Below are 72,089 nucleotides of genomic sequence, written 5' to 3'. Positions count from 1 at the left end.
TTTATACCGGAAGCGTGCTAAAGCGATCGAGTGATAAAGTTAAACGTCCATTGTTTAACAAAGTGGTATGCAATTGATTTTGCTAAAATAATACACTTTAAACCAATGATAATTTTATACTATACAGTATTTAATATCATTGCTTTAAACGCAGATGCAGCTTGCACGCTATGATCAATAAATAAAGTAACTTTTACTTTAAAAACATCTGATTTACTATTATTAACACACTACATAATGAGAACAAATCTATATAGTAAGTGTTTATTTCAGAACGCAGCAGAGCAAAAAAAGAGATTATTGCAAAAACTAACCTATTTCCGTTAGTTCTTCTCATTTTGTTTTCGTAATTGGTTTTAATATTTCTACATCAATTGTAAAATAACATAAAACATATGATTATGCATAGCGGAAACGATGGGGCTACCGGAAATTAAAAATGTCTACACTATGTAGTGAATAGCGTATCCTTGACGCATATAGCAACATCCCGTGAACATTGGAGTATAGGCACGCTTACCTGTTGATAATAAAATATAGGTATTTTGGAAATGCGCATCTGTCATTAATATCTATGAAAATCAGTGATAATTCTATACCCGATGATAGGTTACGTCCCTACAAAATCACCGCAAAAAGTGATCCGAATAATAGGCTTCACCAGCGCACACCATGCACAATTTTGTCTTTAATTCCATTATATATTTATGTATATATAATTTTTACACTTCCTGAACACACAACTCGACACTGTAGACGTTATTGAGGTATTATTTGTTTAAATAGCGTTCGTTGTTGACCATAACTAACATTGAGATGTGGAATTTCCTCTTTTGAGCGCCTCATTATTCATGACTTAGTAACACATCTAACAGTATTTATCATCATTGATTAAAATATTAAAATTTATAACACACGACTCGTCATCAACAATTGAATAATAAAAACAAAAGAAGAAAATTTGTTGACAAAAAGAGAAAAATGTTCTGATTTTTATAATGTGAAGATAATAAATACCATATTATCATGCGTATTCTCGTAGTATAATTTGTTTTATAGTAGGATATCTAATCTAGTATAGTATATATCTATAAACAATTGTCTAAATATTTTCCAATTTACATGAAAATCGAGGCAAAAGTATTGTAATTCGGTTTCTCGATTGAATTTGCTTGCCTAGCCCAATGCGGATTGGCAGACTTCACACACGCTGAGAATTAAGAAAATTCTCTGGTATGCAGGTTTACTCACGATGTTTTTCCTTCACCGTTTGGACACGTGATATTTAATTTCTTAAAATGCACACAACTGAAAAGTTGAAGGTACATTGCCCGGACCGGATTCGAACCCACACGGGAATCGGAGGCAGAGATCATATCCACTCACGACTCTTGGGAAAGATTAGTTAATCTGAACTCACACTTAAATTTTATTTATATGTATTGACTACTACCCGTATAGTTTAACTATTACTGTATATACAATTGTATATACAATTGTCTAAATATTTCCCAATTTACATGACAATCGAGGCAAAAGCGATGTAACTCGGTTTCTCGGATGAATTTGCATTTGCGACTACCCGCAGTCCAAGATGCCCGCGGCGCGTCAGCTGCAGCCTACAACGTTCAATGCAAACAGCGCCTCTATTGTCTACAGTTCTACACAGATCATGACAGCGGTAAGTGAATATTAATTTTCACATTGAGGGTTGGCCTTTTTAACCCACGATGCAAAAAGAGGGTTGTTATAAGTTTGACGTGTCTGTCTGTCTGTATGTCTGTCTGTAGCACCATGGCTCCTGAACGGATGAAACGATTTTAATTTAGTTTTTTTTGTATCAACGGTGACTTACAGGTTGAGCAGCTGTTTAAAAGTTGTGAGGGTTGAAAGTGGCGAAGAACAACCGAATGTCTGCAAATATACTCGAGTGGGGTCTCAAATGAAAATGCACTGAAACAGAATACTTAAATTAATATACTTAACTCGCATCTTCATCATGTAGTCTTCTTGAACAATTTGGTTGTTCAAAGCGGTTATTTTTTTTTATTCTCTACAAGGTAACCCTTGCCTACAATCTCATCTGATGGTAAGTGATAATGCAATTTTAGATGGAAGCGGGCTAACTTTTTAGGAGTAGGATAAAAATCTACACCCCTTTCGGTTTCTACACGACATCGTACCGGAACGCTTAATCACTTGGCATATTATTTACCGGCGTATTTCCTCTAGTGTTCATACATTTTATATGGACTCGCCGCACACGGTTGACACCAGTGGCCGCCACACGCTATTCGCGCAAATATGATACTGCATGTATGGGTTAAAAAAGTAGTAGCCACCGACCACAAGTGTCGACCACCGGTCACAAGTGGCTGTCACGCGCTTTTGTGGCCCCTTCTTGCTTCTTGTAGCGGCGTTTGTGGCTTTGGCGGCGTTACAAATGCAAGAGTAATCACAATTAACGGTCAGTCACTGGACGTGGTCAGTGATGGACCAGTGTTGATTTCACAATAATTGGAATCAGTGGAGAGTGATCCGTACGAGCCTCGGACACTCATTTCATATTCCCATTTACCATTTGATGTGGGGATTTGAATCGACTCAAATGGCGAATTAAATACACGCGTTCACATTGAAAACAATATTGTATACAAATACTTATCGACTTTATTATAATGTAGAAAATAGTATGAGACGGATATGACATCGCTCGATCTCGTGTTGGCTCGTGTCAACGCGTGGCGCGATTTGTTTCCGTAAAGAGGAGGGAGTTAGAGAGGGGTAGCAATCGGTTGGCGGGAACGACTTGCAATTTATGGCTTTCGTCATACGATTCAGTTTCAGTATGCTCGTGAAGTTCGAGCCGTTCACATTTCTTGTTGTTTAATTCATTATGGGTTACTTGGGATAGGCGGGGAAAGTGACAGAAGTGGAAAAGGGGAGTGTTTGTTAACTGTCAAAGGCGCCTTTAATCCTACACACAGCGTTCTCAAGTGTGTGACTCCACTCAAGGTCATTCTCTGCCATTCTACTAGGGTTTGTTTTGGTTACAGTTTAGTTTATTAATTAAGTTGTCATGACAAATATTGTGAATCATAACATATCAAAAACAAAACTTCAATAAGGAACCAAAAGCTTTGATAGTTCAACTTTTCCTAATATTCTAAGCAAACAGAACATAAAAACACGGAAATAACACAATAGTAAGTATATGTTATCAGAGCACCCAGTATTTCTCGCAGGATCTCCTAATTAACCCCATGTCACACGCACGCTGTGATTGATTATAAGGCTAATATCAGAGACACCCCAACAATGATATCTGTGACATTTGTATTTGCCATACTGTCTCCTGTCCTTTCCGTTAATATTGGGTGTTTGGTTTGCGTTCTAACGGATAGATTGATAATATCTAATAGACGGAGAGCCCGCGAAACCCAGACCTTTGTCGTTTTATAAAAACTGAAAGTTTGTCAGCTCATGCTCGATCAACCGTCTAAGTATATTTTTTTTATATTTTTATCAGCATGGCATTGGCATTCTTTTGTCGATGTCCAGTCAACTCGCACAAAATGTTTCGCATCGACGTTCCTGATAAGTACAGCGAAGATGTGGAATTCCCTTCCGGCTTCTGTGTTTCCTAACACTTATAATTTGTGCACCTTCAAGACAAGAGTGAATAGGCATTTTCTAGGCAAGCGCGCTCCAACATTGCTTTCCACCAGGCATGATTGTAGTCAAGCGCAAGTCTATTTAGAAGAAAAAAAAGCATAATTCATATGACAAATGATATCTCTATTTGCCAGACACTTTGCATGGCATGCCAACCCTTCGAAAACACTATTTAATTTGAAACTTCAAGGGTCTCTAGCGAAGGGTAGCCATGAAGCCAAGTTTCTGGCGAATGGGGATGTCATTTCTCTTAATATGCCGATAAAAAAATGTATACTATATATATACAAGATGATCGAGAGTCTAGATCGTTGAAACCTGCTATGTCCCAAAGCCACCACGGTCCAAACTCCATAGGTAGCTATGGTACTCGTCTATTAAAGAGCATGAGCTGACAAACTTTCAGCTTTTATGAAATGACGAAGGTCTGGGGTTGCGAGCTCTTAATCTATAATAACTTGCACAGCTAGAAGAAAAACCGTTAATATTTATGGAATCACGATTAACTTACAGTAAAAAGCAACATACAGTAGCTAGTAAAGAACAGGTGTTGAGTTTTATAAAAAAGCTTACATAGCATTCAATCATTGTCTCATAACTGCATCACATCACAGGTGATAATGCCATAAACCTGTCTGCATTAACAAATCATCTGTAGGTAATTTCAAAATAAAGCTTAAATAATTAAATAATGTCTACTAATACGAGTATTATAAATAGGAAATATTAAATTGTTTGTTTTCATTGAATAGGCTCTGAAATTACTAGATCAATTTGAAAAATTCTTTAACCATTAGATTCCTACATTATCCCTGATGAACATAGGCTATATTTTATACTCCCTAATTCCCTCGGGAACACTATTTTTTTATTCCATATTCCCACGGGAAGGCACTCTACACGGGTGAAACTGCGTGGCGACTACTAAAAATCTAATTGATTTTTATGACGGCCTCCGTGGCGCAATGGTATGCGCGGTGGATTTACAAGACGGAGTTCCTGGGTTCGATCCCCGGCTGGGCCGATTGAGGTTTTCTTAATTGGTCCAGGTCAGGCTGGTGGGAGGCTCCGGCCGTGGCTAGTTACCACCCTACCGGCAAAGACGTACCGCCAAGCGATTTAGCGTTCCGGTACGATGCCGTGTAGAAACCGAAAGGAGTGTGGATTTTCATCCTTCTCCTAACAAGTTAGCCCGCTTCCATCTTAGATTGCATCATCACCTACCATCAAGTGAGATTATAGTCAAGGGCTAACTTGTAAAGAATAAAATAAAAAAAATGGGCGCAAACAGCACCTATTTTCCCGCGCAATTAAGATAATTGTGCAGGAAGTGCGTCGTGACTTAGATGTACGATTATTTACTTTTATAACGAAGTAAAAACCATTTCCTGGACATCCTGTCTTGTCTGAACGAATAAATATTTCTTGATTTTCCGTTTTAAACACAATAGTAAGAAGGTAGTCAGCAGAAATGCTTAATACATTTTCTAATAGTCCTTTTGTGACTTTTTAATATCATGTGGTCAAGTTTAAGTACCAACTCCCATTGGGGAAGTCAAACAAAAGGCGGGTTGTTTTCTTGGAGTTCCCAGTGGCCCGTGTCGGCGACGTCGCGGCGGTATTCGTTGTATTATGGCAAAGGACTAGACAGTTAATCTTTGTTTTTAACCGACTTCCAAAAAGGAGAAGGTTCTACGTTCAGCTTTATGTATGTTTTTTTGATTATATTTTCATCATATAATAAATAAATAACTATATTATTTGTTAGTTTTAGGTTAAGTTGATGTATTGTAGCTTTTTTTTTGTAATTAAATTACTAACCTTACTTGACCTAATAAGAGTCTTACTAATAATAAGGTTGCAATCGTCATTAACAACCCTTAATTGGCTCACTGTTGAGCACGAGTCTCCTCTCATAATGAGAGAAGTTTAGGCCTTGGTCTACAACGCTGGCCTAATGCGGATTGGGAGACTTCACACACGTATAGAGAATTAAGAAAATTCATAGGTATACATGTTTCCTCACGTTGTTTTTCCTTCACCATTCGAGACACGTGAAATTTTTTTTTAATGCACATAACTGAAAAATTGGAGGTGTATGCCTTGGTCCTTATTCGAACCTACGGCCTCCAAACCGAAGGCAGAACACTGGGCTATCACGGCTCATGTATTTTAGTCTCGTATTTTTTTTTGTTTAATAGACTACGTCTTAGATATCTACTAATGGACGACCGCGACTCTGTTCTAACTTCCAAAGGAAACCATATTTTTTTCGCGATAAAATGTAGCCTATGATTTAATCAAGACTATAATCCATCTTAGTTGAAAATTTCAGCCAAATCGGTTCAGTAACTGCGGCGCGATGGAGTAACAAATAAGTAAGTAACACAAACACAAACTCGCCGTTATAATATTAGTGTGATACACAGAACATTAGCCAGAATATACACGACTAGCCGACGCCCGCGACTTCGTCCGCGTGAAACTTGACTACCCATAGCCTACCCCTACCCCTACCCTACTCCTACCTACCCCTACCCTACTTTTCTGGTTGATTTTTTACACCTTGTGTCCGAAAAACCCAAATATCTTACGGAATCCTCTTTTTATTCAAAATAAAATGTAGCCTATGTTACTTGTGGATAATGTAGCTTTCGAATGGTGAAAGAATTTTTAAAATCGGTCCAGTAGTTTTTGAGCCTATTCATTACAATCAAACAAACAAACAAACAAACAAACAAACAAACAAACAAACAAACAAACAAACATACAAACAAAGTTTTCCTGTTTATAATATTAGTATAGATGTTATGGGAACTACCTATGGTTAGAAACACACGATAAAGTATTTTTAATAATGTTTATATTTGGCTTATCCAAATCCCTAGATTATATTCAAGCTCTGCAATATACATAGACCACCAACTCGCTCCGTAACCATTCAAACAAGTCAGGAACTTTTGTCAGTTCAGCTAGTTTACCGTACTGTGTACGAGTAGTACCAGAATATACGAGTAACTATCAATAATAATTTGTACTGGATTGAAAATCACAACAATGTAATATAAAATTCTTACGTAAACTTCATATTTTTCTCTCATTTATTTATTACTTCTTTTTTTTTAAATTTTTAACAATATAAGTATAAAATACAAAACATTATTAAAAATTTAAAAAAAAAATTCACCCTCCCGCTGCGGGACATTTGAGTGCCCAAGCAACCGGTGGTCAGGGCTCCAGAGTGAGGAACCTCCTCACAATACGCGCCGTCTCAAGAATCTCTGCCTTTTGTATCCGACTCTTGATCCAACAGTTAAGCGAAAGCTTCTTAAGGTGTTGGTCGAAGCTTTTCGCTATAAGACCATTGACTGAAACAACTATCGGAGCAATAATAGTTGACTCAACATTCCACATGGCGGTAATCTCGTGAGCAATAATATGACAATATTAATTTTATTTTAATTGAGTATTTACAACAGAAATCATCACCTAAGTATTAAATAATATTTAGCTTTTATCACGGGCTTTGTGCGCGGCGACCGAATCTAGAAATTCCGTAACGAAAATAAACCTAACACCCAAGCTCTGACATCAAGTTAACACATTTCGACGTTATCATATTATCGACTCAACTGGGCAAGTGGTGTGAAACTAAGGGGCAAAACTTTCCTCAACTCAACATAAAAACATTTTTTATTTATTTATACTTCTATTTTATTGCATAAATAAAATAAATAATTAATTATAATTGCATAAGTTGATGAAAAATGTAATGTAATGGTAACTCGATTTTTATTTTATAAAAGCCTCAACGTAATGATATAAGTACATCCTTTTTTGTTGAGACCGGCTTACAAGGCTTTATAGGGTAACGCGATATAAGGAAGGAACATGATCCCGAGTCACTTCCGGTGTCCGTCACGCGGGAACAACTTCCGGCGCGGCGCCACGCTCCTGACTCTTACAATCACTTAGATCCCGAATATCGTAAATATTCGGACAAACATGCGAAGTGAGATCATGTTAATAGCAAAGTTTTTTGTCTATAAAGTTTGTGAATTGATTTGATGGTAATTTACTCGTACAACTTCGTGCCTAACTTATGCTATTGTAACTTATTATCTTATTATTTGAATCATAATTAATATCGTACAATAAAATTAAGGAACTTTGAAAAAATTTAGTATGACCACAACTACTCATTCTTTGCGTCAGTCTTTATATTGGCAATTGGCATAAATCAGGCATATTAAAACATATAACTGCCTCGTTGTTTCAGTGGTTAGCCTTTGTGGTTTGGGTTCATGAGGTCCTGGATTCGAGTCTTGACTCGGGCTGCGAAATATTTCGCTTTATTTCAAAAAACTCATCATCATTATCAACCCATATTTGGCTCACTGCTGAGCTCGAGTGAGACTCTTCTTAGAATGAGAGGGGCTAGGCCAATAGTCCACAACGCTGGCCCATTGCGGATTGGCATACGAAAATTCTCTAGTATGTAGGCTTCCTCACGAAGTTTTTCCTTCACCGTTTTGAGACGCGTGATATTTTATTTCTTAAAATGCACACAACTGAAAAGTTGGAGATGCATGCTCCGGACCGGATTCGAACCTACGCCCTGGAGGCAAAGGTCATATCCATGTTTGTCAAATCCATTATTATAAATGCGAAAGTAATTCTGTCTGCCTGTTAACTTTTCACGGCTAAACCACTGATCCATTTGGATGTTCAATTTAAAGAGATAAATAATTGGATCTTGGAGTAGAGTATCATGATTCCTGCGGCATTTGTAAAAAATTGGATTTCAAGCAAACAGGGCTAGCGACCGCTAGTGGATTATAAATCAAAAACTTTGTAACCTTTGTACTGGTTAACAGTTCTAAGAAAGTCATATAGGAAATAGCAGGTAGTGTGTGCACGGGAGGGTGCTCAAAGACTCGCGAAGAGCTCATCCGGTTCCGTCGCCGGCGATTCAATTGTACCCCGCGACAAACTGCATTGATTGTTTCGATATTCCGCTCACACACAAAACTGTTACAGTTTTCTACTAGAAATATAGGTTACTTGAACCCTCTTTCAGTGCGTACTAAGATACTGGGATTAACCTCTTATATAAACAACTTGCTGCTTATATAAACAACGGAACCGCTTAGCATTACTTCGTTGCTATTCTTCGTTCTATTATTATCCTCTGTCATCATTAAAAGGATGGACGTCCACTGCTGGACATAGGCCTCTTGCATGGACTTCCTAACTAAACGGTCTCGGGCCGCTAGCATCCAGCAGCTCCCTGGAAACCCCTTGATGTCCTGTAGTGTTTGTGTATATATACACCGGTAGGGAGAAAGCGGGCAGTCTGTCGCTGGCATCGAGAGGAAGCAGACGTGTGCTACTGGTCATTATAGTGTATAATAGTATAGCGGTGAGACGGTGACTTACTGCTATTACAGTAACAAGGGACCTTACATGTCCTATTATCCTTCAATCCTCATTTCTCTCTCATCTTCCAAAATATAGGTTCTATGTTCGGCATTATACGTATGATTTTTGTTACTTTAATTAATTTATGTTTTGTTACGGTTTTCGAAGATCCTGTTCGAATGATCGCCTGTGTAAATTTCTGGCACACAACTCTAAGCCATTTAACATAAGGCTGATGCATGTGGTTCAGCACCTTATGTGACACGAACCTGAGCGCTGCGATGTGCAGCTCTGTAAAAGATACTAACATCAATTTAAGGCGATGCAGCCCAAAAATATAAATTATTTTAACGCGTTTCCTTTAACAATTACATTTGGCAGGTATTAGTATTTGCTTATCGAACTATAGGTAGGCAACAAAAACTTCTATACAAAAACATTTCAGGTTATTAATAGCCGAAATGGGTATTTCGACAAAAGGTAAAAAATAAGCCCTATTTAGAATAAGAGCCAACATTATTTACTCCCTGCACTGCTATGCGCCTCGCGGACTGGCTTTGAATAGCAATTTCATAGCAAGCACCGCCAGCACCCCTGCTATTAAGGGCAATATAAACCCGACAGAAAGTCGCCGACTGCGGATTATCAGCAACGCTCAAAATATGCGCGTGATATTTTACTATTGTATTATCATACATTGTATTTTACCTTATCGCCAATGGAAAATAAGAACTATAAAGAATTTTCTTAGAATTACCATTACACGATGAAATTACTATAAAGTACTTAAGCATGCAAAGTATATACAAGTATTTAACCACGTACAAATCTCAGTCAAATGATACATATTTTATGGTATATCGAATATCTACGAGCTTAAAATTACTACTTACTACGAGGTTTAAAACTGTAACACTGAACTAAAAAAAGACCTTTGTCATTTTCACAATATTAACGCCATGTTTCATAAAAATTAAGGTATTTTTGATTTATTATTATCAAGAGCCTGCGATAATCAGATGTATCTTAAAGATCATTTCTAAAGTTGCCCATATTTCTTTTAACTTAATTTTTAATAACATTGTAACTTTAATTTCAATACATAATAAAGTATTTTTATTATTAATATTTTATATAAGCTCAACGAGTTGCGAAGCTGAAGTGGCAATCAATGGACGAGGCACACAGTAAGAGTAGACATTGGGGTCCCAAGGTGAAAAAGCGAGTCGCTGGGACTCGCGGGACTTTTATTTTTTTTATTTTTAAATAAAATTATCGAACCGATTTTCATGAATATTAAATGGGACCAATCTGGAAGTATACTCTATCAAAAAAAAAATAATTTAAAAAATTGGTGTCAATTCAGAATTTGAAAAAATGACGAATTTGTGAGGTAACAAACATAAAAAAACATAAGCGTCGAATTAAGAACCTCCTCCTTTTTTTTGAAGTCGATTAATTAAAAATAGTGGTCAATCCAAATATTACCTATCACCCAAATTAATATAAGAATTGATTAAATTTCTCGTTCTAATAAATAAAGCGAAGTGCCTCGTTTATTCTATAACTTAATTCAATGTTTTCTCCCCTCTTCGACTTTTCCTACAGTATGCTTTCGGATGGAATTGTTAGATAAAGGTAATCGTTTCTTCCCAGTCATTTTCTACTGTATAATTTTATGATGCCATTGTTTTACAAAGTGTGATAGCTTAGTTCATAGATCCTGACAGAGTAGCTGTTACACTGAGCTATACAGAGTTGCGTTTATTTATTACTAGCAGACGCCCGCGACTTCATCCTCGTGGAATTCAGTTTTTCACAAATCCAGTGGGAACCATGGATTTTTCCGGGATGAGAAGTATGTTATGTTAATCCAAAGTAAAATCTATTTCCAATCCAAATTTCAGACAAATCGCTTCAGTAGCCGCAGCACAAAGAAGGAACAAACATACACACTTACACACAAACTTTCGCCTTTATAATATTAGTGTGATGACTAGCAGACGCCGCGCGGTTCCACCCGCGTGGTTCCCGTTCCCGTGGGAATACGGGGATAAAATATAGCCTATGCACTCGAAGATAGTGTAGCTTTCCAACAGGGAAAGAATTTTTCAAATCGGTTCTGTAGTTCCAGAGCCTTCAAAACATGCAAACAAACAATCAAATCTTTCATCTTTATAATAAATTTATTAGTAGATATAGATTTAAAGTACGCATTCTGAACTTTCAACAACATTATCTTACAGCTACCTACTGTTCAAAGTGCATTTTTTTATATATTTGACATCAGAAACATCGAGCCTAAGCATCTAAGTCAATCATGCATTTCCCATTGGCAATGTGAAAATATCAAAATGATAACTAAATTTAATTATTTTAAATAAAATTTCTAAATTACGTTGAAGTAATTCTTCTAGCTAATCAATTGTATAGAAGGCATAAAAAGCTCAGAGGTAGCAAATTAATCCACAGACAAGGAGCTAACCAACGATATTTTATATTATAGATAAATGTTACGTCCCTACAAAATCACCGCAAAAAGTAATCCGAATTTAGCTACTCCACTGAGCGCACACATGCACAATTTTATATTTCATCATAATCATTATCAACCCATATTCGGCTCACTATTGAGATCGAGTCTCCTCTCATAAGAGGGGTTTGGCCAATAGTCCACCACGCTGGCCCAATGCGGATTGCCCGACTTCACACGCGTAGAGAATTAAGAAAATTCTCTGGGATGCAGGTTTCCTCACGATGTTTTTTCTTCACCGTTTGAGACTCGTGATATTTAATTTCTTGCATTAGTTTTTTTGTGTTTACTTACATTATATATTTAAGCATATATTATAGTTTTTACACTTCCTGAACTCGATATTGTAGACGATATTTAGGCATTATTTTTTTAATAACTGTCGTTGTATATTAAGCGACTAAATTGAAATTAAATTAATTATGCATACTTGTCCGCCTCAGCATTGATGTACTAGTGCCTCTTTAATATAAAATATCGTTGAAGCTAACACTTTTTACAACATCTGAATATCCTAGCAGCATACGTGCATAACTGAAAGTACAACGAAAGAGTACAGTCGAATGCTACCGCTTACAGTTCATCATTCAATATCCAGCGACGAACGAGTGAAATGTGGCAACATTTGACCACCGCTCCCCTTTTCCAAGCGAGCATGATTGCCCTTCAATCACGTACGGAAAAACGAAATACAGAATAAAGCACTCAGTTCCGGCGCAGGTAACAAATTGGAAATGTTCCATTGTCATTCAGATTTGATGAAGAACCACGAGGTAGAGTCAATTTACTTTTCTTTGTGTCTCTTAATCTAAATACTACATACTAATTAAGAGCAATGTAGGTACTTTTTTTTATAATTGTATTCACTGTAGCGATGCATCAGATATTTCTAAAAATGCCCAGACCAAACGTTATTGTTACGTTTGGTCTATGTTACTTTCACCTGCCGATCTTGAAACCATTCAGACACTTTATGTCATTTTCTGTCTGTCAAGCGCAGCTTAAGTGCTTTATGTGGGTGCTATATATGGAATGGTGGTATCCATTCCATCCGTTCGGCTAATTTCAAAGGATTGCCATGCCATTAATTGTAGATTAGAATGTCGTCTACATTTTTTGAAATAAACTTTAATGCAAAACTCGAAAAAGGAGAAAAACGCAATCCTAAAACTTCTTGAGTTTCTGAGCCAGGGGGGGGGGCGTTCGATATAGGTTGCATATGTAAAATTTCATACTTTAGTCACAGATTAATCAATAATATACAGATGGAGCGTACGGAACACGACGGTTTCATAGCCGCTCCAAATACGAAATTCAAAAAGTAATACATTCTCGAGTCAGTACGACACGAACCGTCGCATCAGTAATTTTTAATATTATTAAGAAAAATGGCGTCTTATGTTTTTAAATATTTAAAAAACAGTTCACAAAAAATAAAAAAATAAGATGGAGTATTTTTTTAAATATTAATTATTATATTAATTTACGTAATGTTAAATTTTAAAATACAAATAATGAAATAAGTTTGTATATGCAAGGTCAAGGAGACGCGTGACGTTTTTTTTTAATGGGTTTCGCCGGCTTCAGTACCCTGTGACTTTAGTATTTAATAGGTACGTAAAAGTGTTCCAAACAAAGTTACATTCGCATTAAACATTAAGTAAATAATATTAATACACATGTATCGCTTACATCGCGATCTACAGTAAAATTACTATACAGCCTAAAACTGTGTAGGTCTACGTATCATTTACATTTTCATAGGTTTGCACTCTAAAAACAAAGGCAGAACGGAAATTAAGCCTACATATACGACAAAATCTCAGAGATTTATGAACGGTCCTATTTGTTTTCGGGCACCCGTTCGATATTAATAACAAAACCATGTATGCCCATCGTTTAGGTAAGTATTAGTCTAAAATCAATTGTTTATAGGCTGAAAATTTGTAAACATAAAGATTTCTATATAAACAATATTGTAATTTACGTTACTAGGCTACTTACTCTACCCATTACTTAGCTTTATTTTTCAATACTTTCATAATGTTTGCTTTTTATGCCTCAATCGCATGTACACCGACAACCACGCCTCTAGACCACATACCACAGCAATGCTTCTTGGCAGCAGAAATAAATGACAGTAATACTTCCGCGGACGATATCTGTAACAAAAGCTCTACTGATGATTGGCTTAATACAACTAAGCTTAATACAACTAAGCTTTATTTTTCAATACTTTCATAACGTTTGCTTTTTATGCCTCAATCGCATGTACACCGACAACCACGCCTCTAAACCACATAGCACAGCAATGCTTCTTGGCAGCAGAAATAAATGGCAGTAATACTTCCGCGGACGATATCTGTAACAAAAGCTCTACTGATGATTGGTTTGATACAACTAAGGCGTGTAACAAACTCATATTCGCATATAAAATAGTAGTTTCTTCTAGTAGGTAAGTATATTATTGTGTAAAATATATCTTTGGACAAAATGCTTAAACATGCGCTCACTGTTTTGGAATTTGGATTTGTCTCTCCGAGGAGAGCTTTTAGTGTTTACCATATTCAAATCGATGTTGTGTCTAACCTCCATTATATATCAAATTTAATTTATTTATTTCATTTAGGCTTCTAAAGGCAATACAAGCATCTTTAAAAGGTTAACTCGTGCGCATTTAATTGACACCAAATCAACACAGTACAAACATCGTTCGAGCCAGGTGTCAAGTTATTCTGCACCAATTCTACACAAAACAGCCGACCAGAAATCGTCATTTTTTCTTCAAAAAATAAATGTTACAAGTATTTAATTACAATTCTGTAGTTTCATTATTGACTTGATTTCTCTGCGTGATCGAATCAGAAATGAGGAGATCCGCAGACGAACCAAAGTCACTGGCATAGCTCAGCAAGTCGCGAAGCTGAAGTGGTAATACACATACACATGTTCGAAGAGCCGATGGACGTTGGGGTCCCAAGATGGTAGAATGGCGACCCCGCACCGGAAAGCGCAGTGTTGGTCGACCCCCCACTAGGTGGACCGAAGACATCAAGCGGGTTGCAGGGAGCCGCTGGATGCTGGCGGCTCGAGACCGTTTTATTTGGAAATCCATGTAAGAGGCCTATGTCCAGCGGTTGACGACCATCGGCTGATAATAATGATGATAATGATGAGTTTCATTATTGTCATCTTGTAGCAATGAAAGTGAAACTGATGTCGTCAATTTCAAAAGTCATGATTTTTTAAAAACTAATATTATCCCTACTAATATTATAAATGCGAAAGTAACTCTGTCTGTCTGTCTGTTACGCTTTCCCGCTTAAACCTCTAAACCGATTTTGATGAAATTTGGCACAGACAATCTTTAAACCCTGAGAAAGGACATAGGCTACCTTTTATAGCGAAAAAAAGGGATGAAGAGGTTGAAATAGAGGTTGAAAGTTTGTATGGGATTTCTTAATTTTAAAAGATAAAACCATGAAACTTGATTTTTTTTTTGAAATTTCGACCTGTGAGTCCCCTCACTTTGAAATAGGGGTTGAAAGTTTATATCGATTTTCAAGCGGACGAAGTCGCGGGCGTCCGCTAGTAACTAATATAGCAAAGGTATCTAATTTACTTTTTCTTAAAAGGTTAATTTTCTTTCTCTCGAACAAATGTTTCTGTAATAGTTGAGACATTGAACAAGTTATCCGCAAAGTAAATGTTACTTTGTTACCCCGGAGCTAATCTCCAGGCGCGATTATTGCCAAACTTTGATTGAACTCTGAAACCCTTTTGCGCATCTTCTTGATTATAACACACGTAATTGGCCTGAACGTATTGGTTACATAATTGGTACACATTTCAGCTCGAGATTATCTTTGGCCTACTTCAAAGTCTGGTACCTACTCGTACTCGTATAATTAAGGTGCCTTCCTATGCTTTATTAAGTACGAGATATCTCAATGGAAAAGTGATTAAAAATATTGACCATTAAGCCCTCATTCCCACGAGATCTTTTTGAAATAAGTTAAAAAAGCGTGCAAATACAAAAAATTAAGTATATGTTCACACCACAGCGTTTTTAAAATACGACGCTTTTTTCGAGCAGTGTTACATTTTCAATTTTGGGCGTTGGAAATAGACCTTCATTTAACTTCATACTAGATTTGAACGCTAACTTATACACATAAATAAAATTGAAGTTTCTGTCTGTGACACGAAACTAAAACATAAACAAACGTTTTTTTTTAATTTTTAGCTGTCTGTTTGAGGTTAAATCGATTTTAATGGGACTCTCATTGGAAGATAGACGAGGTTATTGAACAACTAGGCAAGTTTTTATCACAGAAAAAATCAATGGTACTAGCGGGATTTGTGAAACACTAAACCTCCCGCAGGCGAAGTCACGGGCGTCCTCTAGTACAATCTATATCTATACTAATATAGCAAGCGTTGAACGCGCTAATCTCAGGAAAAACTGGTCCGATTTGAAAATTTTTTTTAGTCTTAGATAGCCCATTTAACGAGGAAGGATATAGGCTATATTCTATTCCCGTACTCCTATGGGAACGGTAACCACGCGGGTGAAACCGCGCGACGTCAGGTAGTCTCAGAATAGAATTCAAAATTCTATATTTTTACAAACACCTACCTCTACACAATAAAAATGGATGCACATGCAAATCCTGAAAATCGAATGAAACAAGATAACGAGTTTGTGGTTGTGAAAGTAAACTAGACTGTTAACCAGGTTAATCGATTTTGGCAGGTTATACAAGGTTGACTATATAACTTTTCACTAACTAAAACATAGGCATATAAGTAAGTATTCCCATACAAATTAATACATAAGGTAACATTTGGTCATTATCTCTAGACTAGCGGTCTAGCGGACGTCCGCGACTTTGTGCGCCTTTACACCTCATTAAATGTCGCTAAATTTGTTCTTCGCGGACATCTACTAACTATCTCCTTACCAAATTTCATCTTTGTACGTCAAACGGTTTTCCATATTTCGTTATTACATTTTATATGTATATTTAGATTAAAAGATTGAAAAAAAAAGTTCAAGTTTAGGCATCACCATCATCATTATCATATTTTAATCGCCCACTACAGGGTTTTTGTTGCTAATGGATCCAGACCTTCCTTCTTATAGGAGATAGAGACTTCTTATGGAGCTTAAAACCACCAAGCTGCTCCAATGCGAGTTGACAGGAATGCGGACTAAGGCAAAGTATATACGAGTAGGCATACCTTGTTACAATAAAGTATTCGCCCAAACTGATACACTCAGGCCATAACACCCTTCCAGAACGGCCCTTCCTAAGCCGAGGAGACGCCCTTTGAGTCATTCCGCCCTCATCTTCTGCTTCTGCCTTCGGGCCTCATCAGGCGATGCTTCTACATCATTATCAACCCATATTCGGCTCACTGCTGAGCTCAGAATGAGAAGGGTTAGGCCAATAGTCCACCACCACCACTGGCCCAATGCGGATTGGCAGACTTCACATACCTACGCAGAGAATTAAGAAAATTCTCTGGTATGCAGGTTTCCTCACGATGTTTTTCCTTCACCGTTTGAGACACGTGATATTTAATTTCTTAAAATGCACACAACTGAAAAGTTCCTCGGACCGGATTGGAACCCACATCCTCCGGAATCGGAGGCGGAGGCCATATCCACTGGGCTATCACTGCTCGATGCTTCTACGCTCGCCCAAAACCCTCGGTGACGCCGCTGAGGTCCCAAAGAGCCTACAATGAGAAAAAATAACAATAACGTATTCGCTACAGTCCATTAGCTAAGTTAGACGAATTTTTCGTGCTCGATATAACGTAGAAATCAAAACACGTCATGAAATAAACATCCTTGTTTCCTCACAAATCAAAATGTCAGAGCGCGTAGCCGCCGAGGCCGAATCGAAATTACTTTGTTTTGCCCCTGCTGACTACGGATATGAGAGGTTAACGTCTCACTAAAATTTGCTTTGCTCGATAAGAAATAGTACCATATCGCAATATGCGGAAGATTTATCTTGGTATTTTATCGTACGTATCCTTTGTAATATTTGTAAATGTGTAATGTTTGTGACACAGAATTTTATCATAGTAACTAGCGGACGCCCGAGACTTTTCCTCGAGTAAATCAGTATAAGTTTGTATTGTAAATACGTGACAATTTTTTCAGAAGATATACATTAAATTGACTTTCTTTAGTCATATCACACGAAGAGATGACACGTCCATAGAGAGACTTGAGGTGCAAGGAAAGGTGGAGGGCACAAGAGCACGTGGCAGGTCACCAATGCGCTGGACTGACCAAGTAAAAAACGCTCCACGAATGTGCTAGGAGACTACAGCCACACTACAGGAGGAATGGCGACGGATAGTGAGGCTTGCCACCACATCAAATGACGACCACGACCACTCTGTCAAGAGTGTAACGACAAAGAAGAAGAATACATTAATTGGTTATAGTATTTTATCCATAGTAGATTTTGTAAAGCTATAAAAAAACATACAGTCGAATTGAGAACCTATTCTTTTTTGAAGTAGGTTAAAAAGTAGAAAGTCCCACCACGTATTATTTTGTTATATCTTAGCTCATAGAGAATACGAAACCATTTCGATGTAAGCTAAGCCTAATAGAAATAAATTAATTTTTGATTTACTTTTGATGGAAACTTTCGGCTCGACTTTTATTCGCACAATTCGTTATGAAATACGACAATAATTGTCGTATTTCATAACGAATTTACCCAAAACCGTGACAAATTATATATACTTAATAAATTATAAACCTTCATCATAAATCACTCTTTATATTGTTAAACCCACATGAAAATCCGTTTGTAAATAATTTTGAGTTAGTAGGGAATACTCAGACAGTATGGAAGAAAAATGGCGGAAATTTAGTGAGTCATTGAGAAAGATATTCCAAATTACTACTACATTATCTATACTTCTCAAATAGTTTAATAAAGTGTTTCTGTTAATTAAATCGAAATTGAAAAGCATCAGATATTTTTTAATATTATACGCAAAAATAAAACCAAAAAAGGTTTATATTTTACATTCAACTGTAAAATTCACGAATTCCTTTTAATATTTTTTTATTGTATGCAATCCAATGCCCACGAAATTGCATGACTGTCGATGCAAAAGTGCGGCCACTCAATATCTCATATGAATTCCCATTTGCAACTGCGGAGTGCTGGCCTTAATCCATGTATCACTGTTACATTTTACGTACAAGTTATATCTGATCAATCTATACTAATATTCTATAGAGGTAAAATTTGTGGTATTGTAGAGGTAATCTCTGGATCTAGTGAACCGATTTTGAAAATTATTTTAGTACTACGCCTCGTTATTTGTGAGTGTTATAAGTTGTATTTTATCCCCGTATTCTAAAGGAACTGCGCAAGTGAAACCGCGGGTTGTCGGCTAGTTAAAATAGATGTGTCTACTTTACATCACCGTTTATGTCTACTACTACCAAGGCAAGCCGACTACAGGAGAGCCGTGATAGCCCAGTGGATGTGACTTCTGCCTCCGATTCCGGAGGGTGTGGACCTCCAAGGTTTCAGTTGTGTGCATTTTAAGAAATTAAATATCACGTGTCTCAATCAGTGAAGGAAAACATCGTAAGGAAAACTGCATACCAGAGAATTATCTTAATTCTCTGCGTGTGTGAAGTCTGCCAATCCGTATTGGGCCAGCGTGGTGGACTATTGGCCTTCCCCCTCTCATTCTGAGAGAAGACTCGAGCTCAGCAGTGAGCCGAATATGGGTTGATGACGAGGGGAGCTCGGGATGCTATATTTCTTTGGCTTACTGAAATCATCAGAAAACAGGCTGTCGTTCTTTTAGAAGGGGATTTGGAACTTAGACCCACCACGCTTCTCTAATGCGAAGTTCTGGGCTTAGGGTAGAATGTTTCAAACTGTGACGATCACTGACAGATTTTCATGGTATTTATGGTCCGACGGTTTAACGTGATATCAGAGGTAAACCACCTACTTGTTTCTGAGAATTTAATGGAATAAATGTAAAGAATACAAACGTAATTAAGCTAACCTATACTAATAACTAAACAAATAATATCCATGTGGAATGGTGGCAAGAATATTGGCTGCATTTCCACGACAGCCAGATCCATTGCGCAAAAATGAGCCAGGTCTTTTGTCACAATGCCCTAAAAGGAACAAATATCTATATTGAAAAATAAACTCTCGGTCAGAGAAGCAAACTTGTGCCACTTACTGGTTTTAACTTATACTGCTCTCGGTCTTTATTCTGTCTCCTTAATCACGGAGCAAATGTGTCAAGATAAATTGTATATTATATATTAGGATTCGAACCCTTATCCATGATCTTTAACCACTGGACCTGGATAAGGTTAATTTATGATTTAATATCACAGGAAACGGATTTACTCCTATATTACTAACTTAATGTAATACATGTAAGCTCGTAGTAATCTCACTCTAAGTTACATTCTCGTACTACCATATTCTTTTAAAAGTTTCTCTTACAAAAAGTATACCGAACAACGTGAAAGACAAATATATTTTGCTCAGATAAAGGAAGAATGTTCTAATCTTGGCGCGTCGAGACAAAACCGGGGGGCGTGACGGCGCTCGCGAGTGCCGAGCCAAATGCAAGGCTTTATTTAGTTTAAGGCGCCATTACACGGGTCATATAAACTGTCAAAGTTGGAGAGCGCGGGGCTCGCTCCCGATACGCAACAAATAATAATCTTTTTGTTCCATTTTATTTTATACATTTTGTGCGTGTGGTGAACTTCTTGTTCATCTTGTTGCTTTCAAGATTGAAAGTACTGTCGTGGATTTTATCTTATTGTGGCATCGATCTCCTAATAAAAAGTGGATGCACAATCAGCGACCAAAAAACGTCCCCACTCAATGAGTGCCAAACACAACTTTTTGGCACTCAATTCAAGTAGTTGCATTTGCAAATTCAACCTGCCTTAAGGTTAAATTTGCTCCGAATTTGTGATTTTATTGAATATTGGACTATATTTAAAGATATAACTTTCTTCACCAATAATTCAAAACCTGTCATATTGTTCGGTCCTTTTAAGATAAGAGGTCAATGTGTTGTGACTATAAAATTAATACAACTGGATTTAATTTAACTGGAACTTATTAAAATTTTTAAATATTTTTCCGGTGCTAGAAAATAAGTAACACGTGTTTAAGTCTAAAATATGTTTTCATTACCGTAGCATTTCTCGGTCATCTATACAAAAAGGATCTATACAAATTAACCTATTATTTTCATAGATTAATTCTAGAAGACAAGATGCCCCGAACATATCTAGGAGAAAGCGGAAGAAATAAACCGACAATGTCAACGAGTGGACTAAGCTTAACTGCAGCCAACTTAAAAACAATCTACAGAACCGGAGGAGTTTTCTCCAAGTGACCGCCTTAAAGAAGACAGCCAATAATGATGACATTAATAAGTTAGATTAAGAAGTTAATAATAATACATTTATATACTATTTATGAATAAAAATATGTTACATTTAAATTATATACAAAGCGACCATACTTGATTTGATAATTAATTTTCCAGCTCACTAATTGTACGTTTTGAACTCCCTAACACACCGACGAATGTAGCGAGCATGAGGAAAATAATTGTCTTCCTCTTGGCTTATTATGATCCCTATTTCATTTTAACGATTTTGATCAGCCACGCGACAAATTTAATAATACGAAAATGTAGAGCGGAAACGGCAGCTACAGAAACAATTTCACAGCTACGAAATAAATCTCCAATGACAAATACAATTTGTGAAAATATCTTCTATTAAACAAGTATTTAATACGAACTTACCTTACCTAATAGTAACCATTTAGGTGACCTCGCACCCGAAAACGTGGGTCACTTTTAATTATTTACATGTATCTAGGGAGTCGCAGATGCTATTTTTCCTTCACCGTTTGAGACACGTGATATTTAATTTCTTAAAATGCACACAACTTAAAAGTCTTAGTGCATGCCCCGGACCAGATTCGAACCTAAACCCTGCGGAATCGGAGGCAGAGGTCATATCCACTATAACGGCTCTAAAATGTACATAGAGGCTTCGAGTTGCCTAACTAGTCCTTTAACACGGATAGCGGATCGCCAAGACAAATGTAACCCTAAAGTAACAAAAAATACTTTGTCTATTTAGGGCGGGGGCATGCTCTGGGCTGTCACTCCGGGGTGAATAACAATAAGGCCCTTTAGTTCCGCATCGCTTCGAACGTATTCAATCTTCACGAGATTCAGACATTGTATCAAGTTGTGATGACACAACTTTTGCTTCGAATCTTTCCCTTTTCCGCTCTAGGAGTTGAACTGAAAGTTTCACCGTATTGTCTCAGCACGCACTGTGAATCTCAATTCCTTAACGTCTTTTACAAAATCTTAATTACTAAACTTATCCTCTAGTAACAACTATTAAGTCTTTTCATTGTTTTGCTTTTGAACGTCTTATAATTTAATTGCGTAACTTTGTTTAGAAAAAAAAATAAAAAAAAGTAATCTTTTTTTATCAGAGCGTCATCACAGGACATGCAAGGAGTTTTACACTACCGTTTTATGCTCATCAAGCTAAGGAATAAATCTGCCTGTAATTCTATGGGCAACCTTTCCCACTGGAATACAGCAATTCTGTTTGGCAGCAGAAATAAACACGGCATGGTATTTCCACAGATGAGCTTTATCACAAAGAGCTCTATTACTTCAAATCAAATCAAATCAAAAATCATTTATTTCAAGTAGGCTCAGTTTACAAGCACGTTTGACACGTCACTTCTAAAATATTATGTAACGAACACTCATCTATGATTTTTTAAACAAAGATAACTACAAACTATACAGGGCCTGCAGCCAAGTGGCACGTCGATTGTCATTCTACAAACGCAAACGATTCGAAAACTAACAAAATGTATGGGAATGACAGATCTGATCGACAACTTGATCACGTGACCTGTTGAAAGTGAATGTCATTCCCATACGTTTTTTTTTTAATTTTCAAGGCGTTAGCATTTGTAGACAGAGAATCGACGTGTCACATGGCTAATTGGCTACAGGCCCAGGCTTATTAAAGGGCAATTTATCAAATTCGAAAGTATTTATATTCTTTAATAGATGGCCCACCAATCAGCATTGGCACAACATGATGGATCTAAGCTCCATATCAACTCTCCAATCATTAAGCCTGGCCCTGTAACAGGCTGTAATAATACTGATAATGATGATGCTTTAAAAAGGCAATTTACCTGTTAAATCCCGAAGTCATAATAATGCATCCCGTTAATAAACTTCTTTTTAATTATTATCGAGGTGGCATAATTCGCGATGATTGAGGATCAATCACCATGAAGCGATCGAGTAATTAACAGTTATCGGACGAACACCGCAAGCGTCCATTATGAAATGATCGATACGAGTACCTACTGCTGGCCGAGAGTGATTCGGATAGGCGAATTACAAGCTAATTTTGTATGACTTACATTTGTGACGGGTGGAATGAGTACTTTATCGTCATTAGGTGCATCATCATCCCTTATTTGCATAACAATGACAGGGAACAGGCCTTTTCTCTCCTATGATTATCAGCCAATATTGACGGCCCACTATTAGGCTAGGCCTTCCTCCTTATAGGAAAGGAGAAAAGCTGCTCCAATGCTTGGTTTGGTTTGGGTTTATTAATGTTTGACCTTTATCGATCTCTATAATAATGATAATGCTCATCATAATCATCATATCTTACGATGAAGATAGGCGTTTTGTTGAGATTTCCAAACACCGTACATATCTTGAGCCACCTGCATCCAGTGGCTTCCTGCGACTCGCTTAATGTCGTCAGTCCACCTGGTCTATTTACACTGCGCTTTATAGTGCAGGGTCGCTAGTCCAGAACCTTGGGACCTTGGGAGCCTAACAACAATCAACCTAAAAACAAGCTATGTCTTTGACAGAGATACTCCGAGCATAGCTTGTTCTATCGCTTACTGTGTGACTCTGAGCCTTCTTAGGAGACACATAGTTAGCAACGGCAATGGTATATGATAATTATCTAATGATAATGATAACGCGCTGTCGGATGCACGGGGTTGTAACCCCACCAATTTCCTATCTGCGGATAAAGATTTTTTAACTGAGATTTTCTTGAAAAGAAGTTTAATATCTTACAGCTTGAACAAAGACTCGAACCCAAGTCTTCGTAATCTGAACCCACAGATGCTATCTACTAGACTAATGGAGCATTTATTAACAATTAAATATTTTTGAAATGATGATTTATAGACTTTACACGTAATTAGTACTTTAGCTTCAATAGGAATGTATCTAGTAAAGTCTCTTTTTATATTGTAGGTACACATTATATATTTTCAGCTTAGAGTCAGCTTTAATAATGGCTAAAATGAAATATTATGATTGCAACGTCAATGTAAAAAGAAAACACTTTTACACCGGCTTTAAATTTTCGCTTATGTATACTAATGATCAGAACCCCAGCCTGCAGCGTAGAACAGTTGGCGGATTCTTATGAAACTTTAAATTAAATATAATATTTTACCTTAATGACGTCATTGGGTACACGCCTCGCGTAACAAAAACATTATTCCACTCAGAAATCGGCAGAGATTGTATTAACATAACCGCTTTGTTAAATGGAGTCAAGATAATTTGTGGACAAAGTTCGGCCTGTAATACCTCGCAAATTGCCGGATAAGACTGTGTGAGACAACTGTTAGTTTTAATTAAACTGCTGGTTACGCTCGCAGGGAGACCTCCGAACGAGAAAATTATTCTAATCTTATAAGCCTGTCAGTGTAGGAACTTTGTTGAAATTAATATTATTGCCTCGGTCCCGTTCTGAGTTATCTTATAGATAGGCGAGACAAGACTGCAGAGACATCTAGGCAATCGGTTAGATAAGCCCATATAAATATATATAACTCAAAGGTGATTGACTGACTGACTGATTGACTGACATAGTGTGTAGATTGACGTAGGCATCCGCTAAGAAAGGATTTTGATCAATTCTACCCCCAAAGGGATAAAATCGGGGATGAAAGTTTGTATAGAAATTGTTAAAATTTGGTATGCAAATAGATTTTGCTCTGGATTAACACATAGGCTACTTTTTATCCCGGAATTACCATGGTTCCAACGGGATTTGTGAAAAACTAAACACTTTTTTTTATAAAAAAAAAATACGTCCGCGGAAAAGCTGTCCAATTAGTTTCACATTACAAAAGTACCGATTAAGTCCTGGGAAGGTTCAACTAATCTCGAAAAAGTTAAAACGCGAAGAGCTTTCGCGACTTCTGTTCAATTTAATGAAAAGTATAAAACGAGCGAAATTGCTGGAACGAGATTATCTCCTGTTCCAATTTGAAAAGCGACGCGGAGGAGTGTCTTGGGAGAAGTATTTCATTAGACGTTGGAAGCAATCGGCGGGTCAGGTGAGCACCTGTGCCGTACGCTCCTGTGCCGGCGCCCCTTCGCTTTGCGGCCATCACAATACTCCCAATACGGCCCCGTGCAGAATCTAAAGCTTTCCGTGACTTATTATATTAGCATTACGTAAACAGAAAACCTTCACGTATACACTTTTGAAATTATTGCATGCAACTGCTACAGCCTATAAATAAAATCATCAAGTTTCGAAGAAATAGGTGGAGTTCCGTACTGATTAAGTAGGCGCAATTAACTGCCTATCACCCACGACTTAGAATGAAATTGTTCACATAGGGTAATTCCAGCAAAAAGCCTTAATAGCTTAGGATAGATTCGGTTCAAAGTGGAAAGGAAATTACCCTTCCTTTTGGCTTCGCCGCAGTCTGGTAAAAAATACTTTTCAAAAATGAGGGGCATTAGTAGCTCCCACCATGCTGCTACAAAACGTGATGCCGGGTATGATGAAAACGTCTTGTTCTCTATCACTATCTGATTCTATTCATTATGAATAGGATTAACGGCTTAACGTGCTCTCAGATGCCCACACAGTTTCCCAACTAACACCAACAATTTTCCAACTCTGTGATATCACTGGAAACTTGACATAAAATAAACAGAAATACCAGGAGTCGATTTCAAGACCTGTAGCTAAACACAGAATTACCACTGCACCAAAAGGAGACCACTTAACAAAATCAAATATACTCTAAAATGGAATTAATTATCTAGTTTCCTGTGTTATTCACGAGAGATTATTTTATAATAGGTACACAATGAATACTTTTTTAACGTTCCCAACACGGAACCTTAATGAAAGCTGAACGGAACAGCAATTACGTGCACCTATCCGGGATATTGTCTTCCAGCCACGCTATGCAGAATTATTGCTAGCGTAGTTTAGTCCGACCGCTTGTCAAACTTTGGTAATTTAACTTCAAAACAGGTTCCTGTCGGTGTGCCACTGCCACAATGAACGTTTGTTCTGCCGCATTCAGGTTAAGTAACGCTATGACAATAACATCAAAGCTATTAGACAATTGAATTGGAATTAGTGGGGGAGACTGCACCGTGATAATTACAAGGACGCCTCTCGCTACCGCGGCTGCAGAAGACTATTACCCAACCAAATTACGAAGTCGTTTGTTAATTATGCAGCCCAGACAATAGAAATGGTAAGTACCTGCCCCATCACCTGGTTTACACACCTCGTCTTTTAGAGGATAAAGTCAACAGTCTGTTTGAGAGTTAAGTTTTTATACATCAACTTCACTGAGTATTACAAAATAAAAATTCATAGCAAACCGTAGCAACTAAAGGAGTTATGAAATAGCAAGGCGCGTTTATTTTGTTCAATGAGAAGCTAAGTTAAGTTAAACCTATAACTGCAAAGGCTAACTCGACGACGTGTAAGTTTTTTGGAGGTACCCATACTTTTAAACTTCTGAAGGATACTTCGCTGATACCGGAATGCTGAATTGCAAGGCGGTATGTCTTTGCCGGTATAAGCCTGAGCAAATTTAGAAAACATAGAATCCTAAATACTAACTGGAGAATCGAAAGGAAATTTCTCTGTTAATTACATTAATATCTTCATGGTCGAGTACAGTAGGGAGAGAGATCGTCAAAATCCTCACCCACTTTATTACGATTACATTAGAAGTTCTGGGCCTGTAGCCACGTGGCACGTCGATTCTCTTTCTACGAACGCTAACGTTTTAAAAAATGTATGGGAATGACATTTGCTATCGACAAGTCACGTGATCAAGTTGTCGATCGGATCTGTGATCTGATTCTCTTACATTTTGTTAGTTTTGGAAGCGTTTGTAGAAAGAGACGGGTTTGTCGACGTGCCACGTGTGTGATTTGACTGATTTAGTTTAATATGACTCAAGTATTTCACTTCACCATATACAATAACAATAAGCACTGAACATATTACCTACTTGTATATTTTCATATATTGCACGGTCATAAAACTATTTTATAATTCCGTTCACACTTGCGCCTACCGTTATTGCGTTTCGCGATTTACGATGTAGGTAGTTCCCTTAAAATAGAGCCATTTAATCTGAAATATTGTCATCTGTTTTAAATATTTCATTGAACGCATCCCCAGGGCGACGTTCAACTCGTCGCGGAGATCAAAACGATCGGTTGAACGAGTCTAATTTTAATATCATCCCTAAAATTGTCTTTATTTTACATCTTCACCCGTTTTATTGCAAATCATACATACGATTTGTAGGTATTCAATATTTTTTCTCAAACATTTTTTTATGTAATTACTAAATTTCTAACAAAAATTATTGTATGAGTATAAATTTTGAACAGGCATTTAATATTTTTAGTTTAATATTTATATTTTTTTAATTGTTTAAAAAACAAAAAACTTAAATTACATCTTTCATTTTTTCGTACTCATGCGGACTGTATAAAGTAGGCTGTAGTTTTATATTTTTTTTTAATTCTGAAAATATTTTCCACTGATGAAATTAAGAATGACATGGATTTTTTTTTTTGTATAGGCACCTATATCGTTTGTCAGTTGTATTGTAGTGTTGTAATTGAATTTTCTACAAAATAAAATAAATTTCAAAAATTCTAAAAAAAAATTTTTTTTCGCTTTTACCTCTATCATTAGTAGAGATGTTATATAAGTAAACAAGGATAAGTAAAGGTTGTATATGTGTTTTTCATCTATGTACAAGACAAATACAAATAAAGCCCAGAACACATTCAAATCCTGTTTATTTATTTTGTTTATTTTGCCGTCTCAAATGCCTTCCAGGTGTCTGTATTCTCACGTAGCAATTAACGTCCTCCTAACTTGAAGAGTCCGGCTTCAGGCTCAAAGGTAGGTTAAGAAAAACTGTGATATATTCCTCACCATTTCTTTAGTTAATGTTTTTGTTCATGTTACAAGTACGTAAAACGATTGAGGGATACATCCATACAAACTTTCGCGTTTATAATATTAGTACGATACAGGTTCTGAGATTAATAAATACCAAATAACGAATTAGTAATTGGTAAATAGCTCTAAAGGTAGAGTAAATTTGCCATAATAGTGTAAATTAAATACTCACTCATATTTACTTTATGGACGCTGTTAATATTTATTTAATTAATTTTTTTATTGCACACGAACGAACGAACCTTGAGGCATTTTATACCAAATATAACATTGGAGCATTTTGATGGTTCACACTAATTATTATTAACTATTATACTATAATTTTGAGTCATGATAGCCCAGTGGATACTTTGCATCTCTGTCTTCGGAGCGCGTAGGTTCGAATCTGGCCCCGGGGCATGCGCCTCCAACTCTTCAATTATGTGCATTTTAAGAAATTAAATATCACGTGTCTCAATCGGTGAAGGAATAATCATGAGGAACCCTGCATACCTGAGAATTTTCTTAATTCTCTACGTGTTTTACGTCTGCGAATCCGTATTGGGCCAGCGTGGTTGGCTATGTGAGAGGAGACTCGTGCTCAATATATACTCGTGGAGTCAATATGGGTTGTTACGGATGATGATAACTTTAAGATTTCGTGCGTCCACTGCTGCCGCCAGCATCCAGCGGCTATATATACTGCTGTATATGTTAAAAAGATTATTCAAAGTATATAGATAAATCTTTACATACAAGCAACAACGCATTACGTCCTGAAACACCTATTTTCGTACCGAAATGTAATTGAGATATATCCTCGCGCGTATGATGAACACGCACGTATCGTGTTACCTCTCCCCGGGTGAATCAGCTACTACGCGACGCGGAAGGTGACAGTTCGCTCATTTTTTACTCCCGCCTCAGCAATAAGGAAAATGACAATTTGGTTAAATGGTTCATCCAACAGCACCCCTGTAATGTAACCCGTATAAATTATTCAGTCACCTCTGTAGTCTTCGTGTGACAACGAAACGAACGTGATTAAAGTAAATTCAGAGAGTTCTATATGTATGAATTATGTATGCGTAAACTGACAAATCATGCTTTTGGATATCATTCTGGGTAATGTTGAGTCGAGGTGTCTAATGTATTTCTGGATTGGATACAGTTAATAATTTTTTAAGAGGTTTTTATTTTACTTACTTTTATTCATTGGCATACATTTCACCGTTTTCAAATTTAATTAGCAGAATTGAAAGCAATTTACTAATATTATTACCTGTAGGTTAGAATACTTCTCTATTACTTACTTATCTTATGGGACTTTTATTGGACAAACTTTCTCGATTGGATACCGTTTATAATTTTCTAAGATTTTTTTATACTTGCTTAAGGGCCGACTTCCAGTTATTTGGCAAGCTCAAATCTTGAAACTGAATTTTATGACAGTTATCCCCTACCGATTGTTTGATAACTGTCATTGCTAAGTTAGAGGGCTAACCACTATTGTTTGTACAACGATCTGTGATATGAGTATCAAATAAAATAATTATGCTTGTAAGTCTATTATTTTGTATTAATATAAATAAAAACTAAAGAAAGTTCTTTGGAGTTTTAATATTATTTGGAACTAGTCCTGTATCTAAAAGAACTTACTTCCAAACTTTATGATCCTATATCCTTGTTGGAAATATATCTATTGCGGAAAATGCTCAACAATAATAATAATTCGTCTGTGTGTGAGGCATACAGTTATAGAATTGTTGTTGTCATGCAATAATGTGAAAGATGCGATGAAACTGAGACAGACATAATTATAATTACGAAAACAACTCACCCTTAGAACAATAATGGAAGTAATTTACCCGTAAAGAGACACTGTATTCGTGCATAAACGCCGCCTCACGAAACAATAGGCACTTAAGTAGGTGCTTTATTTGAAAAGCATTTCATTAAAAGGCAGACGTCGAAAAACAAGCCGTTCGAATGAATAATGTGAACTAATGACGAATGTTACCAGTTGTTGAAATGTTCTGGAATACCACACAGGTCGCTCCGACGGAAAAAACTAACTGCAACGTAATTGCGAGCTGGAATGAAGTTGTACGCTGCTCCGTGCATTCCTAGATCGGTAATATGGCACTCTGCTGAAACAATGGCATACTGATTTGTACGTAATTGTGCCAGTAAGTAAGGTGAAATTTGAACAACCCCACAACTTGTGTGTAACTAAGCAAAGCTTAATTAGGTCAACTGTTTAGGGATCGGACTAAAAAAAGAATATTGAGCACGTCATTTAAACATGAATAGAAGTATGTAACTATGTCGTTTCGGATCATGAGGTCCTTCCTGGGTTTGTATCCTGGGTCGGGCTAAACTTGGACTTTTGACGTCCTCCACGGCGCAGTGGTGGATTTACAAGACGGAAATCCTAGGTTCGATCCCCGGCTGAGCCAATTAAGGTTTCCTTAATTGGTCCAGATCTGGCTGGTGGCTAGTTACCACATTACCGACAAAGACCTACCGCAAAACTACTAGATTGCATCATCACTTACCATCAGGTGAGATTGTAGTCTAGGGTTAACTTGTAAAGAATAAAAAGAAATCTGTTTTTCTAGGCTAATCTCTGGAACAGGTAATGGGATTTCCACTGAAAGATAAAAAAAGTTATTGAGCAAATTACTTTTATCATGGAAAAATATATTTGCTTAAAAAGGCATGACCAATAGCTTTTAAAAAGAAAACAGATTGTTTGGTCCAGCGAGGGACTACAACCCTAGACTTTATAAAACTGTACAACCAATAGGCAGAGGCGGTAAACAAATTCACCTGATTCAAGTGACCTCGACCTCTGCTTTCAGCAGTTAAAAAAAAACAATGGAAAAGTATTTTCAGTTTGGTAATTTAAAGCATCTTTATCTTTTGTCTGATTCATACAGTGACCCAAAAAGTTACCCGGCTCAGTCACTGAAACAATGAATTATTTACGTTGCTGTGTTTGCTTTTTGCATTGTTACCGACCCGTACGTAAGAAAGGTATCTACATACATATCCGTACTTACATAACTGAAATAGAACACTGTAATTTTAGGGTTTTCTTTCTATGTACTGAAAAAGCTAACATGGGTCACTCACTGCGGGAATTCTCTGCCTTGCTTCATGAGACTGATTCCTATTTTGAAATCCTATTTAATTAGTCAAAGTCAAAGTCAAATTAGTCAAAATTCATTTATTTCTAATAGGCTTAGTTTACAAGCTCTTTCGAAACGTCTTCTTCTTCGGCCTCGCCTTTTCCCGTTTATACGGGGTCGGTTTTCCCAATCATGTGGCGCCATTTTGTACGCTCCTTTGCGTACAGCTCCATGTTCTTCGTCGCTTAAAGGGAACGCCCTAGCCTTCATCGTTACTTTAGTTTTGTTGTGCCTCATGATTGGTATGGTTGTTTTGGCTTATGTTTTACGGTCGGTTGCCACCTGACACCAAGGTCGTAATCTTCCTGGAAGACTTGAACGTTGCCGTTGGCCCTTGCGGGCTCTTCCGCCGCCGCTCTAATGAACGCTCCGACCTGAGCGCCCATCACAACCAAGGACCTCTTTCGTCAAATATGTCGGCGGACTTCCGAGGTTGGGTTTGTTAACGGAGTTTTCTCACCGGCCTTAAAATTAAAGTTACGAGGGTTCCAAACGCGCCTTGGTCCGAGAAGAGCCCACAACAAACTCTGCCAGGTTTATCTTTTTTTAACACACTCTCACACACTCCTTAATACGGTCTTCTCAGTCTGAACTACCTCACTGCCAAATTTTGATTTTGTATGATAAGTAGTTTTCGTGACTTAAGTACATATATTTCAGTAAATTAAGATATAGATTATATCTACTATAGGATACTGTAATTTTAAGATATTCTTCTCAAGTACATAATATTGTTTAAAAAGCGAACATCGGGTCACTGCCTGTGGGAATTCTCTGGTACAAATAAGATGCCTTGCTTTATGACTACAAGGTCCTGGTTTGATACCAACTCGGAATAGTTTTAGTTTCTTTATAATATTATGTAATATATAGAGAGCCGTAATAGCCCAGTGGATATGACCTCTGCCTCCGATTCCGGAGGGTGTGGGTTCGAATCCGATCCGGATTATGTAGCTTTTGTGAACAAGACTACAAATTAAATAGGTAGATATACCTACATGGTGTAGAAAATTTAATAATTTAATACGTGTTGAAACTCGTGTCCAAGTAATATTGAAATTCTAAATGTACCTTATTTTATCTTGGCGTAGTAGTATGCACGGTGTATAACAAGATGGAGGTCCTGGGTTTGATCCTCGGCTGGGCCGATTGACGTTTTCTCAATTGGTCCAAGTCTGGCTGGTGGGAAATTTCAGCCGAGGCTAGTTACCACCCTACCGGCAAAGACGTACCGCCAAGTGATTTAGCGTTCCGGTACGATATCGTGTAGACACTGAAAGGCTGAAAGGGGTGTGGATTTTCATCCTCCTACTAGCAAGTTAACCCGCTTCCATCTTAGATTGCATCATCGCTTACGAACCAGTGAGATTGTAGTCAATGGACAATGGCCAACTTGTTAATAATAAAAATAAAAATAAAAAAACTATAATATAATTATGCCGCGCCTATAATATGAATATTTGGCAGTGAAAAACGCAGAATATATTCAAAACACCATCTCTTGTAGATTATTTACGTAGCGCTACATCGCTTCAGCTACATTGAACTATATAGAATCCAACGAAACTCTAATTGACCCAGTTTGTTTGGGCAGAGAACTCGCCACTAAATAGAAATTGGCGCACCTGGCTAATTCTACTTTATCCGCGAATTCCGCCTTCAGGCTTCATCTATACACATAAATAACACATTGAAATGTACCTACCTATTCCGGCAATCGGTTGGGACAGTGGCGGATTCACAAATTTGCCTCCAGTAAGCTGTCAAATTACTCCTTGTTACCAGATATTCTGGTTCGCAATACAGAATTACATTTATATTTTTAACATTTTAGTACTGCACAGTACATACATACGATTAAAATATCAAAATAATCCTTAAAATTTTAAGATTAGTTTTTTCAATGTTTAAGCAATGTTTTTCATTATTTCTGTAGGACCAATATTTTTTGGTCAAAGGCCGCCCTAGGCTCCAGCCTACTTAGCCTACTGGTAAATCCGCCATTGCTTATTCTGCAGACCAAAAGGGGCTAAAGCTGAGAATGATATATCTGTTCTATTGGTAAAACTACATGAAAATCAATTCGTAATTTTTTGTGTTTTTCGCGTACAGACAGACAGACGTGGCAGAGGACTGTTTTATAATAATATGACGTATACTCATAGATCAATAAATACTTACATTACATATTATACAAAAATGTAGTAATTAATTAATTAATTTAAAATCACGCGGGTTAGGGAGCCGCTAGATGCTGGCAGCGGCGTTATGCTCGGTGTTTCATGCAAGAGGCCTTTGTCCAGCAGTGGACGTCCATCGGCTGATAATGATGAACACGTAAGGGAAAACTATAGTCCGACTATAGTGCGGGGGGTCCGTATGTTTGATATAGCTGATACGGCGGTAACTACGCCCGTGAATACACATCTAAACCTATTAATAGAATTAAGACATAGAGACGATATCTCCCCGCACAGTCGGGGGAAATTGAAGTTTGTCATTTCTGTAGGATAAGTTCCATAAGTAGCCAACATTGTTTTAGTTGGTAAGTTGTGCGAGGCGAGACTCTGGCAGACAGTTTTGGCAAATGCTCCGTGTTTGATGTATGCGGATGTCGTGTAAGAGATTATGTGTTGGCAGTAAAACATGACACATGCTCTACGACTGTTTGCTTAGCTGCCATGCATCAGACTTCCATTTGCCCTGAGTAACTAAGAGCCAGAGCCGTGATTGACCAGTGGATATGACCTCTGCCTTCGATTCAGATTGCATAGGTTATTATCCGGTCCGAGGCATGCACCTACAAGTTTTCAGTTACGAGTAGATATGGGAATTTTCTAATAAATTAATGATCGCTAATACATTGATTATCACTAATAAATTTATGGTCACTAATAAATTGATGATCACTAATAAATTTATGGTCACTAATAAATTGATGATCACTAATAAATAGATGATCACTAGTAAACTTATGGTCACTAATAAATTGATGATCACCAATAAATTGATGGTAAGTAATAAATTTATGGTCACAAATACATTGATGATCACTAATAAATTAATGCTGGTCACTAATAAATTGATGATCACTAATAAATTGATGATCACCAATAAATTGATGGTCACTAATTAATTGATGATTAATTAATTGATAAATTGATGCTAGTTATGACCCCAACGTCCATCACGTAGGTATAACTTAGACCATCTTTTTTATCTAAAAGTAAGTGTTAGAATCAACTATAAAAGAAAACAATTGTACAAAGTTTGGCTTTGTTCGTGATTGAGTTGGCCAACTTGAAAGTTAGTTATTTCTTCTTTGGTGAATTCCTTTTCCTTAGTCTAGCCAATTGCCAAGATGTCTGATATTTAAAAAAATATCTAGACCCTACAATTTGCTCATTTATTATACCTACCATACCTTAAAATATTATACTAAATAAGTAGATAGGTCATAACGCGAATACGGAAGTCGCGAATATTGAGCTTTAGCTATATAATCAAATCTTAACGAATCTTTTTGATTACTCAATTATCATTCTAAAACGAATAGATAGATTTTTGTACAGTACAGTACAGTAGGTATTAATAAACTTGAAAAATGTCGAACGTAAAAAAAAAAGGTGGACATTAAAGAAATCCACTTATAACCTAGTAGAAAATAATATAAGACAAATGAGTGATTAGGTTTGGTCGATATTAGAGAATTTTATTTGATTCGCATATACATGTTTTGTTCCGGTAGCTACTTATAAAGAATCTAATAAAACAAAATTCCAGATCATACTGGAGTATTACAACAAAGGCAAAGAGTTAGCGCATGCAGTTCGAACTGGGCCATAACTTTACACGCAACATTAACTTGGGACACCGTCGCGACAGGGTCGACTACGACCATAGAATAAACTAGATATGATTTATAACTTGAAATTATAGTTGTTTTTATTATTATTATTATTATTTAAGTACAAGTTAGCCCGTGACTACAATCTCCTCTGATGGTAAGTGATGATACAGTTTAAGATAGAAGCGGGCTAACTTGTTAGGAGGAGGATGAAAATCCACTCCCTTTTCGGTTTCTATACGACATCGTACCGGAACGCTTAATCGCTTGGCGGTACGTTACGTGGTACGATACCGAGCTATCGATAGGTCACGTGATTAAGATCTGACATTCTCATACATTTTTCTAGTTTTCGAAGCGTTAGTGATCGTAGAAAGAGAATCGACGTGCCACTTGGCTACAGAGGCTGGTAGGGCTGAGACCAAGTGAATTATGGAAGGCCCTGGAAAACGGTTTAACAATATGTTTAGTTTTCTATTTAGTTTTATATTTAAAATATAAGAATCCCATTTTAAGTAGTAGAGAACTTTAAAAACACTTAAAACTACAAGTCAAAATATGTTAGCGATACGGAATGGAAAAGATTCAATCCAGTTCATCTAAGCGTCTGTTTCAGTCCGCAAATCCGGAGACACGCAGAGGTATTTGGAAGACAGTTTTCTTCGCAACATTGTAGAACCAGCGACCACAATCCGCACATACTACAGACTGGGCACATACTGACCTAGCATACACAGCTATACTACGAGTATAACGTAAGCTTTCTACAGTATTTCAGTAGCGCCTCGAGGCTCTAGTCCGATGTTTTACATTTCTGTTCCATGTTAAAGTTATTTTTCTAACCAAAGATAATTCATTCAACTAAATTTCAACAAAATTCAGTTCGTCATGTCCAAATAAACACACATTGTAGTATGCACTTTTGTTATTTTGTCAGAGAAAAAAGTAACTTTTGACATGGTTATTATTTTAAGGACATTGTAAACTAAGGCCATAGCAACCTTTAAACTAACACAGGGAGAATTTCTCAAAAGCGAGCGACAGGCTCTAAATACATGAAAATTGGCCAAGACGTCCTATTTCATAGTCAGTCCTTTGCACTTGGATTTTAGGATGGCTTTGACCACAACCCATTTCCAGGGCTGGATCGCGCCTGTTTGATAAAGAGTAGTTAGCAATACGCAAAATAGCACAGGAACATAAGCGTATAGGTGGGGGGGGGGGGGGTCCGTGATCACCCTAGAATGGACCTGTGTCCACCTGTGAGTTCTGAGCTTCCGATATGGAATTCTATTAAGATACTAGTAATAGACATGACGTCAGGCCCACCCTAGGAAATAATCCTAGATACGCCAATGCACAGAAAATGTTTATTTTTTTATTTTGAATAAAAAAAAACCATAGAAGCTTTTAACTTATTCCATAACCATGTCAAATAATTTTAATATTTATTAATATTGCACACTGGTTGTTGAATTGATATTATGCCTGTTCCATGTATTATTTTACATTGTCAATACGAAGCTGCATACATTTCGTATGAAGGTTCATACGAAAAGCCTTTTAAAGTTACGAAACAATATTACGAATTCAGAATTGAAATAAAATCTGAACAGTATTCGATATGAATATGATAGGTACATGTTGATAAGAAAACGGATAAGTAGATACCTATTACCTACTATATACTTAAAGAATCATACTTATTAGTGCAGCAGCGGAAAAAGTTGAAACTGGAAAGTGGCTCTTACGCGTGAAATTCTGTTTTTCACAAATCCCGCGGGAGTCATGTATTCTTTCGGGATAAATACTCCTCCTCCATCTTCCAGTAAAAGTTCCATAAAATTCGGTTCAGCCATTCCAGAGATTAGCCCAGACAAACAGAAAGACAGACAGACAGACAGACAAAAATGTAATAAGAGCTTGATTATATTTTAGTATTATAATCGTTTTACTTTTTTATAAAAAATAAAAAAGCCTATTTATTTATTTATTTTATCTATATAATCGTTTATACATGTTATCTGTTCCACGCTAACTCTTCGTAGCTAGTTCGTAGGCGTAGGGTCGTTGTATGGGACAGTTTTATTAGCGCCGTTAATGAGTTGCTAATTCAATTTTACGGACGCAGAGCGAAGCAACGCGCGGCCTTCGCCGCAGGGCCCACCGCAGGCCGCCTCATTTCTATTTTCTATTAACATAGACAATGCTGAATATTTATGGCCAGTTTTCGAGATCTATTTACTTCACAAAGTCAGTTAAATGATATATCTATATGAATAACTAGCGGACACCCGCAACTTCGTCAGCGTGGAAATCAATGTAAACTTTCAAGCCCTATTTCACCATTTTAAAGTTTAAAATTTTTTGAATCCCATTATATTTCGTATTTTTTTTACGATTTATAAACAAATTTCTAAAACTATAAAACACGGACAGACAGACAGACAAAAAAATCTAAAAAAATATTTTTAGCTTCAGTAGTATCGACTACATAATGCCCCCCAAAAATTTTCAAAATATCTTCAATGTACAGAATGTACATAATTCTTACCTACTATAAGTGTAGATTATAGATAGCGCTGGTGTCAGTTATGCCACGGTAACGTTTAGTGTTACAAATGGTATAAGTAAAATCTCAAATTGCGAATAAATGTATAGAATTCGAAGAGTTTTATTATAAGTATAGATATAGATAGATAATTATAGATAAGATATAATATTTTAACTGCCACGTTGGGCCAGTAGTTAGTTTAGGTGGCCTAGTCAATGGTTTTATACTATTAGATACGGCACTAACGCGTCGAAACTGAGGCGAACAAAGTCACCCAATCGGCAAAATTTCATTTTAGATTTCAGAATTTCAATATTATAATATCTTAATATTGTCCTAAATGACGAGTATAAAATCATTGGCCCTAGCCTATTCGGATCATTAGGTCCTGCGGGTGCCCTGTGTAATTGTAAAAAATGCATGGGAATGTCAATTGCTATAGACAAAAATAGAAGCGTTAGCGTTTGTAGAAAGAGAACTGATGTGTCAAATGGCTACAGGCCCTGGTAGTGTTACAACCCCATGACCCGTTTTTTGTGGGTAGAAACAATATTTAACATCAGCAGAAATAAAAAAAAAACAGACAAATGTCACTTCATCGACCTCATTAATGAATTGCTAATTCAATTTCACGGTCGCAGAGTGAAACGCGGCGCCACTGCAGCCTGCAATGCACACGCCACAGACTGCCTCATTAACAAGGATAATTGTTAGCCTTTGTCTAATGGCCAACCAATTAATTTCATCCTACCCGTCGTTCCTTATTTTTATTTGCAATTTATCACTTTGCAATTGCTCGTTGTAGAGTCAACATCTCCTAAGGATGCTCCGGTTTCGGGGTGAAACGTAAGTAGAGAGTATTTTGTCGGACCTGGGTGACGTTGTCGCATGGGTTCGTCGGCTTTTCGCGGATGATAGCAAAATAAATAAATCATTATATAATTATTTTTATTTGTTTATGATGCAGCTTCGTCTTCGCGGTTCTAAAAGGTGCAGATAAATGGATAAAGTGTTTTGCTGGTTCTTTTTAATCCCTGATGAAAAACGAGGGGTGTTATAAGTTTGTCGTGTCTGTTTGTCTATACCATACCTCCCGGACCATAGCTCCCGGACGGATGATGCGATTTCGATTTAGTTTTTTTTCGTATCAAAGGTGACTTACGGGCGAGTGTTCTTAGACATGTTTGATGAAAATCGGTTGAGCCGTTTATAAGTTGTGGGGGTTGAAAGTGGGGAAGAGTAACCGAAAACCGAAAAAATGGGGTCTCAAATTAAAGCGCACTGAATAAGAATATTGATGACTTAATCGAGAGTGTAATTAATAATTTCATGACCTTCGGGGGTTTTTCAAAATATATAAAAGCTTGCGCTTTAAGTATACCTACAACATGTTTGATGGAAAGCAATGATGACTTCTAAGATGGAACGCGGTTGTTTGAAAATTAGGCACCTATTCACTTTTGCCTCTCTCTCTCTTTAGACTCTATGTGTCAGAGAACACAGATGCCGAATGGCATTCCACACTTAAGCTTTGAAGTGTTGAAGCGAAATGTTTATTTTAACTTTGCTTTTGACGGCCTTCGTGGCGCAGTAGTATGCGCGGGGGATTTACAAAACGGAGGTCCTGGGTTCGATCTCCGGGTGGGCTGATTTAAGTTTTCTTAACTGGTCAAGGTTTGACTGGCGGGAGACTTCGGCCGTGGCTAGTTACCACAGTACCAACAAAAACGTATTGTTGATTTAGAGTTCCGGTACAATGTGGTGTGCACCGGTTTCGGTGTGAAAGAGGTGTGGATTTTCATCCTCTAACAGGTTAACCCGCTTATATCTCAGATTGCATCATTACTTAGAGATTGTAGTCAATGGCTAGACTTGTATGGAAGAAAAAAGAAAAAACGTCGCTTGGATGCCACCGTTCACGTCGTCTTGGTGTTCTGTACTTGAATTACGAACCGTAATTAACCCCTTAAATGACGAGATCTCTAAAACGTAACTATCTCAGTTCAATCAAGCCGAATTGGCGCCACGGCAACGAAGCAAACCTCGACTATAAGTATGTGTAGATTACTATGCGCACAATATTTTAGCGCTCAAGTGTGAGTTATAAAGGTGTGTGAGTGAGAGTGTAGGTATCTACTATCACTGTGAGAGTGTCAGAGTTTCACTATCATAGCCTACTGGGACCGTACACCAACATTACCGGGCAATAATCAGACACAGGATCGACAGATTTACGTGCTCTACTAGGCACGAGGGTGTACCGAGAATATTAAGTAAGGTACATACTAAACACTCAAAACGAGACTTTTATTTTTCGCAGCCTGGAATTAGAATATTGTTGTTATTACATTTCCATTTCTCGGACCGCACGTTGACATCTGGCAGTGATCGCTAAACATTGGCGTCCACTGATCCGCATGCATCGGACGCATCGCATCAAACGGATTTTTAATTTTACGGTGCATAAAATCCGTTCGATGCGATCCGTACGATGCAGATCAGTGGACGCACTCTACCTACAATCTATATAAATGACTTTTTTAAGTTTCTATACAAAGAATACAAAAATCTGTTTGATGCGATGCGTACGATGAGGATCTGTGGATGCCAACCATTAAGAACCAATCATTATCGCCGTAAGGTATTAACTATTTTAGTACGCATAAGTAAAATAAAATGAGAATACAGGACGTAAAATGTAATAGTAGTAATTAAAGAATGCACAGATTCAATTATAATTTAATTTCACAATTAACTTTGCCTAATATCTAATAGACATTAAGTAATTTATTTTGAAACTTTACTATTGATATAACCTATCTATAAGAAAGTTTCTGTGCTAGTTTCCCAGAAATGTTTAGTCGTATAATGAAGCTCAGTCGAAAAACCATGCAATATATGTGATCGCTGCCATTAAGTTAATGTGGCACATAAAACCTTTGTGTTTAGGTTTATGATGATGTCGCCGCACTTTCAAAGAAACTTCCCCGACGTCACTGCGAGTAAATTCGGTAAGTTTTGATTCCCCGCACAGTTACAATCCCTATTTTGGCAGATAGAATGCTTTTGTCTAATTTGATATCGCATATAAGTTAACTTAATAGAAATTAACCATAAAAATCTGAGTTTGTTTGTTTAATTAGATATGTTACGTGTGCCTACAAAATCACTGCAAAAAGTTATCCGAAATTAGGTATTCTACTGAGCGCACACACGCACAATTTTGTGTTTACTTACATTATATAATTACCTATGTTCTACATCGTTTCTACACTTCCTAAACACACAACTCGACTTTGTAAACAATATTTAGGTATTATTTGTTTATACAGGAAGAAAATTTTTTTAGTGCGGATATTTTTATATTTTGTACATAAACAAAATTTAATGATCACGTATTTTTTCTTTTTTTTTTTAACTCAAAAATAACAAAATTATCGTTAGCTAAAGTTATTTACTTTTGAACAGAATTTTAGGGTCACCCTATTGTGCGTTTATTTTATTTTCGTTTGATACCTAAAGGACGTCACCAGATCACTTTTAAGCTGAATATATCTTGTTTAGTAATAATATGTACATTATTTTGTTATTTTAGAGATATAAATTAAAAAAAAAAATTACATAAAATGTATCGAACTGTTTGTAGATTTATATTCTATTAATGATACAGAACCACGAAAAAAAATATCCGCACTAAAGACCGAATCACCCTGTATAACATTCGTTGTTTACAATGCGACTAAATGAAATTAAGATTGTCCACTTTAGTTCGCCTCACTTTCGACGCGCTAGTAACATGTCTAGTAGTATAAAATCTTTGGTTACGCTTATATTACTGAACCGATTTTTAAACATCTTACCAGTGGGAAGCTACATTATCAGTGAGCAACGTGGGCTATGTATTCCCATGAGAACATATAGATACACGGTTGACCTCTTTAAACAAATATTAATTAATTTGTTTTCAAAAGTTGTTCCGAAAATTAAATATTTTTGAAGTGACTACAATTGAATTTGAAGCCCGATTTTATTGAAAGACGACAAAATATTAACTTAACAAAGTATTTCAAGTCGCTTTTCCTTTACAGATTCAAATCCTTTCAATATTCATTCAATAATTTATTCATTCAATTTTGTTTCGGCTGTAATAAATTCTATTATAAACTAGAAGTTCGGGCAAATAAGACATAAATCTTTTCAAAGCAAAAAAATGTGTAAAACTTCTCAGTCGATCCGAGAGCCGCACGATTATTTACGGGGGTTAGAGGTCGTGAAATACGGTATTGCCCAAATATTTCGAGAATGTTGAACTCTCGACTGCCAATGTTCCGTAATAAATTTTAAGCAAGTAGATTCTTCTCACGGAAGAGTGAAAAGTGCTTACTTTTGCGGAAATCGAGTGAATGAGATAGGTAAGAGTAACACTTACGAAACATTAATAAGCAATGTAACTATCTACCTACCGCGTATCAATGTGGAGCAATTAGTGCAGCAATATAGAGTCATCTTCTTTTTGTATAGAAGCGGCTAAATGCTTCTGTTTGTAGCGTAGTACTTATTACTAAAAATACGTGGAACAAATAGTTATTGCTCGGCAACACGTATCAATGTGGAGCAATTAGTGCAGCAATCTTATAATAATCTTATTTTAATTAGATAATAATAGCAATCTTATAATAATCTAATTTTAAATAGATAATCTGATTTTTATATAGAAGCGGCTAATGCTTCTGTTTGTAGAGTACTACTTATTCCTAAAAATACGAATTTGTATATTGTATGTAGGTACCTATTCAAAACTATTTATTAAAAAGTTTGAGAGTAGGTCAGCCATATTTATGATTTTTATATAAAAAAATAAATAATTCATACAAAGTTATGCTTTTATTGCAAACAAATCAAAAATCAAACGAATAGTTTGAAATTTGAATTTGTTATGAACAAGTAGTAGGTACTTGCTTTTTATTTACCTACTCGTAGTTTTGCAAAAAGTTATAAATTTTATAAATTTTTTTTTTTTTTTTTTTTCATTTTTACTAGTTAGCCCTTGACTACAATCTCACCTGATGGTAAGTGGTGATGCAGTCTAAGATGGAAGCGGGCTAACTTGTTAGGAGGAGGATGAAAAATCCACACCCCTTTCGGTTTCTACACGGCATCGTACCGGAACGCTAAATCGCTTGGCGGTACGTCTTTGCCGGTAGGGTGGTAACTAGCCACGGCCGAAGCCTCCCACCAGCCAGACCTGGACAAATTAAGAAAATCTCAATCTGCCCAGCCGGGGATCGAACCCAGGACCTCCGTCTTGTATATCCACCGCGCATACCACTGCGCCACGGAGGCCGTCAAATATTCACAATATTTTATTTTATAAATTTTTAAAAAAGTGTCCCCGTTCATGTACCTAAATTTTAGCTTTTTGACATTTTATGCAAAGATGGACTTGTTCTATTTACAAATTACGTGTGTTTTTTAAAGAAAATTCAGTTCATTAGTGCTTCTACTTTCAACTAACCTTAGCAACGTCTTAGAGGACTTACTTACGAAGAACTTGTTACTGCAACTTTAGAGTTAAGAGATCTCTAAGACTGACCTACTCGTGCTATAAAAGATAAAGTTTATACAATTGTTATTTTTAGTTTATTGTAACTACAATCACATGAACAACTAGACAATGATATTAAATACTGTTAGATGTGAATGCGAATGAAGGCGAAATGAGGCGCTCAAAAGAGGATTTTTATACACAACACAATGTTAGTGTGATCAACAACGAACGGTATTTAAGAGTGTGCAATATGTAATTTGGTGGTTACAAGTGGTTCTGGATCTCAGATTCTGGAAAAGTTAGGAGCCTGATATTTGGGTAAATGATATTTCAAAGTGTTAGCTTCGTTATACAAAATACAGAATTTGTAAAACTTTTCTCGATAGTTTATTTTTTTGAAAAATACATGTTTTGCTCACATTTTGCTTTCAATCTTAGGAAAAGCAAACTTATTTTCTTAAATTTTTGTTTTGTATAGAAAATTATGTATATATCTTGAACATGGCCATTTTGTTTTACCTTATGTTGTTTAATTTACTTGCAATTAGGTAAAAATGGTTTTGGCGCTCACGTCATAAAATTTGCGTCGCGCATCAATCGCTCCGTGCTTTTCACTCACGTGAAAGTCATAATTCGTCGTCGATATGAATTTAATCCATATCGTACCGACGTGCTGCGCGCTCCTAAACAAATACTACGTAAATATCGTCTACAATGTCGATTTGTGTGTTCAGGCAATGTAAAAACTAGGTATTTAATATACATAAATATATAATGGAATTAAAGACAAACTTGTGCATGTGTGCGCTCAGTGTAAAATTATCGATCTATAGTAACCGATCTATAGTATAAAATTATCATTACAACTAGACGTTAAGTATGTGCAATGGTTATTTTTAGTTTATTTACAACAATTACCACTAACCCGACGACAGGGCTTCCGGCCTCCTTATCAATATTATTACAGAACTTAAACCCACCAAACTTTACCTGCCTCGTTGATCCAATGGTTCGCCTATTTACCTTCGGATTACAAGGTCCTAGGTTCGACGTCTGAGTCGGTGTACTATATCATTCCGAGCTTTTCTGTCATCTTTAAATCTATGATCATTAAAGAGTTAAGACAAAACAAACAAACGAACCTTATACCTAGGTAGTTAGGTGTTATTTACATGACCTACATATTGGTATATGTGCTCCACGTGACCATTATTGAGTCATTTAGGCAGTGGCGTAGCGTGTCTTGTGTCCCTGTATCATACAAGTAAACTAACAAATTTCTCAAAAAATAAACAAATATGCTTGCATAAAATAAATTTGAAAGTGATCTAACCTATTTAGGAAGTTTCCAACTTTTGGGTGCACGGTTAACCCAGGAAAAAACTGAAGTGAAACTATATAGGCAGTTTTTGATATGTTTTATTTTCGGGAAGCACCAGATTCAGTGAGATTGTGGATTATTATTAATTTTTGCTTACACACGTAAGGGGGCCCCCTGTAACCCGGGGGCCCCGTATCATTGATACGGCTGATACGGCAGTAGCTACGTCCCTGCATTTATGTAAAGGTTTGCCAAACGGAATCAAAGGATGATTGTGGATTAACCCGCACAAATCTCTATTTAGTGGCCAGATCTCTGTCCAGTTAGGTTAACTGGGCCAATAACTGGACTTCGCCGTAGTATTGATATAATGGGCAATAGCTATTGTATTAAATATAGTTTGATCTACTGTTGACCTAGTGATAGAGATTGATAGTCGTTAATAATATAAGAAATACCTAACTATCCTTAACTAAAAAGGTATGCGTTTTATTTACTCTATGTTTGCTAATATATTCATTGTTATTATATGAATATGTAGAGATAAGGCCGCCCTTACACCATACCTGTTGCTGATTTTTCTTTTAAATTAGTTGTGTTTTTTTTTAATTAGTGTTTGTTTTTTACACTACATTTGCTAATAATTACCTATTCACTATTAATTATTAATAATTCACACAACCCAAAAGTACGGCATAATAATTATCTGAAAGAACGCAAAAAAAAACAATTTTAATTAAAAAAAAATATTATATAAACAAAAAACTCGACTGCTTAAGCGTAATGAACTGAAAAGAGAAAAACAAGTAGGTACCTATAACAACATCTATATAAGATTTTAACTAAATACTTTATGATGCTGCAGGAGTGGACAAACAATACTTTCTTACTTAAGAGCAATGAATGATCTTACCAAAATTATATTTGTCGCCGCATGCAGTATCATAAAGTATTTAGTTAAAATCTACTATATAGAAATAAGTCGGGTTTTCCTTCCTGACGCTATAACTCCAGAACGCACGAACCGATTTCCACAATTTTGCATTCGTTGGAAAGGTCTCGGGCTCCGTGAGGTTTATAGCAAAGAAAATATAGGAAAAGGTAGGGGTAGGGTAGGGTAGGGGTATGATAGGGTAGGGGGTAGGGTAGGGGTAGGGTAAGGGTAGAGTTCGGTAGAGGTAGTTGAAAGTTTACATCGAGTTTCACGCGGACGAAGTCGCGGGCGTCCGCTAGTCTTATATAGATATTGTACTTGTGATAAGTGATAAGTACTTGATTTTCTCTTTTTTCATTACGCTTAAGCAGTCGAGTTTTGTGTTTCATAATATTTTTTTTCTTAATTCTGTTTCCCTTTTGCTTTTTTTTATTATTTTTTTAAGTTGGAGAGGCTTGCGCTTGACTGCAATCAATACACAACTATAAGGTCCAAATTTAAGCGCGCTTGTTTATAGTAGCTAGTAGTTAGGTACATACGAGTATACACCTAAATACAGCACAGAATCTATTATCTAAAACTAGGATTTCATTAGACTGTAAAAATATACGGTGATATTTAACTAGGGTAGATACTTTATTCCGTATAAAAGTAATTATCTCCGAAATCCCAAGCCGATTCCGGTGTTTAAGAAAGATAAACGAGAGAAAATCCGATCTATTCGTTCCAACCCTGAAAGTTAGTTTCATTACAGCTGCCTGATAATTATCGCCTGACTTGGCTAGTGAAAATATAGATAGGTAAATATAAGAAATAAAAATACCTACTTATATAAAAAGTTCATGATTTTTATTTATTTTTATTCTTTACAATTTAGCCCTTGACTACAATCTCACCTGATGGTAAGTGATGATGCAATCTAAGATGGAAGCGGGCTAACTTGTTAGGAGGAATGTAGCGTTATTCATAAAAATATTATTATATTAGCTTATCTACATTAATATTTAGTTCGTAGATTATCCATAAGTTTACAACGTACCAAATTGTAAGATATTATTATATTAGCTTATCTACATTAATATTTAGTTCGTAGATTATCCATAAGTTTACAACGTACCAAATTGTAAGATATTATTATATTAGCTTATCTACATTAATATTTAGTTCGTAGATTATCTATAAGTTTACAACGTACCAAATTGTAAGTTAACATGTGCGCACAAACATGTGGCGCGCATGTTAACTTACAATTTGGTACGTTGTAAACTTATAGATAATCGCGCACAAACATGTGGCGCGCATGTTAACTTACAATTTGGTACGTTGTAAACTTATAGATAATCTACGAACTTAATATTAATGTAGATAAGCTAATATAATAATATTTTTATGAATAACGCTACAGGAGGATGAAAATCCACACTCCTTTCGGTTTCTACACGGCATCGCACCGGAATGCTAAATCGCTTGGCGGTACGTCTTTTACCGGTAGGGTACTTGGTAACTAGCCACGGCGGAAGCCTCCCACCAGACAAAAATTTATCTATCCATAATACTATATCATCATCATTAACAATCCAAATTCAGCTCACTGTTGAGCACGACTCTCCTCTCAGACAGAGAAGGAATAGGCCAATAGTCCATCAGTCCATCACGCTGATCCAATGCGGATTGGAGGACTTCACACACTAAATGCATACTATAGGGGAAAACCGGGAGACTTGCTCAGGTGGGAGACTTGAACCACCTCAAATATTTGGATTTAAATTTCGCGTGACCGGCGCCGTTGACAGCTTGCGTCATACTCGTACACGAGGCGCGTATAATGACGACTCCAGTTTGGCCGGCATCAGGTCAGTTTTGCAACGAGCGGCGTAAACGGGGTTTCGTGGTAGAAAAGTAAAAATATCAACGATTTTGGATTTTCGCATAAATCAAGAAGTTTTATAGGTAAGTGGTGTTGTTTAATCGTATTGTTTTTAATGATGAATATAGTTTTACTTAAGATAAGCAGTTTAAACCGCAGTTGTAATAGTTTCAAGAAAACTTCTGTTAAATACGGCAAAGGGGGGTGCGGGAGACTTGACCAGGCTCATGTTAGAGAGACATGATCAGTGGTTCAATTCTCCAGCGCTGTGCTTGAATTTGATTTGATTGTAGGTACCTATTGTTTAACGACCCATTTGTTGCAGTGCTAGTGAACGCTGCTTCTGTACCAAGAGATCAGTTCAGAGTCCAGTTCAAATCAGTCAGTGTCAATGTATTGCGGGGATGGAACCCGCGACTCTTCGTATTTATTATGGTAGTATTCGTGATTCCACTGTTGATTCTGATATACGTGACACGAGTGCTTAAGCTACTGATCTAGAAGTCAGATCAATGTATGTGGTGTTGAGTGAAATTAATTTGTTTATTATTCTTTTAAGGAAAATCATGCCGTTTCGATACAAACCCAAGGAGGGTTCTACCCGCAAGAAGTTTACTAAACAGAACTCCAGAAAAAACTGACAAAGTTGATGTGTAATTCATGCAAAAGATATTTTCATGAACATTGCGTTGGTTGACTGACAAAGACGAATGTTGAATGCTTTCTATGCTGAATGTTATTCAAAAGTGTGTGCATATTCCTAATTTTATAAAAAATGTTGATTTGTGTGATAAAACGACTAAGTAATACTCTGTTAAATCATTTGTGTGTTTTATTATTAAATATTTTCAATAAAACTGTTGTTTTTTAGTGTTATCTCTGATTTATATGCATATGGTCAAGTCTCCCTCATCCCCTGATCAACTCTCCCAGGGGCTGGGGAGACATGAGCCACATCTCATTTTTTAAAAAAGTTATTCAGCACCCAATATATTTATCATACTGCCATTCTATTAATGTATAACGATACCTATTTAGGCATACGCTCTACATGCAAAAAATCGAGCCGCTACCACTTACACATCCAACTTTAAATACGTTTAAGTAAAAAGGGGGTCAAGTCTCCCGGACTTCCCCTACTATATACTTACTAGAGAATCAAGAAAATTCTCAGGTACTCATGTGACATGTACGATGTTTTTCCTTAACAGTTTGAGACAAGTGATAATATAAATTTCTTAAAATGCACATAACTGAAAAGTATGAAAAAATAGGCAGCGCTGCTATTATTTTCTTAAGGATATTATGACAATTATGCACATTTGTTCGCTTCAGTTTTCATGCCTAACCTATGCCCTGTCTCTACTATAAAATATTAATGTAGGTACATAGCAATAGCGCGTTTCTATGTCTGTCGCCATGAGCATTGCTATTGCATAGCATAGCATAGCATTGCTCATAAACAAAATTTTTTGTAACTCTCTTCAATAAAGTACCCACTAACTGTTAGTATCATTGAAATTCCACGCGGACGAAGTTGCGGACGGCAACAAGTATATCGACGCACTAGATTAGAGTTACGACCAAGTAATTTATTGATAAGATCTAAATATGAAATGGGTCAATAGTTAACAGAATAATAATGACTCCCAATTAGTTTGTAGTTAGCTGGGTAAATAGCAACATGAAAGCGCCAGCAAGATTATAGACCGAGAGCCTGGCACAGCCAGACATACCTCATTTTATAAAAGTTTGTAAGTCTATGCTCCTAAGTCCTATCATATGTATGAACGGATGCAATCATTATGACGCCTCGGAAATGTGCGATAGTCGACTAGTCGTTACGCGCAGGTCATACATTTTTACATTATTTTTATTATTCTTTACTAGTTAGGCCTTGACTACAATCTCACGCGATGGTAAGTGATGATGCAATCTAATATGGAAACGGGCTAACGTGTTCGGAGGAGGATGAAAATCCACGTCCCTTTCTGTTTCTACACAACATCGTACTGGAACACTAAATCGCTTGGCGGTACGTCTTTATCGGTAGGGTGGTAACTAGCTACGGCTGAATGTTACGAGGGCCTACGAGTTCCATCTAACAAACTATAAATATACAAAACTATCTATACGTTATTATAAACATTGTCTGTTATTTGCTGATAATAATTCTTCAATGTCATGATTACTGTTTTTCGTTAATAAGATACTGATTTGACTAAACCTAAAGATTCTATCTTTAGCTTTATTATTTATTATTTAAACTCAGATTAAACTATTTACATTTTATAATTAATTTAAATATTATAATGATATTAATTTCATAATGTTAGACTAAGCCGTAAAACTGTATAATTAAAAAGTAAGATCAGAAACCATTTTGGAATTGTAAAACTGTTTGAGTCATAGTCGGTTATTATTTTGTCGTCTGATAGCCAGTCGAGCGCGATCTTTGTTGGTGATAATACACTTTGTTGGAACTATATGAAGATTTTCATTGCTGAATACACATTCCTGACGTCACGCTGCCCGTCTCACTAATATGAAGCCTCGCACTAGCTAGACCTGGACGAATTAAGAAACCTCAATCGGCCCAGCCGGGGATTGAACCGCGTGCAGCCACGTGAGACGACGGCGGGTGGTCAAGTAGTATAGTCGGATGTATTATTTACGACGCCGACGTCTCGGAAATCAGCTACGGATATCGCTATACGCAGGTTACCGTTACCGCTAATATTTAAAAGCTTAACGTACGTATATTCCGAAACGTCACAAAGATTGCAAAGATTTTTCTTGTACGAAAAATCCTAATAATTTCATTTTTATTTATTTACCTGACCCGAGATTCGAACCCTGGACCTCATTATCCGTAGCCGAACCAGCTTACCACGGGACCAATGAGGCAGTTTGTAAGTACCTAAGTAAGTGTAACCTATCAATGGTAGGAGCTTAAGCTGACAACTTTCATAGAATGAGGTCGGTCTGGCTCTCGCACGCTCTAAGTCCATTACGTAGGCAAATGAGCATTTACAGCGAGTCGTAACGAATAACGCGCAATTAAAGCTGTATTACGGGTATACTTACATAAGTAGGTACCTACCTACCTACGTAATGTTTTTCAATTGCTGTTTCTAATAATATCGCATGACTGCAAAGCATCGAAATAAAAAGCATTTTTTATTGTGTTAGCCTGTAGTGTTGCCAGCCTACTAGGATAACCGATTTGCGTTGGATATTCCCAATTACCCTTAATCAGGAGGATGATCTTACACTGTTCTCCTTAATAACATTCATCTAATAATAAAAACAGAAAAGATTTGATTGTTTGTTTAATTGTTTGCAATGAATAAACTCCGAAACTATCGGACCGCTTTTAAAAATTTGGTTGGGAAGCTATACTATTCCCTGGGTGCTATTATACCTAGGGTATATTTTATCCCAGTGTTCCTACGGGAACGGTAACTACCATGGGCGTAGCGAGGTACAGGGGGGAGCTGAAAATAGGTACCTATTTCATGAAATAGAAAAAAGGGTAAAAGAAATAAAACGATTACATAGATACGAAAAGGTTCAGACAAAGATATTATTGTACGTAGATATAAAACTGCGCGAAGGGTAAATCAAATAATAAAGGTAAATTGTATTATTGTCCCTTTCAAATAAATGAAGATTTGTCACGAAGTCTGATTTGTTTATACCCCAGTTAAAGTAACAGGTACATATAGGGTACGAGACTTAATACTCTACGAATCCTTTTTTAACCAGCTTCAAAAAGAATGAGTTTCTCAACTTGCATGTATTTTTTAATTAGGTACCTTATTAGTCAGGGATCCGTAGAACATTTTGTACAACTGATTACTATCAAGTTAATTTTTCGTGAGTAGATTCATATCGATAAAACGATCATCTTTTTCATTTACGAAAATTCCTGATTCTGGTAGCTAACTGATTTACCAGGAAATAAATATTTCTGAGCGTCGGAACGTTGTATAATTATTAATTAATCAACAGTAAAAAAACATCTGGTCCGTTCTCAAGATTTGCGCTTAGCAACACATTTTATATAATAGATGTATTTCTATGATGATCTCGGGTCTGTAGGATTGTTCAGAATAACACAAAAAAATAGTAAAGTATTATTTATTAATTTGTTAATACTTTTTAAAATTAAGGCATCTTCGACGTGGCTAAACTAAAATACATATAACATACCTCCTATGTGATATTCCCGCTAGCAATACTAATGTAACATGAAAATTGTTTTCATTATGTATTAAAATCAAAAGCACTTCAAACTTTGTACAAGTTTTATGTAGTAGAAAGATCCGTATTAGAAACGTTCTTCACCCATCTGTTTATTGGATAAAATGTGTTTTTATATCAAAATTAGGATGTTAAAAAATATGTAGCAAGTAGGTTGCCTCAAAATCTCCTGGCCAAACTATCATTAATGATAACTAATACAGGTTAATAATAGGCCAGGAAATCTATAGGCAACCTACTCGCAACATATTTTTTAAAGTACTAAATTTGATATAAAACACTTTTCATCCAATAAACAGATGGGTGAAGAACGTTTCTAATGCGGATTTGAACTAATGACAAAGCAACTGCAAATTAAAAATAAATATACGCCAGTGAAAATAAGAATGCATTAAAAGAAGCAAACACATTTACAATTGTAATTAAAAGTGTGTAAAAGAAATTCAGTCGAAAATAAATTCAATTATGGTCAAATTATACTTTTATATAATTCTCCCACTATGTATTTATTGCCTTATAAAAGTATCACACTAAAATACAAAACGTAGTATTCAAAAGTCATTTATGGTAATACATAATATTTCTCTATTTTATGTAAATATTGTTTTATCATTTTTATGCATTAATAATTATGTATTGAAAATTTAAAGTGCACTTTTTATTATTGCTTTAGTTGATAAAAAAGATATGATGAGTAAGTTAACCAATATAATTGGGCCGGTAGGCTACCTTCCATATGTGTACTTACAGTTCGTGCACTATTGCATGGTGCGGGTGACAGTTTGTTTCACTCTTGCAACTTTCACCCGCACCATGCTACAGAGCACATAGTATAGTCACAAGTTTTGTCTTTATCATTTGTCATAAAGTAAGAAAGTGACAAAACTTATGGTTATCACTTACCAGAGGGTGCTAAAACCGACTCTTTTACATCTAATATCAGTGACCTTATTTTATAAATAGAAAGCCTAAAAATACATCCCTTGTAGCTAAAATGTATCGTATGAATACATAACACGATCAAATTAAATTTTACAGATATTTTTAAGAGGAAAAGTAGGAGTAAATTCTTATTAGTATTGTCTGTTTTAGGTGTAATTATTTAATTTTCAAAGTTATCGTGGTTAAGTAATTTTCATCGTCTTCAAGGGGCCAACTAAAAAGCACGTTTATTTAGTTCTAAAGGAAGTAGTTTTCTTATACACACTTAAAAAAAAATTGTTTTTTGAGACGAAAGATTATTTTTTTTTTTAATTGTATACAATTAGCAGGGGCGGCGGTCGGGTCCGCGTCTGCGCGGGGCAGACTTCAGGATGTTGTCGACGCGCAGTATCACTTCAGCTGCCTCCGCAGCAGACACCAACACCTGCCGCTTCACCACATACGACTCGGTGATGCCGAGGGTCTTCATGTCACCCACACACCCCTTCTCCATGTCTGAGACCAAAAAATAATTGTCATCATCAGCATCTATACATATATTGTAGGAAATAGTAGTCTGAGACGAGTGCGAGTTGTTTCCGTAAAGAGTAGGGAATTAGAGTAGCGATCGGACGGGAACGACTGGCGATATAAGGCGCTCGCCGTACGGTCTAGATGATTATTGTCGTGGCGTTTGATCCGTTCACACCCTTTGTTGGATAATCCTTCATGGGTGATTTTGGGATAGGCGGGGAGAGTGACTTAAGTGGAAAAGGGGAGTGTTAATTAACTGTCAAGGACATCCTTAACCCTACGTGCAACGGTCACAAGTCCGTGACTCGCTCAATGTCATTCTCTGCCATACTAGGGTCTTATTTTGGTTACAGTTTGATTTGTTAATTAAGTTGTCCTGACAAATATTGTGAATCATAACCTTTGTTCTACATTGGTTTCTTATTTTTGTAAACCACTTCGGAGTCTGCTAAAAATTTCATAAACAGCCTATTTTAATGTTTTTCTTGATGATGCAAATTAAAATTTTGCCAGTTCAGTTATTTTTTCTTATTAGAGCATACCCTGATCGATGCACGCCACTGGTTGGCGGGTTGATATTGTTTTGACTATTTAATGATGACAGATCAAATGATAATAATCAGGACCCACAGCATAATTAACCCTGAATGTGAATTTACTCCGAAGGCCTCTGGTTATGCCTGTGTCCAGCAACAACCATCTATTAGCAAATGGCATGGTGATGATGAGACAACACTCACCAAGTCCCATGGTGCTCTCCCCCTGCGCATGGTGCGCGCGGAGCCTGGCGATCAGGTCGGCGCTGTCGTAGCCGGCGTTGTCCGCCACGGCGGAGGGCAGCCTGCGGAGCGCCACGGCGAAGGCCTCGGCCGCGGCGGCCTCCTTGCCCGCCGTGCGCGCCGCCACCTTGGACACTGCGTCCGCCATCAACATCTCACTCGCACCTAATCGATGAAAATACGCCTTTATTGGTGATTTTTAGTATGCAATAGCCTACGACTGATGCACGTCGCTTCCCTGCACGCACGATTTCACACCCGCAGTCTTTCCCACGTCCCCCCGTGCTATCAACGAACTTGCCTGACTATAGCATAATACTTATTTCTGCATCCAAATATTGCTGTTTTGTGGTCAACCGACTATGGTTTGCTATAGAAATAAAATTGATAATTGATGTACAATGGGGATGATGACTAGGTTTGAATATATTGATTTTTATGATACATTCGGGTAAATAAGGTCAATGTTAACTAATTTATACATAAAATGCAAAGATTGTCTGGATATTTGCAAAATAAATAAGATTATAAAATTTCAAAATCTATTAAATTTTTTTTATCGTAATTAGATGAAAATTCATAGTTTTAGCTTCCTTACATTAAATGTGACATTTTTCAATAAATGAACTATAAACATAAACGCACAAATAACAAAGATGTTAGTAATTTTGTTTGAACGGCCATACAAACCTAACGATAAGCGAGCCAACGACGTCACTAAATCGTGCCATTTTGTATGGAGCGTTTTTCAGGGATCCGCGGCAGCGCCGCAAATCTGACCCTTTAAATCCCTGTAGCTCCGAAAGTAATGATCGCAGATACCATGTTACTTTTACAAAATTGCTTTGCTATTAGTATACTCTTAATTTATATACAATTAAAAAAACTGTCATCATCCCTATTGACTACTCATGATGATGAGTAGGTGTGAAACTTATGTAAAAGATTTTTAAAAGCTCCGAGATGTAGATGGCAATGCCGCTTGTACTCGTAGATTTTACACTAAACAATAAACTTACCACCACCGAAGATGACCTTCGGCTCTCTGACGGTAGCGGCGAGCACACACAGCGCGTCGTGCAGCGAGCGCTCCGCTTCGTCGATGACCTGCTGCGTGGCGCCGCGGATGACGATGGTGCACGCGGAGCCCAGCTCCACACCGGAGAAACGGATGAGACATTCATCCCCAATTAATACCTACAAATTATTACAAAGTTTTGGGATATGTCCATTGACTTCTCATTAAAAAAGGACGCACAATCACGTAGAAAAATTTACTTAAAACTGGCCAATTTTGCTTTGACAGTTTTAGAATTATTGGTACATTTGAATATAGTCCAATATTTAATAAAATCCCAAATTCACAGCAAATTCAACCTTAAGGATTAAGTTTAAGGTTGAATTTGCAAATGCGACTATTTGAATTGAGTGCTAAGAAGTTGTGTTTGGCACTCATTGAGTGGAGACGTTTTTTGGTCTCTCATTGTGCATCCACTTTTTAATAGATCGATGGATCCAGCATAAGTAATATATACATCTGTAATTTATTTGGAATAAGAAATAAATGATAGAAAATATTGACATTGACACATTGCACATAAAGTTGCCTAGTTCCGACTGAATTAAATGATTAATTATTTTTTTTAATTTATTTAATTTCTTACCATCATTGCTTAATTATAAAAAAATCTTACACTAGTTAGTAGAATATACCCAAAATAATTGAAAAAAGTAAAATGGTTGCCTGCTTTCACACTGCAACTGTGGGGTTGCCAGATATAAACAGTTGAGTCATGTTATTTATATACCCTCATCAGTTATTTACTTTGCCATTGCATGTTGTAGAGTCGACATATCCTGTGGATGCTCTGGTTTCGGGGTGAACCATACATAGAGAGAATTTTGTCGGACCTGGGTGGGTGTTGCAAGGGTTCGTCGACTTTTCAATACTTACTTGTTCAATAAGTTTGCAATGTCCAAGTTTGACTTTATCAGGTGAATCAAACGTAGATACAATTTCACCGCCAGTGACCAGTGCTAGACGTTCAATACCATCAAAATCAGCATGTTCTATTGCCATGGTACCGGCGTCAGCGAATAACTGCTCAGGGTAGTTGTAGATGAGCTGCCTAAGTATGACAGACAAAAAGAAAATTTAATAATTCATCTGTAATATTGAGTGAAACGCTTAAGGCTGCCTGTCCATAAGAGCAGAGCAAGGGAGCGTAGTGGAGAAACAGACTATTGTGGAGAAACAGACTATTGCGGAGCGGAGTTGCGTACTGTCTGTCCACTGGAGCGGAGTGTGGGCTCAGAGCGGGGTTAAATAAATTAATGTTATGTTAAAGGACATGTCCCAATTTTGTATGGAGACTGGGCCTTTATTCAAGTGTCAACTAAGCAGAACAAATTATTTTATGTCTTAAAATAACATAAAATATTGTGCTTAAATCCCAAAATAAAAAAAAAATCATATAAATAAACACTCACCTGTTGATAAATACATTGCATTTGTGTGCGAGGATCTTGTTTACTTTGTCCTTCATTTTTTCTTTTTCAGCCACTTCAAGTTCAGCAATTTTCGCCATGGAATCCACTTTGATGGTTGAGCCAAACACTTTGATCTTGTCAGTGTCCATAGGAGTATTAGCTATGAGTATATTAGCATTTTCTAATCTCTTAGGTTGGTGTACTCCAACCTTAAAAAAAATGTGACAGTTAATCATTTTAGAAAAGAACATCTACAGAAATTTTGCTAAATCTCCAGAAAATCATTTTTTACAAAAACTTGCTTTGCCAATTATAAAAAGTATTTAAGTAAAATGTACTTTTTTATTAGTTAATAATTAATACCTTTTTGTTTAACAGGAATCCTTCATCTAAGAATGACTCTTCTAGTAGTCCACCAGATATTTTGATTATTTGTATAGCTTTAAGGTTCCCTGAACCCTTTAATCTGAGTACTGCATCTACAGCCAACTTGGTGAAATGTCTGAAATATTCAATTTATCAATATTTAAAAAATACAGGGCAAAACATACGTTATGTATAAGTTTAAATATAACAAAGCTACTAAATATTTAAAAAGTGGACAAACATCAAACTCCAGTGTTGCCTGCTATTTCACTCATAATAAGCCTATTTTACAGGGTCATGCCGCCCTCCTTATAGGAAAGAGGATATGGCACTAAAACTCAAGACACTGTTCAAAGGAGGTGACCCTTATAGGTGGAATCACTGCTCATGTCTTCTGCTTCTGCCTTCAGCTCCCATCTGGCGATACTTCTGTGCTCACCTAAAACTTCTGGTGAAACCGCTAAGGTCCCATGAAGGAGCCTATGGCGTTTACACAATTACAAAAAATCTTTAATGCAAGTTGGTGGGCTCCTCAAATATGATCTGATTCAGCTACAGTTCTTAATACTTAAATGTATCTTGTTCAGGGAGGGTTTTTCATGTGTTTTCAGTGTTTTTCTTGAAAAAATTACATATGTACTCACTCTTTATGGTTTGACAGAATTTTTGAGCTCAAAGTTGTACGTGCAATGTTTTCCAAATCAGATCTAAGCCTGTCTTCATTCATGTCCTTCTCATGATCAAAACTGGCATTAGCAAGTGCCTGTTTGGCGGCCTCAACGGAGATCCTCCACCCGGCTATAATTGTTTGGGGATGAAGCTTTTGCTCTACTAACTTTTCTGCCTCTCTGAGCAACTCAGCAGCTATGGTATGCAAAAAAAAAAAAGTACATCAATATTATTTTACTTATAGCGTTGAAAAATATGAAATAAAAACCATGCTCTCAAGATAACAGACAACTGGAATGTTTGTTCTGATAGTTGTTTCTTTAAATTATCTTTTGCAAAAAACATTCACTAAAACCTTTAGAAGGTAAAACAGTTTATTGATACAGCTTATATTGTGAGGAGGCTCATATGGGGGTCCAGGTCTGCATCCTGACAACTGGATTTTTTAGTGTCTTTATATACTTTTTATGCATAACATCGTTAAATTAAGTTTATAAGAGTAAATAATTATTTTGGACAATGGTTTAATACGAACAAACCTAGATAATAAATATATAATGAGAATCATACCTAACACTGTAACTGATGTTGTGCCATCACCAACCTCCTCGTCTTGAACTTTAGACATATCAACCAAGATCTTGGCAGCTGGGTTGTCAATGCCAATTGATTTGAGAATTGTAGCACCATCGTTTGTTACTTCTACCTAAAGGAATTGTTGAAAATTTAGACAAATATCTTAGCATTCCATGGATTCAGTGTGTGGGTGCCAGGTCCATCGCATGGTAGTGAGAAAAACTCAGAGCAGAGTCCTGAACTTGTGATTACAGGATGTAGGGTTAAGGAATTTCTTGACGATCGATCAACACTCCCCGTTCTCTGCTTGTGTTGTTCTCCCTGCCTAGCTAAATTTGGTAAGATCCTATTAGAGCAGCTTTGGATACTCGATCTAATATAGAACTAGCTGCACTTCTAGAGAGGCCAAGGTCTTTAGGAATATCCTATGTTTGTAATAAAGAATAAAGAGCACTTATCATTTAGAAAAATCATAGTTTACACTGTCCGTGGTTCCACACACACTTAGCTGTTTTTTTAATCAGACTGTATGTAATAAAATTAACCATATAAAATAAGACTGTACTTATATATTTGGTAGAAGACTTTATAAGGTCTCAACAAACCTGTCCGGAATTTCTGCCCATTGAAACTAATATTTTGTCCATGCCTTTCGGCCCCAAAGTGCTTTTCACGAGATCGCCAATAGCAATGGCTCCAATGAAACTGGACATCCGAGCAATCTCGGCTTTTTCTTCTTCTGCCTCATTTTTTAAAATCCTAATGGGGTTGAGTGAAACCTGCAAGTAAAACGGGAATAAACTAAGAATATGTGCACATGTGCGGTGCTCACAAGTCCCATGATCTTTGTTGAATTAAAATGAACTTGTTAGAAAACTTATGAGTAATTAGAAAATACTTGTTATAATGCTTACCATGTTTAAAAGTTGTTTAAAGTATTATAGAAGTCCAACTATCACTGAAAAATAAATAACCAAAGTTATTTTTTCACACTTCGGCAAAGCAAATCACACAATTCCAGTTCCACCAGAGTCCAGAGACAATCAGACAAGGACATAGAGAGTAGACTAAAGATTAATTTACTCTTTGGTAGATTATAGAACGGAGTAGTGCATTATTTTTTCTTTGGAGTAGAGGTTACAGTCTAATATTATATTCTTTGTTACAAACTAATTAGTAATGTGGTGTCTATGATACGGCATTATACGGGTAGATACGGCATTCGTAAGTAACTAGTCTGTGTACATTACTTCATTCACCAATCGCATGAGTTGTTTATATCTATTAATCTGTGTGAGTTTGTGTTTCAATTTATCATTCAAGACTCAAGTTTGTAAATCGAACGTAGTGATTGATAGTGATTATACTATACTCTTTGTGTAAATCTGTGATTGTGATTCATACACAAGCACTGTGCAATAGTAAAGTGAGTTTAATATTTTACTTAAATAACAATCAAGTTGTTTGTAGTACCCAATTTATTTGCATATAATAATTTTCTACTATAACAGAAATAATGGAGAATCCAAGTGAAACGCAAGGACCGAGGGTAAGCGATAAACGTTTAGCCCAAACTCAGGCGAAGGTGGACGAAGTTGTTGGTATTATGCGTGACAATATCGACAAAGTTTTGGAGAGAGACCAAAAGTTGTCAGAGTTGGACGACAGAGCGGATGCATTGCAGGTTGGTGCGGGACAGTTTCAGCAGCAGGCTGGTAAACTTAAAAGGAAGTATTGGTGGCAAAACTTGAAGATGATGTTGATTATTGGTGCTGTAGGCGTGGTCTTACTTATCATTATCATTGTGTGGGCGACTTCCGGTTCCAGCGGCTCTGCACCAGCGCCAGCACCAGCTACAGTTACCGACCAAGCAGGACGATAAATCAGAATTCGATAATTTTCAATTTCTACCAGAACTAGAGATAAGGCCATTGAGATTATATTTTCAAAGATTGAGATCAACTTTATGATTAAATAATACATGGCCAAGTAGTCAAGTACACAGATTAGAGAATATTATTGTGTCTATGATTCTGCATTCGTCATTTTTCTGTTGTCTGTGTTCATTCATTCGCCATATTTGTTTGTGAAATTGTGATCGGGTCGGGGTACGGTTTTTTAAATTTGCAATTTTACAATCAAACCGGTTGTTGTTCCTATATTTACTTCTGCTAAATTTACAATACTTGAATCAGTAAAAATGGAGAATCCAAGTGGAACTCAAGGACCAAGGGTAAGCGATAAACGTTTAGCCCAAACTCAGGCAAAAGTGGACGAAGTTGTTGGTATTATGCGTGTCAATGTCGAGAAAGTTTTGGAGAGAGACCAGAAGTTGTCCGAGTTGGACAATAGAGCGGATGCATTGCAGCATGGCGCGGCACAATTTGAGCAGCAGGCTGGTAAGCTTAAAAGAAAGTACTGGTGGCAAAACTTGAAGATGATGTTGATTATTGGCGCTGTAGGAGCGGTCTTACTTATCATTATCATTGTGTGGGCGACTTCCGGCTCAAGCAACTCTGCTCCAGCCCCTACACCAGCCCCTACGCCTGCACCGGCACCAGTTACCGATACGGCAGGACGATAATTCCTTGAAAAAAATGTGAAACCTACAACTTTTTTTTTGACAGCCACCATGATTCATACGAAATACTGATACTTGACTGATTTAATGATAACAAAAGTAAAGGAAAATATTTTTTAATGTAAGTGTATTACCTTCAGTGTTAAGGCCTGTTAAATATTCATATCTCTATTTCTTGTAACTGTTTTATATCTGTTTACAAACTCTTTAAAAATTAAAATGTATTTACCTAATAAATTATACAAAGAGACCAGTGCTATACATCTAAGGCCTATATTATATACACACGTTTTTATATGCCAATATTAAATACAAGGCTTATCCCATTACAATCTCACTATTGCTCACAGAAGGTCAACAATATTTAATTTTCATTATGAGAAACTAGCAGACACTGGCTGTTTGTCACTCTCATAGTTTCCCATTCCTGTGGAAATATAGAGTTAAAGTATAGCTAAATGTGAAGCTTTCCATTGTTGAAAGAATTAAAAGTCAAACCATTTATTTTGGAGCATATTCACTACTAACAAAAAATCTTTTCTCTATAATATCAGCGTAGCAAACAAAGATTCCCAAGCTTCTACCAAGGGACTAAAAAAGTGTGATGATAATGGATTAAGCCTTATCTAATGACTGCAGTACAGTACGGAACTACTAAAGCAAATGCTTTTTCTACTAACACTTTTTACTAGTTTTTAAGACTTTTGTCCAAATACGAAATTGAGCTGATTTCTGACTTGCCTTCTATACCTTATTGCATTCAAATTTTGTAAATGAATATATACTCCTACGAGAGAAAAGACCAATCCGATTTTAGAGCAACTAACTAATAACTGATTTCTCAAAACTTTTTACCTCCTCGAAATCTACAGGTTTGAATTTTATTATAATAGTTTCATAGTTGAAGAATATCAAATATGGTTAAAAATAATGGTCTTATACTTGGCTCCTTAATTAAATTGTGATAATAATCTTTATATTTTTATAACCTACTATTTATACTTGAACCAAATTGTTTCTGAATAGTGGATGATGAACCTGGGCTAAAGAGAGACAAACTTGGCATTTTATGGATTCACTGCAGATCTATAGTGTGTGAGGATAACTGAGCAAATTCTAACATTTGTGGCTGGTTTAGCTTTAAAAGGCTCTGATGCACATAAAGGCGCCCTAGGCCAAATTGGATTGTACAGGGAGAGCGACACAAGCCAAAGGTTCTCACCCTCACTGCTTCACTCTCCCTGTCCAATGAAATTTGGCAGGATCTAGGGCAGCTTTTTTTACCTGTTCTTATACAGAACTTACTCTGCAGTACTCTCAGGCTAAGATTTATAAGCATGTTAGATTTTGCTGGTTATGCCCTTTCACCCATATCTGATATACTGTTGTGTTTTTTAAATATCACCCTAACTACTCAACATTTTGTGATAATCAATCAGCTTTGTCAAAAATATAGGAAATAAATGTAGGGTACTTTTATCTTTTGTTATTTAGGGATTGAGCGGACAATTGCTAGTTTAGAACTGTACCACAAACAATTAAACTAATGTGACCAATAAAAAATTTCTTAAGATGTTTTTGGAAGACTATTTATTGATACTGTTTGACTTGCAGTACTGAAAATATTATAAATAATATATTATACACAAATATGGGAGAGGTATTTCTATAAAAAGTAAATAAAATATACTATACTTAGTTATTTGTTGATTTGTTAAAATTGTGTCATCAAATGATCATTGTTGCTGACTTGTATGTTGCCTATGTAAATTTCAATTATAATGCACAATTTGTATAAATAACTAAAGCACAAATTACAAGTATGTTGATTAATTATTTTAGTTTATAATTTGATATTTATTGTCTAAATGTAGACCATTGTTTCTCAACATTGTGTAAGTATGGTAGCCAATTATGGAGTTAGGACTGTGGCAGCATGGGCTGATTATGTTCAGCTTTTATAAATAAAATAACAAAGGTCTGGCTGTCCCAGTTTTTAGGCCCTTTTTATAGATGTTCCACAATATCAAACTTGAAAAGTCAAACAACTGCAGACCATGAGTGTGTGTCTAATATAAGACAACTTAACACTGCACTCATATAGAAGTTGAGGAACAACTAACATCTCTTAATATGAGCCATAGTCTATTTTATAGCTAGCTATCTACAAGCAAGCAAGATTCAGCTTAGGTTAAAGGTTTCTTTAAGTATTAATTAATTTTGAAATGCTGCCACAAAGTTGAGGTATAATGGACTGACTATGATTTAAAATATGTTTAATTAACTTTTGCATTTCTTATTAGTTTTTGTAACACCCAAAGGGACCAACAATATTGTCTATTGTGTAAGGTCCTTCATTTTCCAATATTGTCTTCATAAGTAATGTGTAAGTCGATGTTGTATATTAAATGTATATTATCTTATAACAAGTTGTTTTGTATTTTATGTTGTATGAAATGAATTTATTTCTTCGTCAAGCCAGTGATTTAAGCCTGATAAGTAATTCTTATCAACATTTTCTAGATCTTGGCGTGTTATCTGTAGTTGCAGACAAGATAACAACGTCACAGTAAAATAATTTGTGCAAAAGGGTGTATACAAAACAAAGGTGTGATGTACATATTAATTTACATTTGTTTTGATAGTATTTTACAAGCATGATTATTGGACATTATATTGCGACACCGCTTTGTTGATCTAGAGGTTAGCCCATGCGACTTCAATTCATGAGGTCCTGTTCGTCAGGGTATAAAATATTAGGAATTTTCAGTAGATTCTACTCTGGGCTATAGCCCAGTTGTTGCTGGTATTACACTCCCATGCCTTGGAAAATACATTCATGGGTCCTATTTATTATCAAGAACATCTGATAGAATAGCGACTGTTATGGAGTCAAACATTACCTGACAATCCACATCTCTGTCCTTTAGGAGATAGGCCTTTAAAGAGTCATACAAATAGGCTGTTAATGAAATGATGCTATGTGGAAAGAAAACCAGCAGTCTTAAATGTTGTTCAGCAGTAAGCTGTAAAGAAAATTTGCGTGGTCATATGACTAGCTAATTTAGACCAGGCGCTGTGAGAACTTTTCAACGCAGACAAGCATGCAAATAACGATTCTGTGTGTTGCCAAGAGATTTGTTAGTCCATTCTTTTGTTTATACCCTACCCCCTTTGATATTGAGTATATGGACTGAACAAATGCTTTGTACTAGTTTTATTGATTATTTTATTGAGAAAATCCGGTTTTTATCATGACATTATCACGTAAATAACTAATCTATTTAAAAAAACAAGAAAGTTGAGAACAAGCATTTTTTAATACACTCTGAAACTACTGGATGAATATACTGATAGCAAAAGAATGAACAACAAACCTGGCTGGAGTTCATAACTGTAAACAGAATGCGGCCGTCGGATTATGCACACTCAATACCTCACAGCGCCTGATCTAATTGGTTATTGTGTCTAATGAATTACAAATTCTCGCTAAGTGTAGGTAGGTAAGCTACGCGCCTTGAATTCCAATTGCACCACTTGTTAGCATTCAGTTTAAATGTATGTTATCTACTGCTAGCTACTGCCAACAATTACACTGCTTGAAGCGAAAATTACCTATTTAGTTTTTGTCTGCATTGTCTTGCAACGTTACGAACATAACTTCCGCGTTGGTTGGTTAGCATATGTGGATTCGGATCACAAGGTTCTGGGTTCGAATTCGAATCCTGCGTCGGGCTACTGGCTATATGAAATGCCGAGTTCTTTATAATAAATGTTCAAATAATTAGAACTCTCAAGTCACAGATAGGGCCTTTTTTATATGCAATACATGCTAGCGCTTGACTACAATTAAGCCTGATGGTAAGCATTAATGCGGTCTAAGTTGGAGCGCGCTTACACGCTCGCTAGAAGATGCCTAATAACTCTTGCTTAGAAGGTGTTCAAATTATAAGTGTCAGGAAACACAAACGTCGGAAGGGGATTCCAAATGTTTGCTGTACGAATTAGAAATGTGGATGCAAATCGTTTCGTACGACCTGCCTGGACATCCACAATATATGGATGCCACCGTTCGCGATGTCTTGCTATTCTGTGGTAGAAAGTAAAAGAAGGAACTAGATGGTGAAGTTCCTGAGCACACTCACCAAAGTATATCCGGTAAAAAACCGACAGACAAGCTACATTGCGACGATGATGCAAAATCTGTGATTTCGGCTGTGTCATGGGTTCATTAAAAATTATTCTGGCGCTACGAGTTTTATAAGCTGATATTTTGTAGAACCATCCCAAAGGTGACTGCAGTACTCCATACAAGTTCTGACTTGAGGCTGGTAGAGGGTGAGCAGGCGTTATGGTGTGAAGTATCACACGTTAAGTTAGTATGTACGTTTAGTGAGATGGTGATACCCAAGAGCTCAATTAGCGATCCTAATTGGAACAGATTACCTACTCTGGAAAGTAGACAAAGTCTTTCGCAGTAAATAGACATGCCTGTGTCTTGGTAGCGTTGAACTTAACGTGGTCTCTGAAGCGTGAATAACACTAACTTTCCAGAAAAATTGCACTGAAAACTGGAAAAAAACAAAAGCTCTATACTTCATAGCATTATCCAGGATTCAAACTCAGGACCTCGTAAACCGAAGCTACGTGGCCCAACCACTGGACCTTTTTTTTTAATAAATCTTCAGAGTTAGCATGGAACTGATTAGCATTTCATCGTGCTGACTGCCTCTAGGGTATTTCCCTTTTCTTTTTCTCCTCTTTTCTTATCATTTATTTCAGAGCATTTGTGCATATTTCTGCCACTGGACCTACGAGGGTATAGCCAACTACAACAGGTAGGTACCTACTGTAGACAACGATAGAAAATGTGCAGCATGTTATTCTAAAACTGGAACAACCTTGAAAATTCTCGGACGTTCGCTATGAAATTCTTTATAATGATGATTATGAAGCGTCGCTAATCTAAGATCGAGGCGGCTAAGGTCAGCGATGATTTGTCACCTAGCAAGCGGAGCGTAACGATGTAGCTACTTACCTGCGAGTTTCCGCGTTATTCTCCACAAGCCTCAGGTTTCGCCGAAATTGGATATTATCCCACACTCCCCTAGCCTTGGAATAAAGTAGGTAAAATGTTATTTCAGTAAATAATACCTACTAGCGGACGACCCGCGATTTCACCTGAGTAGTTCCAGCTCCCGTGAGAATATGGGACTCCTATGACACTCACAAATAACGTGGCTTTCTAGTGGTAAAAGAAATTTCAAAATCTAAAATTATTAGCGGTTTATATAGCTCGATATAGCCACATCAGCATATTTTCGTGACTCAATCAATGGTTACATTGGATGTGGGCGTAACTGAAGTCGTTGTCCATCATCCATCGGAATTCTGAACTAAAACACGTTGTAGTTGTACTGTACCTACCTATGTAGTGCCTACATGTCCAACTATGCCTCCTACGTACAAGGTTAGACAAATTCATTTGTCAATATGACTACATAGTAGGTACTTGTGACAAAATTTAAATAATATGAGACGGAACTCACTACTTAAATTCGTAACAACCCACAAAAACGAGCAAGACAGGTATTTCTTTATCTGGGAATGGCGCAAGGATAGTCACAGAATACATAATACCTATACAAATAGAATAATTTGACGGCCTCCGTGGCGCAGTGGTATGCGCGGTGGATTTACAAGACGGAGGTCCTGGGTTCGATCCCCGGTTCTGTTCTTTCCGCTACTCTTTTTCTATTGCATATCAATGATCTGCTCAATCCCGGTATCTTTGGGTATGCATATGACAGCACAGTATCGGAGAGTTACACATCTAGCCATAGAGCCAGCGCCCAGCGGTGCTGAGACTCTTGAGCTCAGAGAGGCCTTAATCGACCGCGTGAACAAGAGCCTGAAGATGGTGTCAGATTAGGGTGACACCAATTTGGTTAAGCTGTGGGTCCCGTCATACATTTGCTGGAAAAGTTTCGCGCAAAAATACCCATGGAATTTCGAAAAGCTTACCGTTAGACAGTGTCCACGTCACGACACTCATCGATTTCATCATATTAAAGTATTCTGCGTTCTGTAATGTTTTAGTAGCTAGAATGTGCCATACCTACTTTATCAAGGTACCTAACATGGTCAAAAGATGAGTTCTCATGCGGTTTTGTCATCATCGTCTTCAAATAGTCATATTAGGTAAAAGCAACTACCTACTTCGGAAAATCGTTATAGTCTAAACCATCCACAAAGGTAAATGTTGTCTGAATACGTTAATTAACTACTTACCAAGGGCGATGGGTCCTAACAACACTATTCCTATCGGGTTACCTTTTAAAAATCCATATATTGATGGTTGTAATGTATTTTATACGCTAGACATAGGTAAGTATTTAATATTCCAACAGCATTCTACAATCTGTACAATAAACGCCTCTGCGCAACTTCGAAAGCAGTACATATTATTACTATATATAAGAACATAGACTTAAATTAATCTCGCTTGGTCTTTCAGACTATGAAACATATGAACGAATTACCTACTCGAAAATTTCAGCCTTCGCCACTGCTACTTACCAACCTATTTTTAATTTAATATATTCAAACTAATTTTCTCTGTAGTATAGCATGAACAAGCTGATCACTAGATATCCCGGAAAGATTTTAAAATACGAGTAGATAGGTATGATTTTTCATTAAATTTACGATACTTTGGCCAGTTCAGATTTCAGAACCTATTATGAAAAAGTCACTTAGGTACTTAAATTTTGTAAATCAACAACTTTAGGTTACAACCTATACAAAACTATTTAATATAATATCTTCACTTCTTAAAGCATAAAATAGAATCAAGTATTCATCTCTTGGCCACTGAGGTCTTCAAAAGGGAATGCATTCCAGGATATCGACTCTTATAAGGAATCCGATTTAAAATTCCTCGCACGATAATCGCTGCAAAAACCGAGCAATTCTCTTGACAGCCTGTAGATAGGTAGGTACTTCCAATGATATCTACATAATGTAGCACACAATATACCTACGTAGTCGTGAGGTACCTCCCTGTTATTATTAGCTGAAGAATCGTATTATCATCATTATCAATAACAGCCTCCTCCATATAGAAGAGGGTATATGGAGGTTAGATCCACGATGCTGCTTCAATGCGGGTTGGCGTGCTTAGTCTTAGGTAATGTTAAAATAATTCACGACCACTATCACACGATATTGACCGGGACCGGGCTTAACGAGGCACGGAGGTGTCTTCATCATTAACAACCCAGCTCACTGTTGAGCACGAGCCTCCTTTCAGAACGAGAGGGGTTAGGCTAATAGTCCACCACACTGGCCCAATGCGAATTGTCAGACTTCGCACACGTAGAGAATTAAGCAAATCTCAGGTAGGTACGTACCTATACAGGTTTGCCCGATTTCCGCGATGTTTTTCAATCACCGCTTGATACACGTGATATTTAGTTTCTTAAAATGCACAACTGAAAAGTTGGAGCTGCATGCCCCGGACCGGATTCAACTCTCTGCAACTCTGCAACCCGTTTGATGTCCTCGGTCCACCTAGTGGGGAATCGACCAACACTGCGTTTTCCGGTGCGGGGTCACCATTCATCAGCACCTTGGGAGCCCATAGTCCATCGACTCTTCGAACGATGTGTCCTGCCCATTGCTACTTCAGCTTCGCAACTCGCTGAGCTATGTCAGTGACTTTGGTTCTTCTGCGGATCTCCTCGAGTATGAGAGATGATCGATAAGTATGCTAGTCCTACTAATATGATAAACGCGAAAGTTTCTATGGATATTTGTTGCTCTTTAACGCCGAAACTACTGAACCGATTTGGCTGAAATTTGGAATGGAAATAGATTTTACTCTGAATTAACACATATACTACTTTTTATCCCGGAAAAATCCATAGTTCCCGAGGGATTTGTGCAAAACTAAATTACACGCGGACGAAGTCGCAAGCGTCCGCTAGTTATTACTTAATGCAAGTTTAGGCGCTTGTTAAATTGTGCAGAAGTTCCTAAATAATTTAACAGACGGAACTGGTGACCTCGTAAAGAATAAACAGTTGTCAACTAGGTAAACAATCAGACGTTTTAATGAATGATTCACGTTGTCCTTATTCAACTGTAGTCTTTTAACCTACTGAGCTCATAGGCTATCGGGATGATGACGGTAGGGTTTTTATTAGGCTGATGCATCCGGCGTCTTTTAAACAAATTTAATTTTAACAAAAAAAAAACAACAATTTTTGACAAACACATGTTTAAGTGATTCGTGAGCGTGAGTTACCGTCTACTTCAATTACTGCTTCCCATTTGCTTGCCAGACGGTCGATTCCACGAGCAAAGAAGACACGATTCTTAGAGGTATTTTAATGTCTATTTCATTTTAATGTAAAAAGTCTTTGTAATTTTGGCTTCCAAGATACAGTGACAGCTAGTTTAGAGCAGGAAACTACTCAACTATTGTAATAAAAATTCGTTGTTAATGTAATTGTTAAAAATCATAAAAAGTTTTCAGTGGTAGATAAAAAAAAATTGCCGCCATTAGGCTATTTTTGTCATTACCTCTGAAAGATACCCAAGTTCGCAATCAATATAAAACATTTTTTATGTTAATAAAATTGCAACTTTTAATATTTTAAGCACTGTAGGTACAGTGTACATACATAAGGTACATTAAAACTAAAATATTAAAATTTTCGTTAATTTTTCAAAACTTATTTTCATTATTCCTGAAAAAAACAAAATTTTTGCCGCACGCTAAAATCTAGCTGGTAAATTCGCCACTGTCTGTTCTTTCAACTACAGAGTAAGTTTTTATTCCAGATACGAAATTCTAACCTAACCTTACCCAAAATTACTCCATATTTTCCTTTTCATTTAGAACTAGCATACGCCGTGCGGTTCCACCCGATGATATATATAGCCTTCCTCGATAAATGGGCTATCTAACACTGAAAGAATTTTTAAAATCGTTCCAGCAGTTCCTGAGATTAGCGCGTTCAATCAAACTCTTCAGCTTTATAATATTAGTATAGATATGTAGGTAGGTATAGTAATAGGTTAATAGGTACCTACTCTAAAATACATAAATTGTAGTAGTAGGTACTCGTAGACACTTAAAACGGTCAAAAAACTCGAGCTTTACAAATAAACAAGTTGGAAAACCTTGAAAACTCAAGGGTACGTTGACTATAGGAGAGCCGTAAGCAACGGAAAAAACAATGATATAATAGGTGGGTGTTGGTAGGTTGTATGGTACGTATATATTTGCATAGATTAACTACTAGTGCACCTGTGTATCATGTCATTTAATTAACGCTGTACTGAGTTATTGTGCGCCTCAGAATAACTCCTGTTTACTTTACTGCATACGATTAGGCATTTAAACTACCGTGTTGGTACTTGTTTTTTTATTGTAAAAAGCCTGTATTCTTACACCTGACATAAGACAGTGTTACAAGGATGGAAATATAACTAGTGGCACAAGGTTTTTTAAATAGGAGTAGGCGCTGGACAAACAAATATACAAACTAGCGAATTTCTTCTTTAATACGGTCCCCAGGATCGACAGTGCATTTTTGCATGATTTTTGCATATACGAAGTGGTCGATTTTGACGTACCTTTCAAAAGCAATAACAATCGAGCACATAATATTTTAGCAAAAGCGAAAATTATGAAAGGAGGGTTTTAGAAAGCTGACCGCCGACCGTCATTAATGAAGAGGCACTTTAAGAAGAAGAAGAAGGTCTAGTGATAACTTTAGCCAATTAAATCCAGTAGGTAGTTGTTTATTTTTACTACGAATTTAGGTCGTGAATGGAAAACCGATAAAACGTTTCAAACATAAGCTCTTCCTGTAACTGTGTGCACGGCTTCGTGAATTCTAAAAACAGTTGCCCTAATGTTTCCTGCTCGCTGAAAGAGGGGCCTTTAACCATATTACATATTATAGATTCTCTTTCTACAAACGAAAACTAAAAAGAATATGGGAATGACTTATCCGATCGATAAGTTGATCAAGTGACCTATCGTTAACGAATGTCATTTTCATACTGAAAAATAACAATTTTTCAAAGCGTTAGCGATTTAAGAAAGAGAATTCATATATAACAATGGCTTGTAGCCATGTGGCACGTCGATTGTCTGTCTACAATCGCGAACTCTTCGAAAATTAAAAAAAATATGGGAATGACATTCGTTATCGACAGGTCACGTGTTTAAGTTTTTGATCGGATCTCGTTTTCGAAGCGTTAGCGTTTGAAAAGAGAGAATCTACGTGCCACATGGATACAGACCATGACTAGAAGCCCTGATGGCATTAACAAATGGCGTGCAGAGGGGTAAAAGCTTCGTCCGGGAAGTCTACTTTGTTTACATTACGGGCGCAGTCTATTTGCGTGGATCGGCCGCGATGTTAAAGACTCGGAATTTGTAAACTTTATGGCCGATGTTTGTCTATCTGTCTGGTTTTACGTTTATTGCTGCAGAGAGTTTAGGCAGATTTTCACATTTTAAATGTAAATCTATTATTAAACAGATTTTTACATCAAAAAACGGTAAAATATATTGAGATTGAGACGGTATAGAATCTTAGAAATATAAAGACGAAGAAGACAAAATGGCCTTTGAACGTTTATCTGTTCAAGTACTAGTTGAAAGGATCAGCAGGCTTATTCACTATCTTTGACGTATGCCAGTTGACAAAATTGAGAATCTATGTAAAAATGTAATCCTTACTTACTGGTGGAGGTCACACTGAAGGAAAATGACATTTTGTCAATTGATTTCATGTTTATTTTAATAGGTTGAAAATAAAAACCAAAAAAAAAAAAAACATACATACAGCCGAACGTAGAACCTCCTCCTTTTTGGAAGTCGGTTAAAAATAGTGAATATGCCCCCAGATAACGTGTCAGATTTACCAACAATATATGGAGATCAATAATATTTTTAAATTCCCTTAATTATGTAAAGATTTTCTGAGTAGTAGTAGGTATTTCAGAATAATTTGAAAATAACACTGAATTTGCATTTTCTAGGCAAGCGTGTCTCATCTAGGTCACATCACACTTATCTTTAATTAGGTGAGAACGTAGAGAAGCAAGTACCTGCTTAATAAAAATGTACCTTCCAAGCTTAGAAATTAATTCCTAAATATCTTAGGTTAGGCCAATAGTCCACCACGCTGGCCCAATGCGGATTGGCAGACTTCTCACACGCAGAGAATTAAGAAAATTCTCTGGTATGCAGGTTTCTTCAAGATGTTTTCCTTCACCGTTAGAGACACGTTAGATATATTTAATTTCTTAAAATGCACACAACTGAAAAGTTGGAAGTGCATGCCCCGGACCGGATTCGAACTCACACTCTCCGGAATCGGAGGCAGAGGTCATATCCACTTGGCTATACGGCTCCTACCAATGAATAAATACCTACTAATAGTTATTAATTAAATTTGTGATAAGAGTAATAATGTAGGCTGGCAGAGAACGTGGAGTTACTGCCAAAAATATAATTTATTTATCATAGAACGTTATAAACTAAAGGAAGATGAATTTATGTTTCCTGATTTTATATGATACATCACGGCTAGATGTAGCCAACATTTTC

At 36.7% G+C, this 72,089-nt stretch overlaps 3 protein-coding genes and 1 long non-coding RNA gene across 4 annotated transcripts; 3 read left to right on the top strand and 1 right to left on the bottom strand.

The window, feature by feature from the left end:
- Positions 1-47,118: 47,118 nt before the first annotated feature.
- On the top strand, positions 47,119-48,129 carry LOC128198165 (uncharacterized). The gene is made up of 2 exons (XR_008250904.1): positions 47,119-47,355; positions 47,598-48,129. It is a non-coding gene; the product is annotated as an uncharacterized LOC128198165 (long non-coding RNA).
- Positions 48,130-51,401: 3,272 nt separating this feature from the next.
- On the bottom strand, positions 51,402-58,945 carry LOC112051039 (T-complex protein 1 subunit beta). The gene is made up of 10 exons (XM_024089501.2): positions 58,788-58,945; positions 58,479-58,652; positions 57,868-58,003; positions 57,273-57,492; positions 56,626-56,764; positions 56,263-56,471; positions 55,727-55,901; positions 54,792-54,969; positions 53,734-53,937; positions 51,402-52,975 (listed from the first exon to the last, which is right to left on the bottom strand). Exons 1-10 carry the CDS (start codon positions 58,788-58,790, stop codon positions 52,803-52,805), a joined length of 1,611 nt encoding a protein of 536 aa, XP_023945269.1. The 5' UTR covers positions 58,791-58,945; the 3' UTR covers positions 51,402-52,802.
- Positions 58,946-59,389: 444 nt separating this feature from the next.
- Positions 59,390-59,755, top strand: LOC112051043 (synaptobrevin-1-like). The gene has a single exon (XM_024089505.2). The coding sequence runs from the start codon at positions 59,390-59,392 to the stop codon at positions 59,753-59,755; it is 366 nt and encodes a 121-aa protein (XP_023945273.1).
- An 11-nt stretch (positions 59,756-59,766) lies between these two features.
- On the top strand, positions 59,767-62,883 carry LOC112051040 (synaptobrevin-1-like). Its single transcript, XM_024089502.2, has one exon. It carries the CDS (start codon positions 60,074-60,076, stop codon positions 60,455-60,457), a length of 384 nt encoding a protein of 127 aa, XP_023945270.1. The 5' UTR covers positions 59,767-60,073; the 3' UTR covers positions 60,458-62,883.
- The last annotated feature ends 9,206 nt before the right edge of the window (positions 62,884-72,089 follow it).

Source organism: Bicyclus anynana, chromosome 6, assembly GCF_947172395.1.
Source record: "Bicyclus anynana chromosome 6, ilBicAnyn1.1, whole genome shotgun sequence".
Lineage (NCBI taxonomy): Eukaryota > Metazoa > Arthropoda > Insecta > Lepidoptera > Nymphalidae > Bicyclus > Bicyclus anynana.
This window is presented reverse-complemented; position numbering and strand designations above follow the sequence as displayed.

What these genes read in the sequence shown, in the direction of transcription:
- LOC112051039 (XM_024089501.2), bottom strand. An exon ending in ATTGCAAACTTATTGAACAA is followed by an intron (nt 54,970 to 55,726) that starts GTAAGTATTGAA and finishes AATAATTTGTAG; the next exon opens with GTATTAATTGGGGATGAATG. An exon ending in GGAGAGCACCATGGGACTTG is followed by an intron (nt 52,976 to 53,733) that starts GTGAGTGTTGTC and finishes TTTTGGTCTCAG; the next exon opens with ACATGGAGAAGGGGTGTGTG.
- LOC112051040 (XM_024089502.2), top strand. Translation starts at nt 60,074, where the DNA reads ATGGAGAATCCAAGTGGAACTCAAGGACCAAGGGTAAGCGATAAACGT.
- LOC112051043 (XM_024089505.2), top strand. Translation starts at nt 59,390, where the DNA reads ATGGAGAATCCAAGTGAAACGCAAGGACCGAGGGTAAGCGATAAACGT.